Below are 72,089 nucleotides of genomic sequence, written 5' to 3' on the forward strand. Positions count from 1 at the left end.
CACGTCTGACCAGCGATGGACACTTGTTACCAGGTCCCCGGGCGCGTCAACGAATGCTGCCCACTGCTCCTGGCTGCCCCCCTGGAGGAAGGACAAGCCAGGATGGGTCTAATGCAGAGGCCTCATTTCACCAGCCACCATCCAAAGCATGTGCATGTGTGTGTGTGTGTGTATGCATGTGTTGTAGTGTGGTGTGTTGCGTGACAATTAAAGATTCTTCTTCTTCTTAAGAAGGGTCAGAGCAGATCTGCTTAGAAGACTTAGGTCCCTTGGAGTGCCGGGGGCTCTCCTGAGGACCTTTTTCAACACCGTGGTGGCATCAGCCATCTTTTATGGAGTGGTCTGCTGGGGCAACAGCCTCACCACAGCTGACAGGCTGTGAGACTTGATAAACTGATCAAGAAGGCCAGCTCTGTCCTGGGGGGCCCCCTGGACCCAGTGCAGATGGTGGGAGAAAGGAGGATGATGGCTAAGCTGTCATCCATGATGGAGAAGGAATCCCACCCCATACATGTGTTAGGAGGTGTGCTGAGTGAACCCAGGTGCAGAGAACAAGGCAGAGGCGAGGTGGCAAAAATAGAGGTTTACTCAAAACAAGTACAAAAACTGGGCAAAAACAAATAAGAAGTCTCGGGAGCTTGGGACAAGAGCGTTGTCATGAGGTTAGACAAACTCAAGACTGAGCGGCCGAGGACACAAACGACAGGGTCTAAATAGGGACGACCAAACGAGACACAGGTGAAACATATAATCTAATGAGGCAGGGTAATCAGGAACAGAAATAGGTGAAGCAGAGCCGTTCCTCCAGGGAGTGTCGGGTGGCGACGGCGGAAATCCTGGATCAGAGAGGGGTCCAGGATATCCCGGGCCGGAACCCAGGAGCGCTCCTCCGGCCCGTAACCCTCCCAGTCCACCAGGTATTGCAGGGCCCCGCGGACCCGGCGGGAGTCCAGGAGCCGGCGGACCGTGTAGGCGGGCTGACCGTCGATGATGCGAGGCGCCGGAGGAGGCCTCGTGGTGGGCGCCAAGGTGCTGGTGACCACCGGTCGGAGCCGCGACACGTGGAAGGTGGGGTTTATCCTCATGGACCTGGGGAGCAGAAGACGGTATGCGGCAGGATTGACCCGCCGCACGATCTTGAAGGGCCCAACATACCGTGGCGCGAGCTTGCGTGATTCCACCCGTAATGGAAGGTCCCTGGTGGACAGCCAGACCCTCTGGCCCGGACGGAGCATAGGCGCTGGTCTGCGCCGTCGGTTGGCCTGGATCTGCTGCTGCCGGGATGTCCTCAGCAGGGCCTGACGAGCCCTCTGCCAGGTCCGTCGGCACCGTTGGACGAACCGCTGGGCTGACGGCACTCCCACCTCCGCCTCCTGCTCCTGAAACAGAGGAGGTACGTACCCGAACTGGCACTCAAACGGGGACATGCCAGTGGAAGAGCGATGTGGAAGAGTGTTGTGAGCGTATTCCGCCCACACTAGATGGTCGCTCCAGGAGGCAGGGTTGGAGGACACGAGGCACCTCAGTGTTGTCTCCAGGTCCTGGTTGACCCGCTCCGTCTGGCCATTGGATTGCGGGTGGAAACCGGAGGACAGGCTGACGGAGGCGCCGAGGAGCTGGTGGAATGCTTTCCAGAACCGGGATGCAAACTGCGGACCGCGGTCTGACACCACGTCCAGGGGCAGGCCGAACACCCTGAAAACGTGCTGCACCATGAGCTCAGCAGTCTCCAGAGCTGAGGGGAGCTTGGGCAGAGGAATAAAGCGGCAAGCCTTGGAGAACCGGTCTACAACGACAAAGATGACAGTGTGGCCCCGAGACGGTGGAAGGCCGGTGATGAAGTCCACTGAGAGGTGTGACCAGGGCCGACTGGGGATGGGAAGAGGATGCAGCAGCCCCATGGGACGTGACCGGCGGTTCTTGTTCTGGGTGCAGATGGTGCAGGCAGCGACGAAGGACCGGACGTCCTGCTCCATGGTAGGCCACCAGAAACGCCTGCGGAGGAACTCGAGGGTCCTGGAGATCCCCGGGTGGCCAGTGAGGCGGGATGAATGCCCCCATTGCAGGACTTGTGATCGGACAGCCTTCGGGACAAACAGGTGACCCGGGGGCCCGTTGCCGGGATCCGCCTCCCTCCTTTGGGCCTGCCGGACCTGCGTCTCGATTCCCCAGCGGACCGGAGCCAAGATGCAGGAGCTCTAGAGAATGGGCTCGGGGAGTTCAACCAGCTCAGGAGAGTCAAACTGTCTGGAGAGAGCGTCGGGCTTGAGGTTCTTGGACCCGGGACGATACGAAGGCCCATCGGGCTTGACGGGAGTTGAGGCGTTTGGCCTCCTGAATGTATGTCAGGTTCTTGTGGTCGGTCCAGACGACAAATGGGTGTTGGGCCCCCTCCAGCCAGTGCCGCCACTCCTCCAACGCCAGTTTGACTGCCAGTAGCTCCCGGTTCCCTATGTCATAGTTCCGTTCCGCTGGGGTGAGGCGACGGGAGAAGAAAGCACATGGATGGAGCTTCCTGTCGTGAGTCCTTTGGGACAAAACGGCCCCCACTCCCACATCGGAAGCATCCACCTCCACCACGAAGGGTAGGGTAGGCTCTGGTGTGGCCAGGACAGGGGCAGCGGTGAACCGCATCTTGAGAGCCCTGAACGCCCCCTCAGCCTCCGCAGTCCAGGCAAAGCGGGCTGTGGATGTCCTAGTGAGGGCGGTGAGGGGAGCTGCCACCGTGCTAAAACCCCGAATGAATCACCTGTAAAAATTGGCAAACGGAAGGAAGCGCTGCACCTGTTTGACCGAGGTGGGTGGTGGCCAGTCCCGGACGGCCTCGGTCTTGGCAGGATCCATCTGGACGTGACCCTTGGTGATGACGAACCCCAGGAACTGAACGGTGGTGGCGTGGAACTCACTCTTCTCCAGCTTCACATAGAGGCCATTGGGAGCAGGCGGTGAAGGACCTGTCTCACATGCTGTATGTGTTCAGGGAGGGTCCTGGAGAAGATGAGGATGTCATCGATGTAGACGAACACGGAGCGGTTGAGAAACTCACGGAGGACGTCGTTTACAAAGGCCTGGAAGACAGCGGGAGCATTGGCCAATCCAAAAGGCATGACCAGGTATTCATAATGGCCGGTAGGTGTGTTGAAGGCGGTTCTTCCACTCATCCCCCTCGCGGACGCGGACGAGATTGTATGCGTTTCGAAGATCGAGTTTGGTGAAGATGGTGGCGCCTTGCAGTTGCTCGAAAGATGTGGACATGAGAGGAAGGGGGTAGCGATTCTTGACCGTGATCTTGTTCAGACAACGGTAATCAATGCAGGGACGCAGGCCGCCATCCTTCTTACCTACGAAGAAAAACCCTGCGCCCGCCGGGGAGGTAGAAGAGCGGATGAAACCTGAGGTGAGCGCCCCCCGGATGTACTCCTCCATGGCTGTAGTCTCAGGGGCAGAGAGAGAAGAGACGTCCTCGAGGAGGGCAGGTGCCAGGCAGAAGGTCGATGGCGCAGTCATAGGACCGATGGGGAGCTTGAGGGCTTTTGCTAGCCCTACATCCAGGAAGCTTCCTGCAGCGGCGGAATCCACCATAGCTTGGAGGGAGTGATGTTGATCTCCCCAGGCGAGGGAGGCAGCCAGCAGGACCCTGGTCGCCTCGAGCTCGGGAGAGAAGGTTGGCCTCGTCGCAGTTCTCCCTACCCTGGACGAGAGTTGGCTTTTCCCGAGAGCTCAGGGCAGGAAGAACGGAAATGCCCCGGGATCCCACAGTACAAGCAGCAGCGCTCTCTCATCCGCCGGTCCCGTTCGGACCGAGAGAGCCGTGTGCTGCCTACTTGCATCGGCTCCTCCCTTGATGCTGGAGGCGAGCTCGGGATAGCCAGGAGATGCTCGGGAGCCCTCGTCCCCAGAGCCCCTCTGCGCGCTGGTATTGGTGAAGCGGGGAAAACGCGTTCCCCTTGTCTCTCCCGGAGGCGGTTGTCCACCCGAATCGCTGCATCGATGAGCGTGTCCAGGTCCTCCTGCGCCTCCCGGGATGCCAGCTCGTCCTTGACCCCCTCATTGAGGCCCCCCTGGAAGGCAGCGAGTGCCTCGCTGTTCCATCCAGACGCCACGGCGAGGGTGCGGAATGCGATGGCGTAGTCCGCCATGCTCTGTCCCCCCTGGCGGAGCCGGAGTAGCCGTGTCGACGCCTCCCTCCCACTGACTGAGTGGTCGAACACTCGCCGCATCTCCCCGGCAAAAGCCTGGTAGCTGGAGCAGGCCGGGGTTTGCCGATTCCAGATGGCTGTGGCCCAGGAGAGTGCTTTGCCGGTGAGTAGCGTGACCACGTATGCCACCTGTGAGCGCTGGGTGGGGAACTGTGACGGCTGGAGCTCGAAAGCCAGGGAGCATTGTGTCAGAAAGCCACGACAGCCCCCTGGGTTACCGTCGTACCTCTCTGGCGCCGGCAGTCGTGGTTCGCGGTGCTCTGGAGGACGCGGGTCCCTGGGAGGCAGCGCTGGCGTAGGGCCCATAGGTGGAGCCGGTGCCTGGCTCTGCTGGACGGCCTGGGCGAGCGACTGCAGGTTTTCCAGGACCTGTTGGAGAACCCGCTCGTGTCGGCCAATCGCAGCCCCCTGGTGCGTCAAGGCCACCCGCAGGCTTTCCACCTCTGGAGGACGACTCTCTGCTGGGTCCATGTTGTTGGCTCAGTCTTGCCGTTAGGAGGTGTGCTGAGTGAACCCAGGTGCAGAGAACAAGGCAGAGGCGAGGTGGCAATAATAGAGGTTTACTCAAAACAAGTACAAAAACTGGGCAAAAACAAATAAGAAGTCTCGGGAGCTTGGGACAAGAGCGTTGTCATGAGGTTAGACAAACTCAAGACTGAGCGCCCAAGGACACAAACGACAGGGTCTAAATAGGGACGACCAAGGGAGACACAGGTGAAACATATAATCTAATGAGGCAGGGTAATCAGGAACAGAAATAGGTGAAGCAGAGCAACCTTGAAAAGGCAGTACTGGCGGCATCTAGTGGCTGATGCTGGTAGGACCCGGGCGAACCCTGACAACATGAGACTCTGATGGTACTGGAGAGCTCCTTCAGCGGTAGGCTGCTTCACCCAAAGTGTGGGAAGGAGCGCTATCGTAGGTCCTTCCTTCCTGCGGCTGTCAGACTCTATAACCAACAGCGGAGCCAGTAGAACACACACACACACACACAAACAAACTGTAAAAAAATCCAAGGACAATTTTTTTAATATTAAAATTTTAAAATGGTTCCTATTCATGGTGATTTTTTATCTTTTGTTTTCTATATACTTTATATTGTTTAAAGTGTGTGCCTTGATATGCTCTCTATTTTCTGCTGTCCCCTTTTTGCTGCTGGAACGATGTAAATTTCCCTGTTGTGGGACTAATAAAGGTTTATCTTATCTTACCTTACCTCCTCGGACTGTGAAACCTGTTTGGGCCTGGTCGACAGACTCGGCGCTCTAGAGAAGTCTGTCTTCAAAGACATCGACAGGCTGCATGGATGAAAAAGGATGAACTGCTTGTGCGTCCGACCTCCATCACTCACGCTCAGGCTAAGAACATCTCATGTTCCATGTCCTCCACTGTGATCGGACCGATCTTAGACTCCACTCTCCCATGGCCCTGATCCATTCTCACTGTGGGTGAGCCGGGTCCATCTGACCCCTTGCCAGCTGTGATAGAGGAGCCATGGCCCAAGTCCCGGTCCTGCTCTACCCCAAAGCCTTGGACGGCATTGTGTGGGCTCCTTGTGCTGCTCTATGTTGGAGACTCTGGCTAGGGAACAGATTTCAAGCCCTGGAGCCCACAGTTGATGTCAGGGATATGCGAGAATTCACCCCTCTGGGTGGGGGTCACAGTCCACCGTGGCATTGGGGACACCAAGACGCTCTCTACCACCGCCAGCCTCGTCTACACTGCCGCAAGACTATCCATCATCTGCCCTGGCTGTCTGCCCGGAGCCAGTTGGTGGCTCCTCCACCGCTGCGGACCTCGTGTTTCCAACCCCGTGGAGCGCCACCTCGGCTTCCACAGCGAAATCTCTGCCTGTGGGGGCCGCCCTGGAGGCATTGATTTGGACTGCCACCAACTCTGCCCTCAAGTTTGAAGGCCGAGCCTCCTAGGTTCACACCTTGCACTGTAAAAAGAGTTCCCAATCCCCTCTAGGTTCTTGCTGAGGAGACAATGTGAGTGTACGCCGAATGCTGGTCACCATGCAACTGCGATGGAAACACGTCAACCACACCTGAGGCCATGGCAACACTGTTTGTTTCCTACTCACCATTTTTGTATTTGTTGTTGTCCCCATATACATTGTCCATGATCATACTTTACTTCACATAATTTACAATCCTGAGAACATAACTACCCCAACCACAGTTAATAAAATATGTTCCAGGCACTACAACACATAGCACTGACTCCCAGTCGGCTGAAATTGGTTTGGTTGGCCAATCACACCTTATCGTCTCCGTTTTCAACAACACTGCTGACGTCCACGACACTTGCACTAAACGCGCGCTTCCCACCTTCAGCCCCCACGACTCTGTTTCGGGTTCCCACTTCCAATATGATCACAAATTAAAGACCTCGGACCAAAAGGTCATACTCCCGCTCTTCCCTTCGATTGGGGTTTAAACAACTATGCTCCGCATTGAAACTTTATATTATCAATCTTACCGCCTTTATGAAAAAATCTCTCCTCATAACCAACGCCACGACAAAGAACTTCACACGCTCCGCCTATTGTCCCTACAAAACCAAGTGGTGCTGGACCAGCCTACAGCAGCACAAGGTGGGGTCTGCGTCCTCGTTGGAACCGCTTGTTGTGCTTTCATCCCCAACGACGCAGACGGTCATGTCATAAGACACAGCTTTACATACGCTTATCCAATTTCGCGGCGTCACTCTTAAGGAGGAGGTCAACGACACTCAGTGGGTTCTAGTGGTTTCTTATGAATTGGCGCCACTGACTCACTCTTGGTGCCGTCGCTTTAGTCGCCGTCCTCACTTTATTATGCACTTACCAATTCCATTACTATGCCATGACCATCCAAATCGTGAAGAACTTTGTTGCCATCCCTTCTGATGACCCTATATATTTGGTTTGGACACCTCTAATGAAGACTCCTGCATGTAATTGACTATTTTTTACTTTGCCTGATTTTGTATCCCACACAGGTTGTGACATGGTGTTTTGAATCTTCGTGAAATTAGCACCACTGATGTTTTTCAAAGTGTTTTACTCTATTGTGATTCCCGGTCAAAGTGCGACGGTGGGGGTATGTGTTGGACCAAGGGGGCGTGGTCAAGCCGCTGCTGCAGACAGGCGGTGCATGCTCCCACCCCGTGGCTGCTGTGGATCGGGCGAATAAACTGAGGGACTCCGCTTATTTGTCCAATCCCAAAACAGGAAGGAATAAATATTTGGTTGTACCCGCAGTGAGGATCGGCGTGCCTGCGAGTCAGATGGCACTGGGCGAGTTCAACCCGACAGGCAAGCTGCCAGACACAGACAGCGGGAGATCACGGAAGTGGTGATCTGCATGGACTATTTGTATATTGGCAGGCGAGCCTCTGAGTTTTCCTTTTTGGCCCACGAGCCACCGTTTGATTGAAAAAGACTGAGCAATAAACACGGCAACCGCCGCTGTTTGGCCTCCGCCTGCCTCCTCTTCCTCATTGCCTTGCCCTGTGCCAGTACGAACCCCTACACTCTGGTTGGCAGTATTATAGCTTTTCCTGGGAAACTTCATGTCCTCCTATCGCTAGCTTCTGCAGTACTACCATAGAGTCGCTGTGGCACTGTTCCAGTGTTGCGGAACACCCAAGCAGATCGTCTACTGTATGTATTGTATTGGTGTACCTTCTAATGTCAGTTTCCCTCAGTCTTCTCTCAGAAAACATGCTTGGTTGAGACCATGCTGTGAATGCTTGAAACCTTGAGGCATGCGCAATACGTATATTGTTTCCCCTGTAGGAAAATGCAAATAAATGTTGGTTCTCCTGTGCCAGTGATACGCTAAAGAATGCTCCACATATATCTATAACTGTGAAATACTTCGCGTCTGGAGGAATGTTTGTCAACAACGTGTGGGGATTTGGAATCACGGCTTGCTGAACCTCCACCACTTCATTCACTGCCGTAAGTCATGCACCAGCCGCCATTTTTGTTTATCCGCCTTCAAAACAGGTAGCAAAGGGGTGTTAAAACAGCTCTGAGTTTCTATCAATACCCCTGCTTTTCTCAAACCTTCTATTGAGGCTTCTATTCCTGATTCTGCTTCCAGTTTCATATGGTCTTGTGGTTTCCAGGGTGGTTTAGTGTTTGGTCTTGCCTATATCTGAACCAGGCTAGCTGATTTCACCAATCCTACATCAGTGTCATGTTTGGACCATATCTGTTCTGGGATTACCTGTTCCATTTCCACTTCCTGTCTGCTTCTTTATCCCATCTCCTGCATCTGCTGTTTTTCTGCTATCTCAACTTCTAGTAGTTCCCCTGCCATTTCTGTGAAACAAAGTATTTGAATGAGACTGTTGCATTTTGATCTCAGTATTAGAGGATTATCTGTTTCTTTAAATTCTTTCTACTTTTCCTGTTTCATCATATAGCCTAAGTCTTTGGCTCCGTACCCCTTGTTTATCAGTAGGGGGATATGAGGTGCCATCATTAGGCATGTGGTACCATTTCTGTATTGTGTCTGCATGTGGTTGATCCTGAACCTCTATTATTGCCCCTTGTGGGCCGATTATCACATATGTGACCCACCGCAGACTTTAGGTACATTTGGTGGCTTTTGAATTTTCTTTTGCAAAACTTGGAAGTGAAGAATCAGAGCTTCAAAACAAGTTGTCACTTGTGCAAATCAAGCAAATATTTTGAAAAAGCTATGACTTGTTAATGACAAGGGTGTTGGAAACTGTGATTCTAAGATAATCACCTGCAAAGTTTTCCCCACACTTGGCTTCATTCAGCCAGCTCCCAGAATTCAAATGGTTGGACCAACACAGCCTCATGGCCAATTGACATCCTGCTGAATGGAGACTTGACACCCTGCTGAATGGGGCAATATCTGCATTGTTCTTGTGTTTTGAGGGAATGTTTAACAGCGTCTTTGTCATCACAACATCTTTTGTGTTTAAAAAGGCTTTTATTTAACAGGAAGAATTTACATGTTTTATAAAAGTTGCATTATTCAGGAGTTTTAAAGTGTTGATAACACAACAAAATGTAGAGTCTATCAATAACATGAGTCTATATATCAGCCTTGGTGTGTCATTTTATATATTAATGTGCATATGCCAAATATCTTCAAAGTTGTTGGAGTTATTTTGTGGGCTAACTGCAACCCTACCCCAGCTACACTCTGAGAGCATGTTTGGGGCCTCTTTTCATTTTCTTTTCGCCCCTGGCTGCATTTGCAGGTAAACGTCAGAATCTTGTGGATTACAACTTGTTCATAATCTGCGTCACCAACCTCAACTGACTTCATCATGTCATCAGCTTCTTCGGTTGTAACGATGGGCGTGTTGTCGGTCTCCTCCGGTGGTTCTTGAAAATATTCCGTTTCATCATCACATTCAGGTTGAAATCCGCTGTTCTCCAAGTTTGGGATAACGGCAATATCAGATTCAGCATCGCTGTCGTTTTCAGCGTCACTGTCGGAGAACTGACTATCATCGCGGAAAATGAAGTCCAGTATGTGCTGCTTACTATCTATCACACTGGTGAGATTAAGGTCCATGATATGATTTAGATCTTCCGCCACCCACTTCTCATTGTCCATAACAACACCGAGACTAAAGTTTTCACAGACAAGGCTTGTTTATGGAAGTGACGTCAGCATGACTTCTTCGATAGTAGACGTGTGAAAGAAATTCTTACGCAAAGATCAGTGAGATTAATCTGCCCGCTACAAGAAAACAGCAACTGAGAATATTCAAGATATTTATACGCAGAATATAGAGAAAAATTCAGGACTGCTCCAAAGCGGCGCTCTGATCAATCTGGTATAATTTCTGAAGACAGCAGGCTTTATACAAAAAAAAAGGGTGTGGCTTTGGTCAGAAGTCCCTTACAAGTCTGTGCCCCCCACCTGTTTCCTTGGGTGCCACCCTCAGACAGTGAAATTCACAGGTACTTGCAAACTTGACCTGGCAGACGCGGATTACAGCCCCTTACAATGCACCTCTAGGCTCCCCTGTTGAGTTTCTTCATCTCCATAGAAGGTAAACAGAGCCAAATGTGATCTGATTCTTTCATCTTAGAATTGACATTGTAGGAAGCAAAAAACATTTCTCTTTACATAAACTCTGGGGGGTTTCTGGGGTAACAGAGACAAATGTTTCAAAACCCACCTCTGGAGGTAGAGTCCTTTGTCCTCATTCAAAATTGTTGATCGTATGCATTTTTCTCTTTTTCTCTTTTTCTCTCTTTCCTTTTGCTCCGACTGGAACAACACCATAAGGAAAAATGCTATAATGCTAAAAATTCCATATAATGTAAATTGGATACAATACAATTATACTTCAGAGATAGCGTTCAATTCTATCTTATTGGAATCTACTGGGGGAAAAAACAAATCTGCATCTAATACTAAATTTAACTATATAAACTCATAGACAAATTCCAGATATAATTCAAGGATATCTCCACCTCAAATTGGCCAAACCTCTCTTCTCACATTTGGCTGGAGAAAAGTAAAAGACCAGTAAGGGTTATCTACTATATTATGACAACACACACAGGACAACAAAACCCTGGTCATACAGAGGGAAAAATCCTGTGTGGCCATCTTACAATTGTAACTAGAAAACACAACATCAACAAAAAAATAATCATGAATCACATAATGAAATAAAACAAAATAAACGTAGAGATTTCACTAATACATAATGCTATGCAGATTAATCAATGATTATCATTAATTATCATAACAGAAAAATTAATTGTGCATGTAATGACTAATACATCCTATAAGTAGGGATAACCATAATCTCCATATTTCAGCATCTCAGCATCTCAACCTGTTCTTTATTAAAAGGTGGGTTCCACTCATCTACTGGTATGGAGACAAACTGTCCCGTCACCATATTAGTAATCATTTGTGAAGGATAGGTACTATACACGCTAGACAGCAACATAGCATTGAACACATTACCACTACAGGTATCAATATCTATCATCACGTAACTCTTTCATAGCTTATATGGCAAATTTCCTGATTCTACATCATTGGCAGGAATGTATGTACAACATGACTCACCTATCATAGCACATACACCGCACGGTGGCGCAGTGCATTGCACTTCTGCCTCACAGCAAGAATGTCCTGGGTTGCCACTGTGCTCTGGGCAGATTATCTCCCAAATAGGAAACTTTCTGTGTGGAGTTTGCATGTTCTCCCCGTGCTCACATGGGGTTTCCTCCACCTAACGTCAGTAAGGACCCCCACCAAAAACATGCACACATCATCGTCTGACCAGCGATGGACATTCGTCACCAGGTCCCCGAGCACGTCCACGAATGCTGCCCACTGCTCCTGGCTGCGCCCCCGGAGGAAGAACAAGCCAAGGATGGGTTAAATGCAGAGGCCTCATTTCACCGGCCACCATCCAAAGCATGTGCATGTGTGTGTGTGTGCGTGCTCGTGTGGTGTGCTGTGTGACAATTAAAGATTCTTCTTCTATTACCATACGATTCTGGAGAACCATCAAACGGATCGAAGTTAATTCTTGTTTAACAGCTTCTTCTGCTAGGATAGTTGTATTAATGAACAGTAACAACCTATAATGTACGATATTTAGCCTACGGGCGCTAATATAGACGTAAAAAAAATTCTGCTCCACCTACAATCCTATACTCAGCTGGAACCAATGTCATGGACATACATGTTCCTTATCGTCTTACACGCACATCTTGATGGGTCTTGGTCAGATAAAACATGTAAATTGGCATATCTAACATAATTGGTGTGCGAATGCCAGCCCAGTTTCGGGGCAGACTTGCATACGCCATGTGTCCGCATAACCAAGAGATATCAGGAATTGTTACGTTTCCCATTGTATAAATTACCTGAGTTTGGTTACATGCTGTGGTTTTCCCCACTGGAATTCTAGGGTAACAGTTATTTCTTCGATCAGAACAGATTGAAAACACAAGGGGTGAATAACTCCAGCATGTGGATGGACTATAATTGAGGAGGCTAGAGCAACAGTTAGAGTAGTAACCAATGTTCTGCATACATTAGTGCAATTCAATTGTCCCACAGAAAGATTATAGTGAAATGCCTTTATCAGTTTTGCTTCATCTCAACAGAATGTGTCATACCTCTATCAATATGATAATATATTAGGTCAGTCAAATTAATATAAGTTGGAAAATGTGTAGCCCTTGCTAAACATCTAGATTCTTCCCCTGATGTTGATATAGGTGAGAGGAGTAATGGTGCTTGCACTGAGTGAGGCATTTTACTACATACATAACAGGAATGATCCGCACCATACTCTTCTTTAACTAAATGATTCAAAAATCTTCACCACATATTTTGTTAAAATGAATGTCCAGTGGAGTCAACTTTTAACCATGAGTGGACTGTGTTAGTGACAGAACATTCATCTCTCACTTGGGGCTCTTCCTCTGGATCTGATGTGAGTGAGAGTGGGGCGGGGGAGCGGCTATTATTTAAGTCTCGCTGCGGAACTGCGTTCCAGGGTTGGATGATTAACAGGACGATGGCAATCATCATGAGAAAGATGATCACACAGACGTGACCAACATTTTCGGATTGATGGGGCGTCATTCTTTTCAAGTAGAAATACTGTAGTGGCATATCCTCTTTGCGGGACCTAGATTACCAGCACATATCCCACAAGGATTGTGATCTCAGTTCACGTCCGATGATTGGATCGATCCGTTGTTGTCGTTTATCTGGTCCTCTGGAAGGTTGTTGACTTTCTTGCAATGGGATGCGTGTACCCACTTTGGTCGTTCCGCCACCTTAACTGCTGCTGCAGTGTTAGGAGGATTTGGAACGGTCCCAGGAATCTGGCGGAGTTCCAGCCTTTCCTTTGGAAGTCGCGGATCAACACCGAGTCACCTGGTTGGAGGTCGTGTAGTGGTCCTTCGAGTGGGACGGGTAGAGCTTCAACATTTGGGTGAGAGACATACAATATGACAACATTACTTGATGAACGTGATGTAATTCATTCGTGGCTTTAACGGAGGGAGACAAACCTAATCGCATTTGCCTCCCGGTCCGCACTTCATGCGGGGACAGTCCTAATCAAGTCTGGTTTCAGCGATAGTTTTCGTCAGTTTATTTTTAATCATTCCATTTGCTCTTTTCACCGCACCACCGCTTTGTGGATGGTAAGAGCAATGAAACTTTATCTAGATCCCCAGATAAGCGGAGAGTTCCTTCAACACCTGGTTTGCAAAGTGACTACCATTGGAACTACCCGTGGAATGATTTCGGTCAGTAGTCCTTTTGCCACGGCACGGGCGTCATTGGTCTTACATGGGAACACTTCGATCCATTTAGAGAACATGTCAATTATTACCAAACAACATTTCTTACCACGACAGGGAGTCAGCTCAATAAAGGCCATCATGAGGTGCTCGAAGGGAGCATTTGGAGTAGGGTGGGAAGAGCTGGTGGTGGAAACACCTCTCCCTGCGTTGTTCTGTGCACAAATAACACATTTTCTACAAAAAATGTGGTCTTTACCATGTGCCGATGCGGCTGCATCGGCACGAGTGTTACCTTTAGATATGGGGTCAAATGCATTAGTATGAGCAGCATACTAATTGCAACTTGAGCTGGGATATTTTTCCCTTTGGCAAGAATGCATGCATGGGTTAGTGCAAACAATTCTGCAGCATGAGCTGAAAATGCCCAGGGAGCCTAGCAGATGCCAGGGTCTCAAATTGAGATACAACTGAATATGCCACAAGCGGGTCACCAGCCGGTGACCTCTGTGCAGATCCGTCCACAAAAAGTTCCATATCATAATTTACAAAAGCTTCAGCAGCAAGATCTGGGCGGGGCAAAACCACAATGGCTATCGCTGCCAAACAATCATGTGGATCCCCATCGTCAGCAGTAGGGAGAAGAGTGGCTGGATTAAGAACATTACATCGGTTCAAGGTGACATGATGAAGCGAGAGCAGCACATGTTGATGATGGAGAGCTGTTGCTGGAGAGAAATTAGCCATTTTGCTTTGTAGCAAGATAGAAGCTACAGCATGTGGTACCAAAACAGTAAGTGGACGGTAGGCCACAAGAGAGGCAGCTGCAGCCACTGCCATAGATGCAGCCCTTACCGCACGTATACAAACAGGTATCCCGCTTGCGCGGCACCAAGTTTCTGAGAATAATATGCAACAGGACGTAATTTATCTCCATGGGATTGCAACAATACGGCAGACATAAAACCATCCTTCTCATCCACTGTCAGAGTGAAAGGGCGTGTCATATCTGGTAAGCCCAAACATGGGGCAGATGTAAGAGCTTGTTTAAGAGCAACAAAGCTTTCCTCCGCCTCAGGGCTCCAATCAACCTGATCCGACAATGACAACCCCTTCCTATGAGCCATTGTTAACAATGGTTGGGCGAGTATTGCATAATCCACAATCCAAGAGGGACAATAACCACAGCAACCTAAAAAGGACATCACCTGCCTTTTAGTCTTTGGTTTGGGTATTTTCAAAATGGCGGCAACTCTCGAGTTTCCTAGGGTGCGACCCTGCGATGAAATGTCATGACCAAGATAATGAACGTTCTCTTGTGCCAGTTGTAGTTTTATTTTAGAAACCTTGTGACCATTTTCGGCCAAATAGTTTAGGAGGGCCAGCATATCTGCGATACATGATTCTTCATCCGACGAGCAGATCAGTAAATCATCTACATATTGGATCGATGTGCTGCCATTCGGAAATTCAAAACCAGCTAAATTCTCACGTAATGCAGCGGAGAACACTGCTGGGGACGTTTTCCTTGAAAAGTGAAGGCGAACCAAAATTGTGAGTTGTCGTCTACTGGGATGCTAAAGAAAGCATTTGCAATGTCAATAACAGTGAAAAATTTTGATGTACCCGGGACTTGAGACAAAATCATAGTGGGATTAGGAACAACAGCTGCGCTGTGGTGAACAGCATCATTTACAACACGCAAATCCTGAACAAAACGCCACGAGACTTCATCTGCCTTCTTAACAGGAAGTATCGGCGTGTTGCATGGAAATGAGGGACATGGTACAACAATGCCTGCTTCTAAGACTGATTCAAACACTGGCGTTATACCTAACACGGCATCTGGTCGCAACGGATATTGTGGTTTATGCCGTCGATAGGAGGATTTTGGTGTGACTACGAGGGGAGTTACCCTTTTCATTAGTCCGACATCATATTTGGTTTTGGCCCAGATTATCTCTGGCACCCCCTCTAATGCAGGCTGTTTCTCAGCATTAAAGTTAGCAAAAAATCCCTGTTGTGGTTGCTTTTGTCGTAAGAACAGGGATGAGTTGGATTGATCGTACACCTGTAAAGGTGGATTGATAAGGAAACCACCAAACATCAATTTTTGGGCTATATTGACTCCCGTCAGGATGCACCTGCCAATCTGTTATGCTAGCACATTTTGGGCCAATAGATTGCCAAGATAAATTTGATAATTTTGCCAACGACACATGCGGGAGGGAACCATAAACATCATAGCAAGATTCCTGTGTAGGGGTCAATTGGACCGTTAAGGCACAATATTGTGGTGAGCAGAGAATTCCTTTTCCTGTTAACAATTGACATGCATGACTTTCCCTAAACCATAGCTTTTCAAATTCATTATCTTTCCCTACACTGTTAATCCTGACAGTACAATGCAGTTCTGAGGGATCCATAGAATCACCGTTGTGTTTCCACAATTCCTGAGCTTTCCTTATTAATTCACCATTAACAGAACGTGGACCGTCTTGCTGTAAATCCCTCGCATAAGCATAAGCTGGAATGTTCTATGGTCCTGTTGGACCATAGAACATTCTGCATCCTTTCTAACACGCAAGATTTTAAGCCCAGTTTCTGTACACTCTCTATTCACTGACGAAATAGTATTGTGATAAATCTTAATATATCTGGTGAATTGCTGGAAAATTTCCCCCTATTTATGGATAACTAGGCGAGACAAAATCTGTATGTGTAATAGTAACCTTTCTATTTTTCTCTTTCTTCTTTTTCTCTCTATCTTACCGGATCATTTTGCACGCTGATATAGGAGCATTCTGGGCGAAAACCTCTCCGAGAAGGGAACTGATTGGTCCGGCGAAATGTATGGTCGACAAACATGGGAGTGACACGGTACAACAATTACAAGTATGAGAAAAAATTGGTTTTCCAAATAACGGCAGTTTTAGTTTAAATCAACTCCTACGATTGAAGGAGAAACTGGAATGTTATGAAAAGGGAAAGAGTAAAAAAAGGTAGATTGGAAGGCATATGATGCATGGGTTGGAGAAGCACAAAATAGAGAGACAAAACACAAACAAGGTGATACCACTCATCAGATGGTAAATGTTCCGGGGCTACACAGAATTGATCGGACAGAGTTAGTCTGCAAGTGGAGTTCAAGTTCTCAACCTGCAATGCAACTCTTTATTAATTCTTAAATCATCAAGAACTGCTGCAATAGCTCTGTCCGGTGGATGCCCTATCGAATGACAAGAGCACAGTTTTGGTTATAGAGAGCCACCACCAACCCCCTCTTTGGAGAACTATTTATCATGTTTGGGTCTATAAACAACTGATCACTACTCCGAGAGGGGGAGAATCACCACGGTGAGACAAATAAACATAGAATCATTTACACAAAAACATGAACATTGGACGACAACATGTATTGAAAAACTGAATAAGGTCCAGGAAAACTGGAACTACAACTGGTCACGTGGCCTCTTCCTGGCATAGTTATGGCTATAACTGAGAGACGAAAGGAGAGGAATACAACCAGGAGGTTGCTGGGGTGCACCCCAAGCAGGTGTGCGTGCGTTTGGCGTGTGTGCGTGTGTGTGTCAGATGTCCACCAGTGAGTGTACATTACTCATCCCCATTGTACTGGTGTAGAAGGTTGGTATTATGTCGCGGCACCTCCAAGCAGCGCAAGGGGCCCCGGCTGCAGGAGATCCCCGGGTACCCTTCCCTGCGGCCACGGAAGACCCCTGGGCCCCCAGAGAAGCCAGAGTGCCGTGGAGCAACTCCCACGCCCAGCCCGAGGAGCATGACCAAGTCCCAGGGAGCACGAGGAGACCCCGCACCCCAGGGGCGCACACATACAACCAACCCCCGGGCGCAGGCACAAGACGCAGCCGCCGGCACAGATCCCGGGCCATGGGCGCAAGGCACGGACTGCAGGCCCGGATAACGGCCCCACGGTGAAAGACTGACACCCCGCCCCAGCCACCCGCCCCATGGACAGGCTGGCAGACACCCACGCCCCGCACAAGGGGGGAGGCCCACCCCACCGCAGCCGACCAGACGCCCCGCCCGCCGTGAGTGCCAAGCGCCCACACACGCAGCAGCGAGTGCCCAGTGCGGGGCACCCCGATGCCACACGCCCCCCCCGGCGACGCCGCCAGCCACACAGGCCCTCCGCTACTCCCAGCACCCGGGGCGCCTGCCGCAGAGAAGCCGCGCGCAGAAGCAAAAGGCCAACACCCGCGCCCCACACCCTAACCCACATCCACAATGACAAGCAGTACCCCCAGGGGCCCCAGAAGGCACCCGGCGGCACTCTCAACAGCCCCGCCAGGCCGCAGCACATCCCAAGCCACCAGGCGCAAGCCACCAGGACCCCAGCCAGCCACCCTCTGGCCAACCACACCCCAACACCGACCCACCAGCGACCAGCCCCCCCGGGAAAAAAACCCAATGAATTATAGTTTTTTGTATATAATGCTTAGAAACTTGGTGCAGATTGTTGGAGAAATCTCATTGCATGGTCAGTGAGGTTAATCGGCCTGCAACAGGAAAACAAACAGTATTAATGATATTCTGCAGAATAAAGAGAAAGATACAGTCATGCTTCAAAGCAGTGATCTGCTCTTGCTTCTGACGAAGAGGGCTTTATCACGATAAGAGGTTGTGTACCATTGGTCAGCTTGTCATTTACAAGATTATGGACCCTCAATCATAGCCCCGGGTGTTCATACAGTGATATAACAGTCAAACTCCGGGCAAAGATACAATGTTATTGTGCCGTAAAACAAACCACAATGCTCTGAAAAGCCCCCCGGGGGTTATCCTTATCTCCTACCAGGTTGAGTGAAGATGGAATGTGATCTGGTCTTTAGAAAGAACAGTCTCTCCATATAAACTCTGCGAGACTCATTTAAACCACAAGGCGATGTGTTTTAAATGCTACCTAACATACAAAAAAGGCTATTGTCCTATATAAAACATGTAAAGCATCATTCAAGGAATTTATCATCTGCATTTTTCTCTCTGGCAAGAGGATTGATTATATGCTGTAGCCTTTATCTTGCTATGGAAAAAATCAGCTCATTTCTCTCCAGCAACAGCTCTCCATCATCAACATGTGAAACTTTCACTTCATTCATGTCACTTTGAGGTAATGCACTGCTGCTACTCAAGCTACTCTTCTTCCCTTCATGACCGAGATTGACATGACTTCTTGGCAGTGATAACCGTTGTGGCTTCGCCCAATCCAAATCTTGCTACTAAAATTCTTAAGTTCAACTACGATGATTTCAACTCATGAGTACAACTATTAGGTTTTTTTTTTGTTTTGTCTGTGTGTCATCTGTTTTGTTTAAAACAGTGTTTGTCTATTCTGTACAATCGGTTGTTTTTGTGTCTCAATCTGTTGTAAACTGTCTTTTGTTTTTCAGCCGGCGGAGCCAGGCGACGCTCATTTGACGAACGTGGGAGCATTCCCAACAATCACTCTGTATGCAAGCATCAGAGACTTGAACTTGATGTGAGCGGCTACAGGTAACCAGTGGAGCTCAATAAGCAGCGGAGTAACGTGTGCCCTCTTTGGCTGGTTGAGCACCAGTCGCACCGCCGCATTCTGTATCATCTGCAGTGGCTTCACTGCACAAGCTGGCAAGCCTGTTAAGAGAGCGCTGCAGTGGTCGAGGCTGGAAATCACCAAGGTTTGTACCAGCAGTTGAGTGGCATATTGGGTCAGGTACGGCCCGACTTTTCGGATGTTGAATAGTGCGAAGCGGCATGACCGGGAGACGGCGGCAACATGGTCAGTTGGTCATCGATAATGACACCTAGATTCCTTGCAGCCTTGGTAGGAGCAAGAGATAAAGAGTCAATTTTGATATCAATGTTGTGATAAATACCTTGTTTGGCCGGGAAGACCAACAGTTCCGTTTTTGCCAGGTTTAGTCGAAGATGGTAATCCTTCATCCACGTGGATATGTCAGCGAGGTAATCCAAGATCCGCGTCGAGACAGTGGGGTCATCAGGCAGGAAGGACAGATAGAGTTGAGTATCATCTGCATAGCAGTGATATGAAAAACCATGCGAGCGGATGATCGGGCCCAGTGAGATGGTGTATATGGCAAAGAGGAGAGGTCAGAGCACAGAGCCTTGGGGCACCCCTGTGGTGAGGTGGTGAGGCACGGACAACTGGCCTTGCCATGTCACACTGAACGAACGCTTACATTCATGTAATTGACTCCATCTCTATCGGAAATGTTGGAGCCAACGTAGCCAACAAAGCCGCCGTACCTGATATTGCTCTTGTCTATTAATGGTTGTCTCCTCCACAAATGAGGACACAGAATTCCTCACTAACCTTGCTTTTCCTCAACACACAGGCATCCCGCACTGAGCTGTTGTTGTGGTACACCACAGTTTGTAGTGACAAAGCCATTACTGTACTGTTTGATTCACAGGGGTAGCTGTATTTCGACTAGTCTTTCATTGCTCTGCTTGTTTAACATATGGTAAGTACCATATGTATGAAAGCAGGGATAGTCAGAGAATTAAGTAAACATTACGACTGCACTCAGAAAAATGCAGATGATGGACTTATCAAGCTGACACCTTGTCGTGGTAAAAAATATTGATTAGTGATAATTGACATGTTTTCTTAATGAAATCCTAAGGAACGTACGCTCGATTGAGTTTCATGCCTGTGACAATTAATGATGGAAATGCAAGGACGATCACATGGTATGACCGGACCGTCCCCGCATGAAGCGCTGACCTGAAGACCAATGCGATTTCATCTGTCTGCTCCCGACAAAAGCCACACATGAATCAAATCCGGTAAACCGGTGGTGATCAGATTGTCCAGTTAATATTTATCACTTTAAAATTTTACATATTTTTAACTTAATCCATGGATTCTATAGACATTATGTTCAGGCAACATTCGAGAAATGCGTTCTCGGAACATTTTAAAACCCTGAATGATTTACACACTGTTGGTTATTTTGTAACCTAATCAATTTTCTATGAACATTATCCCCTACATATTAGACATTGTGATAATATTATTCTGTAGTTACACTTGGGTGCATGTATTTATTTTGGTACTGAGACTGTAGTCCTCTATTCCTCATAACTGTTTGGGAATCATAGAATTATTCCACGTACCCACATTTTATAATCGTGGACCCTGACCAAATAATGTTGTCATAATGTGTCTCTCTCACCAAGTGTTGTGTAAGTCTATGTGCCCAGGTCAAAGCAACCCTATCCGCTCCACTCAAAGGACTACTGCACGACCCCCAACCAGATAACTTGGTGATTGTGGTGTGGGGATGGTGTGGTTTTGGCAGCACACCTGTCCTGGGTCTAGGTACAGTAATTGGGGCCCAGGAGCAGATGGACATGTGTCATGGCAAGGGCTCCTCTCCACAGTGTGTGTGGGGATGTGGGTTTTACCTGTTGCTCTTTAGACCAACCAACGAGCAAAAGGTCTGCAGCCACTCTGATCCTGGGCCCAATTACCTAGACCCAGGACAAGTGTGGCTGCCCAAACCACACCATCCCTACACTGCAGTGATGATCCATGATTCCCGGAGAAAAATAAAACATAAAAAAGCTGGAACTCTGCCAAATTCCTGGGACCATTCCAGGTCCTCCTCACCACCGCAGCAGCAAGAAATTCTTCACCTTCCAGAAGAGTAGACAATGATGGCAGAGAATCACCAGTCCAAAGAATAACCCCCTGAGTTCAGTCAGGGAATTGAGGTAGTATACTCTCTTTTCCCGATAACCACTACTCGGGACATCAGTGGACAACAGACGGTGTGTCAATAAAGCCCAGAATTATCAAAGATTCCAGCCACCCACTAACCTCTGAGACAAAGATTCAGAACAGTTTAACAGTTTAGGACCCCAGGCTCCCCTTATGATGATGACATTCAGACGATGTTTGTCTAATTATGTTTATCCTTACTTATAAGATGTGTTAGTAATTATATTCACACAATTAATTTTTGTTGTTGTCCTTATTAAGTGATAACCATTGCTTAGTCTGCATAGCATTATATATTCATGGAATCTCTTCATGTTCGTTCATTTCGGATTCATGATGATTTTTTTTTTTCTAGTTAGAGTTGTAGAATGGCTTCACACAGGATTTTATTTTTTCTCCTCAATGCAACTTGGTTTTTCCGTAGTGTATCATAGTATAGTGTGTATAAACCCTTATTGGTCTTTTACTCTTCTCTCGTTAAATGTGGGAAGAGAGGTGGAGATGTCCTGCGACTTCTGTCTGGATTGTTGTTGGGTTTTTTTTTTTGATTATGTTTTTAATTAGATGTGTGTTGCCCAGTTGATTTCAACGAGAGAATTCTTAGGACATGTCTGCAGGTATAGTTGTATTGTATTTCTCAATTTCTCAATTATATGAAAATCTTTTTTGCATTTTCCTTGTGGTATTGTTTCATTAGGAAGATGATGTGAGAGAAAATGTAGATGATAAATGCTTTGAATGAGGTTCCATTTGTTATTTAAGACAATAGTCTTTTTTGTACCTTACATAGCTTTTAAAACACATTGTCTTGGTTTTTAGCGACTCACTCAGGGCCCAAAGAGACACTGTGCTTTCAGATGATTATTTCGTTGTTTGCATACTGATCACATTATCATCTGATCAAATACCAGAACACATACATTCTCTACTCAACCTGGTGTAGAGATAAGGACCCCAGCTGGAGGCTGACCAGTATTGTAGTTTTTTCATAGCACAGTAAGATTGTAACTGTGGAACCTGTGTTTGACTGTTAAATGATTGTATGAGGGAAACACCAGGTGATTGTGATTGGGGGACATTGGGTCTTGTGAATGACAGCTAACCAATGACACACAACCTCTCATGGTATAAAGCCCTCTTCGGCATAAGCAAGGGCAGAATAAACTATGTTCATATACTCTCAGTTTGTTTCCTGTAGCGACACAGGTTTTGCCTCACCGACCACGCAGTGAGAATTCTCCAACACATCCTTCTTTTGATCAGGATGGCAGAGCCCAGGGGCTGTTGGATGGCTCTATCAGCCCTGCCGCAGCAATCTTCAGTATTATCCGCGCTGCAGCTTCACATTTGGCACACTAGGGTCGCAGTCTAATGGGCGGAGCTGTGCCCATTGTGTGCTGCACCAGGTTGGTCTCAATGGACTCCTTATCGCGTGCAGTGAAAATATCTGTGAATTTCAGTCCAGCCCTTCACTGCTCAGCTGATACAGATCCTAGTTAGCGATGACATCATGTGTCATCTGAGATGTGGTAGCCTCGGCATAGGTCACCGTTGTTGTTGATGACCAAGACAGTGTCGTTGTCACCTTGGGTAGTGGTGGAGACAGTGGCGGTGGAGACAGCCTGACATGGGTAGGTCCCACCTTCCTCCTTTGACGGCCCTGGAGGGCCAGGGTCTCCGTTCCGAGGTGGATGGCATTCCTCGATCGATCACTCACCTCTGAGATTTTGTTAACTCAGCAAGAGGAGTGTTCCCTCCAAATCCATTGGAAGCGACAGGAAATTTGCTGAGCGCGGCGCTTCCGCTTCAAATCCCACAATGTTCCCGGAGAAGGGGTTTTAGGATGACACCGGGGCATGGGGACGCCCAGGACCCCTGGTAATAGCAGTCGAGGGAGGGCAAAAGCAGGAACCGTCGGTTCCCCCGTCTGCTCCTGAAGCACGTATGCCATGGGCATGGGAGATTCTTATTTCATAGAGATTCCCATGTCTTCCGGCCGAAGAAATACGCCCGGAGGGACTGGATCGGTATTACCCCGCTGATGGAGCATGCTGGTTCGACAGAGTCCTCGTCTATGTCGAGGCTGGGAAAAGATATCCGGCCCGTCTATGAGGGGTTCGTCGTACAGTAGTTCCGGTACGCTGGGTTGGATGTATACCAATGGGAGCGTAGCCTCTAATGGGTGAAGCCTCCTGACAGGAAAGCACAATGCTTACTGTTTAGCCCTGTCGCTACAATATAATATATTGTAGCATACATTGTAGCAAACATTATTTCAAATATTATTTGAAATAATGTTTTGACAGTGTGAGGGAAAAATTCAGTGGTGTCACATGTTTTGCGACTTATGCGTAATGCGATGATATTAACATGGGCTATTAAAATCTTTGCATTTTATTTAAAAAATTGACAACATACTGTATATGACAGGGGACAATACGCATGTACATGTCCATGTCCATGTACATGTCCATGTTACTCAATGACACAATACAGGGAATACAGCTTTAGTCGAAGACCAAGGAAAACTGGCATTTCTTCATCCAATTGACTACTCTGAGCAGTGTTGCCAGATGCTGAAAACCGGATCATATATGGCAGATCCAGGGTCAGTTCTCCTTAAAACATGATTGACATAGTAAATATAATATGAATAACCTGCCGCTGTAGCATTTCAATATTATGAAGAAATAAATGTAAATAAATAAATGTAATGCCTCAATTATTGTACATTATGAGGTTTTTTTTTTAAATTATTGATCATACATCATATAAAGGGCTAAATTATCGTACAAATACGATAATTACATCTGGCTCCTCTGAGTTCACCCCCTTTTCCGGTCAGACAGGAACGCCCCCTGAACGGATGCGTCACACTCATAGCGGAAACAGAAACTAGTACTTTGAAAGGAACATGCAGGAAAGAGGTTTCCCGGGGTGCAGAACTGGTGCGGACCAGGGAAATCTAACTGTTTAAATAAAACAGCATCGCGAAGGTCCGAGAGGGTGTTGACGCAATGTGATTTGTGCCCAGTACTCAGAATGTCAAAGTAAGGACATTCTACGAAGCGCGGGTAAACGGCATCTTGGAGACGTTTGGAGCGTCGATCTCCGCATAGTATTTCGCTTTTGGTTTTTGTCAGTGTCATCAGTTCATCACTCGAATCTTCACAATAACAGCGCAAAACAACGAGGATGTAATGCTTGCGAGGGCAGAGGTTAGCCACGCATTATTTGGATTTCATGATGATGAAAAAGAAGAAATTTAAGTTCAAAGTAGATTTCGATCTTGACGAGCTCTCGTCAATCCCCTTCGTCAACGGTGTACTCTTCTGTAAAGTCCGACTCCTAAATGGAGGGTTCTCCGAGGAGTCCTCCCGGTGAGTATGCTTGTCTTAGAAATAAAATAATCATCTAACGTTAGTTAAAAAGTAATCATTTTAAAAATGCGTAATAAGCATCCTTCTGCGATTCATCTAGCTTAGCTAGCGTTACCTTTTGTTTGGCTTTACGGCGGAATTGTGTTGCCTCATCTTTTGTAATTTGCAACCAACTAAGCAATTTAATTGTAAAGTGTCAAATCATTTATAACGGATAACGTTATTATTTCGCTTTTAAGCCGCGCCGGGATGATATGAATTAAATACTAATTATTTATCTTTGATCTTAACGTAATTAGCATTGCGTCTTGGAGATTAACATGAGGAGGTCCTCCGTGGGACATGTTTTGTATGGTACTGCAGTTATTATGATTATTATGATTAGGTTACCATGACAACTTTTACTTTCCTCCTAGCCTTTTCGGGAGCAGGCTAGCGGGGCCAATCATGTATTTATTGATTTGTTAATTTCATATTCTATTAAAAATCCAAAAAAACAATATTTTACTTAAATTCTATATTGTTTTGTATTTCAGATGTTATGCTCAAGTAAGTTCAAAACAGGAAATGGGTCAGACTAAAAAATCACTCTAAATCTCTTATTTTGACACACTTCCATATTCAAACTCAAGTAAGAGACATTTTGACTTTTTGTATTTTTTGACAAAGCTAGATTTTTCCACTTTCCAATTTGTAAATCCCGTGGACAGGGAATTACGGACTATCCTTAATTTTAAGGGCTTTAATTTTGAAATTCCGCATCAGAATATTATGAAGCTGTATGGATGGTGTCCTTTCATGGTATAGCATCATTATAAGCATATAATAAAAATAAAAACGTACCTATTACCGTTCACTTTTTGCGCTGTGCTAGTGCTAAAAACATACGCACATGTAATGTGAATAAGGAGGTTTAAACTGACCAGCAGTGGATGAACCACATTATTTACTAGCTTGTGGATCAGCACTTAAGATTAAGCAGCTTTTAGGAGATGGGGAGGGGGTTGTAAATCCAATTGCTTATCATTTTAAAACTATGAAAGAGATAAAGGCAGAATGGTGACATCTGTTTTGAGTTGAGTGGTTCTTGTACTATGGACTTGTTAGAGTACATTAAACCCCCAATTCTAGAGCTAGTTAGTTCAGGTTATTTGATGCAACAGCAGGCATTCCATGTGAGGCAGGCATTCTGTGCGTGCGTGTGTGTGCGTGCCCGCGCGTGTGCGCGCGTGTGTGTGTGTGTGCGTGTGTGTGCGGGCGTGTGTGTGTGCGCGCGCGTGTGTGTGTGATAACTGGAATGTTTTACTTTATATATTTCATGAAGCTTACATAGCTAGCTAGCTTGCAGTCGGGTAACTGTCTATGGCGCGGAGCTGAATGAACGACTAAATATGATGATGTAGTAAATACTTGTAGATAACCGTGTTAAATATCAGATTAAAGAGTGAAACTTTTCCCCTCCACAAAATACGCTGTAGGGTTTGCTACACGGGGGGGCATTGCGTTTTTCTGTTTCAGCAAAGAAACCACAGCAGGCCAGATGCAAATTCAGTCACTTTGCAAAAATCTAAAACCCCATTTTTGCTTTGTCACTGTTGGGTATTCTGTGTAGATGATAAAGGAAAAAATTATTTTAATCATAATAATAATAATCTAAAAAGAGGCTTCCTCTTCATACAACTTTGGTGAATGTAGCCTTGGACAGGAGGAGATTATATCGTTAGACGTTGTCCAACGTTCATTGGATGTTTCGACCCAGAAGCGTAGCACCCTCCTGTTGGCGGGTCAGCAGTGGTGGCCAAATCACTGCTTGTGTCATCCTCGTGGCTTCTAGCTTGCCTTGTCTCCCCTCTTCCATAACCAGCAAGAGGCTCTTTCTGCTGCCTCCCACATCTTCAGAGTTAGTCTTCCTCTCCTTTCCATGTCATTCCAATGGCTGCAAGCATTCTCCATACTGGTTGAACAGGGAATCCTCTACAGCCAACCTCGACTGGGCATAGCCATGCCTGCCATCCTTTCCCTCTTCAGTCATGCAAAAGGTCCTGCAGTCATGCAAAAGGTCCTGACATTCTTCCTTTCAAAGGCTTGGTCGTACCCTTCTTCCCACGGGACTGTAAGTTAGATCAGGATAATCTTCTACACCTCTTCAGACCACAGAACCACATCCAGCCTCAGGGTTGTTTGGACGACCTGGGGGAACTGCAGCCTTCCTCCCAGGTCTACCTTCCGATCCCATGATTGGCCTTCTGTCGTAGGTTGTTTCTTGTTGCTCTTGGTGTGGTTGATGGCTTTCTCCCTCCCTCACAAACTTGATTGATGGTGTTGGTTTCCCAGGTGTTTGGCAATTCTTGCATCTCTCCTGCTCCAGGGTGTTGGCAAGTGTCATAATCCATTTTAGAATTAGGCTGTAACATAACAAGGTAGAAAAGAACAAGTCTGACAATTTTCTTTTTATATTTTATTTTTTACACACACACACACACACACACACACACACACACACACACACACACACACACATATACACATATATATATATATATATATATATATATATATATATATATGTCGGCGCTGAAGGAGAATTTCGCTGAAGACACTGTTGTCTGACTAGTAGGATGTGTAGGGTGTGTGCAGTGTTGTCCATTATGCTGAGCAGCTTATGCAACATCCTTCTCTCCACAACCAGCTCTAGGGGCTCCAGAGCAGCCCCCAGCACACTTCTTTATCAGTTTGTTCAGTTTCTTGAAGATGCTGGCTCTAATGCTGCTGCCCCAACAGATGACTGCAAAGAAAATTGCACTAGCCAGACAGAAGAAGAATCTTTAATCGTTACATGACACACCGCACTACAACACATGCATATATATATACATGCACACAAACACGCACATGCTTTTTGGGTGGTGGCCAGTGAAATGTGGCCTCTGCATTTCTCCCATCCTGGCTTGTCCTTCCTCCGGCGGGGCAGCCAGGAGCAGTGGGCAGCATTCGTCGATGCGCCCTGATGTTAGATGGAGGAAACCCTATGTGAGCACGGGGCGAACGTGCAAACTCCACACAGAAAGGCTCCTATTTGGGAGATAACCCGCCGGAGCATGGTGCCAACAGCGCCCCAGGCGGGAATCGAACCCAGGACCTTCTTGCTGTGAGGCAGCAGTGCAATGCACACATTGAAGGACCAGAGCTTCCTCAAGAAGTAGTCTGCTCTGTCCCTTCCTGTAGACAGCCTCAGTGTTGCATTTCCTGCCCAGTGTGTTGTCCTGCCAGGTACCTGTAACCCTCCACTACATCCACCTCTTCTCCCAGGATGGAAATAGTGTTTGGCTTAATCCTGGTCCTCCTGAAATCCACAACCATCTCCTTTGTCTTGGTCACATTCATGAGGAAGTGGTTGTTTTCACACCATGCCACAAAGTGGTCCACCAGTTCCCTGTACTCAGTCTCCTGTCCACCAGTGATACACCCTACAACTGCAGAGTCATCCGAACATTTCTGCAGATGACAGAACTCCAAGTTGTATTGGAAGTGTTGTATTTATTCATAAATAATGTTTATTTATATGTAATTTTTTTTTTCCTTGTTAAAGGGGTAGTTTGGAGTTTTTAAAGTTTATCCCTGTTTTATACTCGGCATTCATTTAGTTAATAGGGAGGTTTCATTCTCACAGCCTTCCAGCCTGTTCTCGATACTGGACTGCTCCATCTCCAACCCCCCACCCTACCCCCACCCCCATCAGGAGTTCAATGCAAGTAATGGGGAACAAATCCACAATCTGCATTTAGTGCAAAAATGCAGTAGGGCCTTGTTGGATTGCTGCAAGAGTGAAGCCGACATACAAAATGGAAACAAATTCAAACCCAGCAGGAATGGATCCCCCTCATCTCTAAAAATGGTTGCTTCTTGCCCTGCTGATGTGATTTAAAGGAAATTACCCCCCCCCCCCCCCATTCACACACACCTCTGGCTGCATTGTTTCTATCAAAATAATGAAATGGCAAATCGGATCCACTGGATAATGGCAGTGTTTTGACTTATTGCTAATAAATGGCAAGTTTGTGGCATGTTTGCCATTCATTTTTGTTACATCATTTCGAACAATTTACTTACATGGATACATTTTCCAGATGGCCCTTTTAACCCATTGGCCTATTCACAGGCAAATTTGGTTTTTCTCAGAGTCCTCATCTAATGAACCTCAGTGATTCAAATAAGTCTGTTTCATTCCCTCATGCAGGGAACCGGTACATGCCAACTGTGTTCACTGGAGGAAGAGATTCTCCTTCCCCTGTAAGATGAGTGCAAGTGCAGGGACTGGTGTACTGGACCCCTGCGTGTGTCGAGTGTCTGTCAGAAAGGTACAGTATCGGTGTGTGTGAAGCTGACTGGCAAATGACTGTACAGGAACCCTCACCCCGTGAAGTAGTAGTAGTAGTAGTAGTCAGCTTTCTGTAGTCCAAAGAACTTCTAAGACCGAATATCAAACCATGGATATGGTAGTATCTGAGATGGTACCAGTTTTACATTAGGATAACCTGCAATACTTAAAGGTTATGTTCGATATTTTTCAACCCAGGCCTTAATAAAGTACCGATCTTTTCTGTTCCAATTGTAATGGTGAGGTACTGCTGTGATCAATTCTAAATGATGGAAACCTGCATTTTATATGCCTGGGTAGTAAAATTGCAAAGCTATCCTTTGAAATGGTGGCACCAATAGTGTAATACATGGCCTCAGTAAAACTGGCCTGTCGTCACGCACCTTTATATAGAAAATCCACCATTCGTGCTTTCAGGACTTTGAACATCCTGACGTTACTGGGTTGTTCACGCTACACTATCCTTTTTTTTTTTTTTTTTTTTTTTTTTTTTTTTTTTGCGGAAGTAGTGGCATTCAAACTACACGTTGCGTCCCAGATGGGGGTGTTCAAACTACATGAGAGCCGCAAGGTTTTCTGGCATGCTTGAAAACCATAGGACATCGTGGACAGCTCAAAAAGCTGTCTGTGACGCATGTCGTTGGGACGTACCCGTCCAAACTATACAAACAATACTTAAGGGATAGCGCTGCGAGAGGCACTGATGCGGAGCATTTTGTCCCCGGTCTGAGACAGCAATTTGTCTGAGACAGCAAGATCTGTGCAATTATTGTGTAGTGTAAATGTCGTAAATCTCTTGTGGAGGTCTGGGTGTTGCATACGTGTACTGTATGTGCATTGTTTTTATTGTTGGAAAAAACAATGTTATTCTGAACCAACATCGGAATTGTCGAAAACATTTAACATGCTCTGTGATTTAGAATTTTTTGAATTCATTAATCCATCTAACTGTGGAATGTTAATGGTGACATGTAGGACAGAACTTTAGATATATTGGACTCTTCCAGTAAGTAGGGATTACTGTATAGAGGAATATCTGCAGTCCTAGTAAGGATATGTCAGTCTGGTATCTACAAACGCAAATTAATGTGCTATTCAAATACACAGCTTTTAAAAAATCTTTATAACTCCATTTCAAGCACTGACATGAATGCTGACGCTGATTCTTATGCCATAATTGCAAATATGGATCTATTTATATTTGACAACCTTTTTATTATGAAGGTTGTAATGATATTTGAAATCAGTGATATTTGATTATTTGATAAATAATGTCCTCTTTCTAGGAGCTGAAGGGTGGAAAAGCATATGCAAAGGTACTAGTTGAAATGTATCTTATTCCGTGTGTGTGTGTGTGTGTGTGTGTGTGTGTGTGTGTGTGTGTGTGTGTGTGTGTGTGTGTGTGTGTGTGCATATATATATTTTTTCTCAAGATTCATGAGGTGATTTGTCAGATACATATACATACGGTCATACATATATATGCAGTGAAATGTCATGAAGCCCAGTGATTATGCACGATATGCTCTAAAAATACTAAAATGTGCGTAATCAACACGAGACGCTGTGTGTGTGTGTGTGTGTGTGTGTGTGTGTGTGTGTGTGTGTGTGTGTGTGTGTGTGTGTGTGTGTGTGTGTGTGTGTGTGTGTGTGTGTGTGTGTGTGTGTGTGTGTGTGTGTGTGTGTGTGAATTATTTATATATATATATATATATATATATATATATACACCGCGTTCCAAATTATTATGCAAATTGGATTTAGTTGTTTTTTATATATATATATATACACACACACACACACACACACACACACACACACACACACTCTAGTATGGGTAAAATGCAGTGGGAAAATAGCCATTGCAGTTAGCCATTGACTGCAAAATAAGAAAACAGTTGGTTGAGTAGTTTGGGGACATAATTTTACACAAACCTTAAGGTTTAACCTCTTACACAAAACCTAAAAAGTCAGTTGAGTGAGTTGTCAAGTAGAGTTGTAGAACCACCAACATGCTCAATTAAATGTATTTCTAAAAGCTATGTATGAAGCATTTGTCAGTACAGAGAAGATATAATGACTTCAGTGTAGTGTTTTCAGTGTACACATTGCTGAAATTTTTCAGCAAATGTGTACTTTTGCTGCAAGCTAAAGCTTATTGATGATCTCGAAGAAGGTGTTAACCCAGTGCATCATTCTCTTACCCCCCCACTCCGCAGCTGGGTTTCGCAGACCTGAATTTGGCAGAGTTTGCCGGCTCGGGGAGCACAACCCGCAGATGTCTGCTGGAAGGCTATGATACTAAAAACACTCGTCAGGACAACTCCATTCTCAAGGTACCAGAGAGGGAATTAAATTCTGCGGATTGTTTTATTTTTGAGAGCTGCACACGCAGACGTTGAGTAAATGTAAAATATTCATAAAAATACACCAAAACAAATTAACATATGTTTTATGTTAAGAACTTAACATAACTTGACAGTTGGGGCCAAACCTTTTACCTCCTACTTCCTCCTCACTTCCTACCTCTACATAATCTAACTTGGTGTACAGCAAGCAAATGACAAATGCCTTCCATACATTTGCTCTCTTCAATATTAGATGTTTAGTTAGTACTGTGATATATTTATAACCGACACAAACATCATTAAATAGTAATAATAGTAATAATAAAGAAAAATGTGTGTCTTTGCCACAAAAAGGTTGTAGGACTTAGATGGTAGACTATAAAGTCTACTATAAAGTCTAAAGGTAGACTATAAAGTCTACCTTTTCTTTTCAAGGTCATGAGACATTGCAGACAGGTTTTTATGTTTTGGGTGGGTTATGACAGGAACCCTTGATAGGAATCAAAGTTTTGTGCATGATAATGTATCTAATCAGTTTTCCTGAAAGGCTGGTTAAGGACTAATGAACAAGTCCTCTTTCATTTACCACAGGTTATCATCAGTACGCAGCTCATGTCAGGAGACCCCTGTTTTAAAACGTAAGTAAAGTACAGCAGTAGATGCCTTTAAAATTAGTAAGTATACTATAATAAGTGACTTTATATTACAACATGTTCAAATCAATTTAATTATTTGTCTATTTTTATGCCGTTTTATTTTAGCATGTGCTTGTAAGCTTTAGTTGTGCATTTAACAGGGAGGCACAGATGCAGGCATTGGGTGTGATACGTTACACATGTACAGGTCCTCACCATTTTTAGGATAACCTCACCACGACTCCCAGAACATCAACCAATTTCGGATCATCTCCTTGCTCAGCGTGGAGAGCAAAATCTTCTTCAGCGTGGTGGCCAAGAGACTCTCCACCTTCTTGTTGTGCAACAACTACATCGACATGTCGGTACAGAAGGCAGGCATACCGAGAGTCCCTGGCTGCCTCGAACACACAGACATGGTGACCCAGCTCATCAGGGAGGCAAGAGAGTGCAGAGGAGGCCTGGCTGTGCTGTGGCTGGACCTAACCAACGCCTACGGTTCAATACCCCACAGACTGGTCGAAGTGGATCTGGAGAGACATCACATACCCCAGAGGGTGAAAGAACTCATCTTGGACTATTACAGCAAGTTCAGCCTGAGGGTCTCTTCTGGCCAGGTGACATCTGACTGGCACCAGCTGCAAGTGGGAATATTTACTGGGTGCACCATCTCAGTGACGCTGTTTGCACTGGCAATGAACATGCTGGTTAAGGCAGCTGAACCAGAATGCCGCGGCCCCCTCAACAAGTCTGGAGTAAGGCAACCTCCCATAAGAGCCTTCATGGATGACCTCACAGTGACAACTACAACTGTCCCAGGAGCCAGGTGGATTCTTAGGGGTTTGGAGAACATCATGTCATGGGCACGCATGAGTCTTAAACCATCAAAGTCGAGGTCATGCTTCTAATGAAAGGGAAGATCAAAGACATGTTCTGCTTCAGGGTGGGAGCAGACCAGATCCCCACAATCACAGAGCAACCGGTGAAGAGCCTTGGGAAGGTCTTCAACAGTAGCCTGAAGGACAATGCCTCTATCAAGGCTACCAGCACTGAACTGGAGGGCTGGTTAAGGGCAGTGGATAAGTCTGGGCTCCCTGGAAGATTCAAGGCCTGGGTCTACCAACATGGAATTCTTCCAAGAATCCTCTGGCTTCTGTTGATATGTGGTTCCCATGACCATCGTAGAAGGCCTTGAACACAAGGTGCGCAGGTGGCTGGGCCTGCCACGCAGCCAGAGTAGCATCGCGCTGTATGGAAACGACAACAAGCTCAAGCTGCCTTTCAGCTCGATCAGGGAGGAATTCATTGTCGAACGGGCACGAGAACACCTACAGTACTCAGTCCAGGGATGCTAAAGTGTCTTGGGCAAGGATCGCTGTAAGGACGGGGAGGAAGTGGAGGGCAGCCGATGCAGTCCAGCAGGCAGAGACCCGCCTGAGGCACAACACCATCCTTGGGAGCGTGGCAGAAGGCAGAGCCGGCCTCGGGAGCATGAGAAAAACCCGATATGACTCTGCCCACTGGAAGGACAGGAGGAAGCGAAGCGATCCAGCAGGGCATGGCCATGAAGCAGTAGGGGGCCTGGATGAAATGGGAACAGGCAACGGAGCGGACCGTCACCTTAAAGGACATCTGGAACTGGGACCCCCAGAGGATCAAGTTTTTAATACAAGGGGTCTATGATGTTCTTCCAAGCCCATCTAACCTGTTCACATGGGGAATAGTGGAAACACCAGCATGCCCCCTGTGTTCTAAAGCAGGGACACTGGAACACATCCTAAGCAGCTGCTCTCAGGCACTGGCCGTTATCGCTGGAGGCACGACCAGGTCCTCAAGTCCATTGCTGAGGCAATTAGTAAGGGGATTAAGGATAGCCGACACCTCCGTGCTACAGCAAAGACCATCTGCTTTGTCAAGGAGGGGCAGACGCCAACTAAAACATCAAAGGACTGCACTGCCGGTTTGCTCTCCACGGCCCAAGACTGGGTGATAGCCGTTGATTTGGAGAAACACTTAAAGATACCACCAAACATCATCCAGACCACACTGAGACCTGACATCATCCTAGTCTCAGAGGCTACGAGGCAGTTGATCCTGCTTGAGCTAACTGTGCCCTGGGAGGAGAGAATGGAGGAGGCTCACGAAAGGAAGAGAGAGAAATACCAACAGCTGGTGGAGGACTGTCGGAGGAATGGATGGAAGACTAGGTGTATGCCGGTGGAGGTGGGCAGTCCGGGATTTGCTGGCCATTCCCTGAACAAGGCCTAAGGAACCCTAGGCATAACTGGCTTCAGCAGAAGAAGAGACATCAGCAACAACATGGAGGCAGCAGAGAAAGCTTCCGGATGGTTCTGGCTGAAAACGGGGGAACAGTGGGGTTAGTAGTCGCCACTTGGACACAGGCCGAGGTCTGTTGAGCCTGGGTCGGGTCGCCTGGACAAGGGTGTCTGTTGTGATACCCGAAACACCCAATGACTCCAGGAAACAACACTGATGTGTCCAAGTGAGTGCATCATAAGGTGCTTTGATAGACTTGTCTGCGATTCCCACCCCTGTGTGTTACTTTTGGCATTCAGCTAAGTCACATATTCTGACCCCGGAGACAGTTTTGTAGGAGTAGCAACATGACAGCAATTTATTACAAATAAGATAATGGCTTGCTTCTTTTTGCCACAGTACAGGAGATGATCGGTATGGCTGATAGGGTTTGTAGGGATGTAATAAAAGAAAAGTAAAGGTTTAACATACAGTGTGTATATATATTTTTTCATATTTATATTAAAGACTCATTACAACCGACATGTGATGAGGAAGGGCTTGCCAAGCAAGCTAAACTACATTCAAAAAATAGATGTAGGTTAGAAATGTGCTTTTTTGAGCAGAAATATGTCACAAAAGGAGAAGTGCAGAAGTCTGCATTATGTCTCGGCCATATTTTCACATACTCTGCTTTGCGATACCGTTTCCCTTTTTGGGACACAAATTGAGATGCTATCTGTAAGACGGTACAGAAACGTCTGTATTTCCTCTGTAATACTCACGTCTCAGCTACAATGGTGACAATGTTTTATAGAAGTTTAAATAGAAACCATTTTGATCTTCTGCGTGGTTGCCTGGCTCAATAACTTGAGTTATCTAGCCAGGGCAACAGAAACATGCTGCGGAACTTGGTGAAGAGTGCGAGTAAGGTTACTGGTTTGAGCCAGGCACAATTCAAGGACTTTTTTGAAAGACGAAAAGATGGGAAGATTTAATGCTGTTCTTAACTGTCCTGGACAGTCCCATAGTGGAAACGTTAAACTGTAGGATCCTATCCAGACCACAAACTTCCATGTTGTGGTCTTATTTATCATGTTTGATCGTTGTTCATGTGTGGTGAAAGTTGTGTGGTTCAATGATGTTCTTTACCATGATGGTTTTTAAACTTTGATTGCAAATTTCCTTTTTGGTAGGGTAATGACTTGCTAGCTATGATCCTAGCGTTGGTGAGAATGTGTTTATTTTATCACTGTTTGCCATGGTGTTGCTTATACGTGAAATTCCAGGGGGTGGTGGCCTTTAATACCATTGGCTAGAGCCAATATCTAAGCTTGGCTATTTAAGTCCAACCTGATTAATAGGTGAGACTCATTTTCAGAGGTTCATCGTTAAGCATAAACATCCTTATTCCCCTGTTTTTTTTATTATTTCGTCAGCCTGTCTAGAACTAATGACATAACTATCTTCAAACAAAGTCTGCTTCCTGTCGTAGGCCTCCTTCCACAGCCACTGTGATCGGCATCCAGGGGGACGCTCAGAGCCTTCTGGAGGAAAGAAGAGGAGGGGACACGCAGAAAGCCTGCCCTGGTGAGACTGAGTTGCCCCCTCCCGGCGCTGCTGTGGGAGCAGATGTATGGATATATGTTTCACATTGTTTGGGTCAGTTTTTGCTGGCATTACTGAAAGATTACCAACTATGAACATCACCATTTACTCATGCGCATGCATGTAAATAGGGTTTAGGGACTCTTCTCTTATCAAGAGTAGCTGTGCTTACCTTCTTCAGTACCCAGGTACTTTTCCTTAGGTCCCTGACCTGTATGAGCAGACAGTTTACTTTGTCAGTACAACAGCCTAGTTAACTATTTCAATTAATTGTTTCATATCGAGAATTATTTTAGATGAGACCTTACCTTTTCCTCTGGGTTGGTTCGCGCCAACCAGGTGACTCTGTCACCTGGTTCTCCTCCAGTAAGAGTTTGCCTCCCTATTTCCAAATCCCTTTTATTGATAAAAAAGAGGTTGGGTTTTTTTTCCACTTTTTGGTCTTCCTGGAAGAAAATCAAGAAATTTGGAGCCTCACGTTGGGCGCCAAGTTCGTTAGAAAAATTATTTTGCAGAATGCCCTGTTTTGTAATGAACATTGAAGAGGAAAAGGTTTTTGGTCTCAAAGTGAATTTATTACCTTGTACAAGAGCCGGTTGTACAAGGGTTGTACCAGAGGTGTGCTTAAGAGCAGCTCTCTGGGATCAACAGTTTATTTTGGGGAGTCAGAGAATATATTGTCAGTTTGGCGTCACAGATTCGTATGTGTTCAAGATAAGGAAAACCCTGTGATGGTCGAAGGAATGAATGAACAGTTTCACAGTGCATACTGTCTGTGGGAATTAAAACTGTGTGCTGATATGTGATTACAAAGATTTAGATATATTGTTACACACACAACTTTATATGGTCATGGTTACATAACATAGAAAGTTATTAATAAAATTCCCATCATCAGAGATCACAATAGGGTTTATTTTAGCATTAGTGATTTTGGACATACTGAACTACTTGTCAAATAAAAGTCAATTCTAGAGAAGCTTTTGTGGGGTGGTGAGTAATATGTGTATGTCTATTATGTGGATTATTTGATTGCAAACAATCGCCAATTGCAAAATCACGCATATATTGTTTCATAATGTCAGACGAATGCTAGGACTTGTAATTGTCTCTGGTTTGTGACCGGTCTTAACTTGGATCAAGTACTGTGTTCAAGTCACCTCCCAGTATCATAATTGAGTCAGAGAATTCTAAGAGTTTTTAAAATGTATTGTGAAAGAAATTTGGGTCGTCCTCATTTGGGCCATAAATATTTGCTATGGTTAATTTGATGTTTCCTAAAGTTCCGTTAATTATGTATTGCCCTTCTGTGACTGATATTGTGGTTTTATTCTGATATGGGATACTTTTATTGATCAATATAGAAACACCTATTTTTTTTTGTTATATGATGCAGAAAACATCTGATTAACCCATTTAGCTTTGTGTTTGAGGTGCTCGGATGCAGAGAGGTGAGTTTCTTGCAGTAGACAGAAGCTCATCCTGGTGAGGTCACTTAGGATTTTGCTAGGTTTAGCTGGTGAGCCCAAGCCTCTCACATTCCAACTAACAAACTTAATGGTGTCATTGAGGTTAGTTAGGGCGGGATGGATGTGGATTTGTAGTTTTCCCACGCAGCACAGTGCATCCAAGGCCATAGCTACACTACCACTACACTGCGGTACTACTCTACACTGCCCATGTTTTCCCATAGATAGTTCAGAGTTTTTCTCCCTTGCATTCCTTTTTACTGTCCTAGTATTGCAGGAAGTTTGTAGGGATACATATCTACACAAACAAATGACAAATAGACAAAGATAAACAAAGAACATTGCAGAGTCAGACATACATATAGTGAGAGAATGGATAGAGTGAGAGTGATGAGAGAAGTAGGGAGGGAGGGATTAGGAAGTGGAGATGAGTGAGGAATATTTACAATCCTGATCTAGATAGGATGCAAATTTCTACATTTCGCATATCAGAATTATCAGAATAACCAGGGTGTGGTGGGGGAATTTCGGAATTACAGTCTATATATAGTTTATCAACAACCAGTGATATTCTTTTACCCTTCCGCCGGTTCTCCTTCAGGATGGGGTCGGTCGTTGATCTCCCGGGGGAATTGGTCATTCATACCCAGCATGGTTTCTTTCAGTTCCCGTCCTTTGCTTTTAACCAGCTCCTTCTGCTTGAATTGTTCAAACTTAGCAATGATGGAGCAGGGATGTTTCCCCACGCGGTATCCAAGTGGAAAGTGATCTGCTTTACGGTGTCCGCGGGGAGTTTCAGGGCGGTGTGGAGGAAGTCTTTCACCATATTTTCTGGGTTCTCGGTGTTCATATGATCATTGATCATATGTATCGATAGCTGAGTCTATCTAGCAGATTGCCTGTGTTTTAGTTCATGCAACTTGGCGCGGCCATGTTGAATCTGTACTTCTGTCTTCTCGCGAGATCACAGCATGCTCCGCCTCTCATCTCAGTTCTGAGACAGTAGAGCACTTGACAATAAAATGCCGGCCACATTATTTGCTACGGGACTGGACAGCGGTGTTCATTGTGGCTGTTTACATGCCCCCAGAGCTAATGCTAAAGACCTGCCCAGGAAGCTTCATGATAACATATGCTCACTTCAAAACAAGCACCCGGAGGCTCCCCTAGCTACCTATGCTCTTAAAGTCCAGGGTCACTTCTCCACCAACGACCCTCGGAGCATGTGGAGGGGTATCAAGAGCATCACAGACTACACCAGAAGAGACGTAAAATACCCCAGGGACCCATCTCTTCCTCATGCTCTTAACACCTTTAATGCTCGTTTTGAGGATTCCAACATCTCCCCTGGCTTCAGGCTCACCACCCCCGACAGACAAACTCTCACTACTTGGACTGAGCTCATCTTTGTGCATACCCTGGGCAGAATTATGATGAAATCGTCCATCGGCGATCGACTCCATCGATCGCGATTGATATTGATGATGGACGATTTTTAAAAAACCTTTATCCCCCAGGAAAAATTGAACACATTACTGTGTTCTGAAACTGGAGCAGAGAGGGAGGGAGGGAAGGGGCAGAGGCAGAGGCTCTCCCCCTCTCTGCTCAGAGCTGTCGAGTAACCACAACCGGCTCCCATGCCTGTTTTTATTTTCGATGCACTGACAGTGGACGTCTTCCCGTTTTTTTCGGTTGCTTTGGGTCTTTATTTAGTAACAACTGGATGTTTTTGTGTAAATACTTTACTTGTAAATAATAAATCCCAAACTTCTGTAATAGGGAGACAACATGATTTTTTTGATGTGTGAGATGTCAATAAAATCGTCCCCCAGTATGTAATACATACCTAACATGACTCATTTGGAACCCTTGTATTGCTGCCTACAGTTATATTTATTATTATAATGATTAATATCAGGGCATTGCCGGACTTGGCCCCACTTGGATACCTTGTTTATCTTTTAGACCCCACATTCTTATTCTTGTCCTAGTCTTATCATATTCATATATTTATTTACTAACATTATTTTTACATTTTATTGGGTGTTTTTTATTGTGTGCTTCTTTTCTTGGTTTTATTATTGGTATTACCTGCACTGGGACCTGAGTACTTTATTTCGCTCCCATTTATGTGTAACATGTTCTGTAATGACAATAAAAATGTCCTTATCCTTCATTTAATCAATCAGTATGAAAAAGGTGATGTGCGGAAAATTCTTGGCTGAGGCTAAAGCCTCTTTTTTCATCTATTTATATACTCATTCATTTTGCATCAGTTTCCATTTAGCAGTACAACTCCATATATTCTGCTCCGCTCATAACCTCTATTAGCATGTTGATAACACTTGTAAAAAATTATAAAAAAGGTACATTTATTTATTGATTTAATTAATTAACAGTGTGATCTATATTTTTTTTGTAATTTGGTCCTCCATGAGGGAAAACGTTGGAATTTTGTTTTTACTCTAACAAAATGGATATGTTTTAGTCCGGTCAATACATGCCTATTGTCATCTCTGTAAAGTTGATCTCTGAATATTGATCTTTTATATTACAAGGTACAGAAGGTGAAGAATCTCTCCCTTCTTTAGTGGGCTTGTTGTTCTCCCCTTCCTCCTAGAGGTTTCCAATGGTGGTACTGTTCTTTCATGTATAATTTAAGGTAGCTCTCTTCATAGCTTCCCTGCAATCTGTTCGGACCATGAGGGGTTAGATCGCACATGTCTAAAATCAGATCTGTGTGTGCGTGTGCGTGTGTGCGTGCGCGCGCAGTCATGTGATGATGATGTACAGCTTCAGCCTACAGTGGTCCGCAAAGAGGAGGGATGACTTACTTCTCAGAGTACACATTTGTGAGACCTTTGTTTTTGTACTAGAGCATCTGTGTCGGGAAATGGACTAAAATAAGATGAGAACACATACTTGGATGTACTTTATGTTGATTAAGCATTAATAATCAACTAAGATGTGTTACTTTATACAGTATTTTCTTTCAACATCTCACAAGATCCCTTCGTTGCCTTAGTGATTTCACTTTGGGTGCGTTTGGAACCCATTGGTTCCGATTAACATGAACTACCTTTGTGAATAATTCACCGCAAATGCATTTTTGCATTGTTCAAGGACGGTGAAGTTTGTTTGGCGTGGAGCAGGGCTTTCAAGCACTTGAGGGCACCGTGGCTGCTCACCCCTCTCTGTTCTTGTTTTCAAACCTGGCAGAGAGCCGAGAGGGGAAGTGCACCTCGTTTCCAGATGAGCCGGTGGGCTGCGGCCACTCTCGAACCTCCAGCTATGCCAGCCAGCAGTCCAAATTATCAGGTAAGCTGCAGCATCTGAATTATGATGCTGCACTACTCTTTATTCTAAAAACACTCATATTTTTTTCGCTCATGGCACAACTCGACCATCATATCAGCAGGTGTTGCAAAATGTTGTTGATCAATGTAAGTCCACAGCTACCTCAACGGCTGCTGAGATTTCATCCTAAACGCTCAGCAACCTATGTAACAAATAATTGCATTAATAACAGGGCTCTTACCAGGTCCTTGGGGTGCTAGAAGTGCTTTTTGTCCTCAGAAATGTAAGTACTGGAATACCTTGAAAATAGCCCTCTTTTGTGCTGAAGTGCTTGAAAAGTCCTTGAACAGAATGCGATCATTGAAAACCTGTGATATTCCGCTTGGTTTTGTTATTCAGATCCTAATGTAATAAAAAAATACTCCAGAATTGCTTTCACAACATCAATAATGCAGAGGAAATTTAAATTGAATCCAGCTGGTTGGAAATAGAGACTTATTATAGTAGATGGCAATGAGATTAAGAATATACATATATATTATGGATGCAACAGTACTGGGCTCACAGTGCAGTATCTATCACAGTTTTGGGGCCACGGTGACAGTACAGTTCTGATTCATATATATATATATATATATATATATATATATATATATATATATATATATATATATATATATATATATATATATATATATATTTTTTTTTTTTTTTTTCTTTCAAATTTTTTTTCTTTTCAAGTTAAAAGGTGTAAAAAGTGTTTTTATAATAGTCTGCCACAAATAACTAGTGTAGCGCTCTGTGTGAAGGACTGTGGGGGGAGGGGGGACACAGGGGTTCAAGTTCATTAGTGGGTTGTTATAATTTGCATAAGTTCAGCTGATTGAAAGGGAGGTGTCCGGGATAGTGGATAATTCAAATATTAATTTCCGTTAATTATATACAGTATATAAAACTTTTCACAAATCAAAAAATGAATAAAACCAATACTATATTTAGTTATTTTTGTGTAGAACAGGTATAAACAGTATTTTTCACACATAAATAAGAATAGCAAAATCATTTGAGTGAGTAAGGAGCATTGACTATCTCTTCGGAGGAACAGGTTGTGTACCAACCCGGTATTAAATGGGCCCCGGGGTTAAATTATTAAAGACCGTAGTATCAATAAGCTCCAATCTTACCGGTACTGTTAACAGTATTGGATACATTTGGAAAATTGATTGTCTAGTTATTAAGATGATATAACTAGTTTCTAGCTTTCAAGATAAAGATAATCGTCTAAAAAAACATTTTCGCTAATGTCAGAAGAGACATCTTCATGTGTAGTACTCAGAAAATAAAGTGTTAATTCTGCTCTTAATTTTCTCTGCTCTTAAACTGTTAAGAGTACAAAAGCATCGGATCGATGAGCAGTATCTGTAGTAGTACTGAGTAGTAGTACTGTTAAAACCGTAACGATACCCATCCCTACACGTGTCCTGTTCCTCGGTGCCCTGTCCCCACCCTGTTTTTAGTTGTTTTATTTTGAGGAACGAGGCACGGCAATCCGTGTTGCTCTCCGCCATCGGAGGGCGGCACAGAGAGCCTGTTTCCGAACGCGGACGTTTCACACATAAAGAAATTATAATTCCCTTATTTACAATTTCTCATTGAAATGTTATCCCTGTGCGTTTTGTACGCTTCTATTTGTTTTATCCTGTTATTGTAATGCACACTGACTATAAATAAAACAAAACGACTGCTCGACTTGGAGAATCTCAGTGCATCGACTTTCAGGGGGCTATATATACACACGTACATCTCATAAAATTTGAATATCATGAAAAAGTTCAATATTTTTTGTCACTCATTTCAGAAAGTGAAACCCATATTAAATAGATTCATTACACATAGAGTGAAGTATTTCAAGAAAAAATTCAGTGTCTCAGAAAATTAGAATATTACATAAGATCAATAAAAAAAGGATATTTTAAACAGAAATGTATGTTCATTTCTATGCACTCAATACTTGGTTGGGCCTCCTTTTGCATGAATTACTGCATCAATGCGACGTGGCATGGAGGCGATCAGCCTGTGGCCCTGCTCAGGTGTAATGGAAGCCCAGGTTGCTTTGATAGCAGCCTTCAGGTCATCTGCATTGTTGGGTCTGGTGTCTCTCATCTTCCTCTTGACAATACCCCGTTCAGATCAGGTGAGTTTGCTGGCCAATCAAGCACAGTAACAACATGGTCATTGAACCAGCTTTTGGTACCTTTGGCAGTGTGGGCAGGTGCCAAGTCCTGCTGGAAAATGAAATCAGCATCTCCATAAAGCTTGTCAGCAGAAGGAAGCATGAAGTGCTCAAAAATCTCCTGGTAGATGGCTGTGTTCACTGTGGACCTCAGAAAACACAGTAGACCAACACTAGCAAATGGCAGCCCAAATCATCACTGACTGTGGAAAGTTCACACTGGACTTCAAGCAATGTGGATTCTGTGCCTCTCCACTTTTCCTCCAGACTCTGGGACCTTGATTTCCAAATGACATGCAAAATTACTTTCATCTGAAAAGAGGACTTTGGACCACTGAGCAACAGTCCAGTAATTTTTCTCCACAGCCCAGGTAAGATGCTTCTGACGTTGTCTCTGGTTCAGTAGTGGCTTGACATGAGGAATGTGACATTTGTAGCCCATGCCTAGGATTCGTCCGTGCGTAGTGGCTCTTTATGCGCTGATTCCAGCCTCAGTCCACTCCTTGTGAAGCTCCCCCAAATTCTTGAATGGATTTTGCTTGACAATCCTCTCAAGGCTGCGGTTATCCCTTTTGCTGGTGAACCTTTTCCTACCACAATTTTTCCTTCCACTCAACTTTCTATGAATATGCTTGGATACAGCACTCTGTGAACAACCAGCATCTTTAGCAATGACCTTTTGTGGCTTACCCTCCTTGTGGAGAGCGTCAATGACTGTCTTCTGGACATCTGTCAAGTCAGCAGTCTTCCCCTTGATTGTGTAGCCTACTGACCCAGACTGAGAGACCATTTAATGGCTCAGGAAACCTTTGCAGGTGTTTGGAGTTCATTAGCTGATTAGGGTGTGACACCATGACTTTCCAAAATTTTATTTTTTCACAATATCCTAATTTTCTGAGACAATGAATTTTGGGTTTTCATTATCTATAGCCACAATCATCAAAATTTCAAGAAATAAAGGCTTTTTAACTCTTTTAACACGAATTTTTAACTACGTGTATTGAATCTATATAATATATGGGTTTCACTTTATGAAATGAGTGACAAAAAATATTGAACTTTTTCCTGATATTCTAATTTTAGTGTGTGTGTGTGTGTGTGTGTGTGTTGTGTGTGTGTGTGTGTGTGTGTGTGTGTGTGTGTGTGTGTGTGTGTGTGTGTGTGTGTGTGTGTGTGTGTGTGTGTGTGTGTGTGTGTGTGTGTGTGTGTGTGTGTGTGTGTGAGAACACACATAAATGAATAATGACAATGACACTAAGGTTCTATTTGAATTTAAAAAGAGCAAATTGAAAATTGATTATTGTTTGTCTAGTGTGTTTTAGGCCTGATGCGTAGAAAAACCCCACAAAAACACACACTTCTAAATTTGAGAACAATATAGATCGTGTTCTTCACCAAATCATGAGCTTTTTTCTGTCTTCTCATTTTTGTTGGTATTAGAAGGCCTTAATAATACTACCCTGAAAGGTCCTATTCCGGTTAGTTTTACATTATTATTATTATTATTATTATTATTATTATTAGGGGTCCAGCCCGGAGGCTGACACATGTTGTCATTGATGGGATTTTTAGGGGTGCGGGCTGGATCCCCTATTGAAATTGTTTGAGAAATTTTCTCAGAATTTTTTCGGGCTAAAACTATCTGAAACAGTACGACAGCAGAAGTTTTCAACGCGGTTGACAACTCGTTAACTGGAAAGTCACAAACATCTCGTGGTTCAACTTTCATCCAAATTAATCAACATACAGAGCAGAAATTAGGGAAAAACAAATCTAACCCATAGTAGCAAGACGGTGCGTCACCGACAAGCTTTCAAACTTTCAAAAACTATCTAACTAATTAATTTTGATGAAAATGTAAAACAAATATGGCAAATACGGCAAGGTCTAAAAGATTGTGGTGTCGTCAGTCTTGGTTGGGACGTCTTTTCAACATATTTTACAACACAATGGACCATCTGCTTACCATCCGCTTTGGGTCGGAACTTAAATATAAAAATAAAAAACTATGGATGTATGTGTTTCTGTTGTCAACAATACATCATCTTTCTGCTTATCCTCCAGGTTTTTGACACTGTGGCTGTCTCCGCTCCGTGTGTACTGTGTTTACAAGCGCAACCTGTCCACGAGGGGCTGGGCTTGTTTCTATATCAACAAATGTGACTGGTTAGAGGTGAAAGGTCAGCTTTAGATCGTCCAAACTGATTGGATTACTGTTGCAACTCACCTAACACGGAAATTTACAGATCTGCAGAATATTATTTAGTGAAATGATCGAGTCTATTTTTATTTAGACATCAAGGAAAACAATATGCCGATAATTATCATTATTGTTTTATCGCCCAGTACTAATTCAAATTGTGCGTAGAGGTAATTATTTTTACTGGACATTATGGCCGGAGAGATTTAAATATGTCGGACTTCAACAGATTTTCCTTGTCAAAAACTGGCAAATAACGGAAACTCTTTTACATTGGCACTGTGTCCAGTGTGGGGTGTAGACTCCGTCACTCTGTAGTGGTTAGAGATTATGAACGAGGTGTGTGTGTGTGTGTGTGTGTGTGTGTGTGTGTGTGTGTGTGTGTGTGTGTGTGTGTGCGTGTGCGTGCGTGCGCGTGCGTTTATGTACCTTTTTACCTCTTAGATGTCTGTGGATCTGTTTGATTGATATTTTCTCTTTAAGGAAGGCGTCGGAAAAATAGAAGCTGTGATGTGATAATTACTCACAGAAATACCACAACATTTTTCCTATTTCATGGAAGCATAATTCATTGAAAATTTTATCCATGCGCTCATCTCCAGCCGTGTAACTCCAATTGGCCGGCGAGCTAACAGTGTTGTTGCCAGACGCAAACCGTGCATAAAAGGAGTTCAGTTCGTTTGGCGTCCAGACTCGTGGCTGGGGAGGGGCTGCTCTTATGGTTCGTAATAGTCCGTAGCTCCTGCCACAAGCGTCCGGTGTCCTGTTGCTCCATCTGTAGCTCCACAGTCTCTCTGTACGTCCTTCTTCACCGCCCTCCGCAGATTGTACGACGCCGCTTTGTAATTGTCTATATCTCCAGATGCAAGACCGTTGTTGTATGTGGCTGTGCGAGCATTCAAAGTGCAGCGGATGGATTTTTTCGACCCATGGTTTCTGATTTGGAAATATCTGCACTTTCACCGCTAATGTGGCTACGAAGCTCACAGCTGCTTCCGTAAACTCGCTGACGTCACTGGAACTTGATTGAAACATGTCCCAGTCTACGTCAGTCAGAGCGTCCTGAAGCGCAGCCTCTGCTTTGTCCTTCCACCGCTTCACTTCTCTCATCACCACCAATTATTGCGCGATCAGAGGCTTGTAAATGGGAACCAGCAAAATCGTGGTGTGATCAGATTTCCCGAAAGCAGGGAGCGAGACGGTCTTGTAAGGTGTGTAACAATCCAAAGTTCTTTCTCCCCTGGTAGCACACGTGATGTGTTGGTAGAAATCAAGCAGAACTTTTTTAAGGTTCGCCCTGTTAAAGTCCCCGGTCACCACCACAGCCGTGTCGGGATGTGCATCCTGAAGTCCGCACTACACATCAAATAGGTCTGACAGAGCTGTGTATTGCTGCTTGCAGCTGTATTTATTATTATTCTCCTTGGCATCTTTTGGGCTAAAAGTGTCTGGAACACGACATTTGGAGCAGGAATTAGAGAAAAACTGATTACATTTTACCGGAAGTAGCAGAACGTTCGCGCATCGCCGATACCCCATGGTATTACACCTTCCAGTTGGGTAGTGGAGAAAAATAAGTTTGTGGAGCGGGGGTAGCTTTGTGACATCATCATCCAATTTGTTATATATGTGCAGGTTGTTGCTCTGGTGGGCCGGGGGCATTGTGCAGGTGCGTGGTGTAGACTTCATCAGTCTGTAATGGTTGCTTTGGGCAGTATCAGCGCTGGGTCAAGACGACACCCAACTTTTTGTTTGATATTTTATCTCTTGGCCTTTTTGTAAATAAACGCATTCAGTTTGCATCTGCCGTACCGTGTGCCTCCTTATTTTGTGAAATTCGAGCCAGTAGTAACTAGGGATGGGCACCGAAACAAGGTGCCATTTGGCACCGGTTCCTATAAGATACTAATCGCAGATTTTGGTGCCATTTAAATGCCTGAGCTGTAGATTTAAATATTCCCCTCTGGAGCACCAGAAATCGTATTTTCATTGTCATCACGAACATGTGCGATAAACACATGGTGAAAGACTGAAACGCAGTGAATGTCATTTTGTCATTTTATATACACACGCAATGCATAGTAAGCTGGCTGAATTTAAAATGTGGACATTCCTTACTCACCCCCAAGTCAGTCAAAAACATATTCTGTGTTTATGTCCTCACACATGGCGTTTGCTTGCAGTTCCAGAGCAACGACTCTGCTGCCTCCAGCTATTTATTATTATTATGCTTCATATTCGGGCATTGCTGGACTTGGGTCTACTTGGCCCCCTTGTTTATCTTATACATATGTTATACAATATACATATAGCAGCTGCCTGCAGCTATATTTATTATTTTATTTATTATTACTTTTCTTCTAATATCTTGCCAAGTTGCTATTCACCGTAGTACTAGCTCTGTCCCGTCTCCCTCCTGTTACATCATGTTCAAGTTCATGGACAAGGGATTTTTAGGTGGGTGTGGCTAATTGCATTACAAAAATAAGTCCAAAGGTAATTCTCAGTAACAATAAATAAATTCTTAATTGAATTTCCACATAATACCCCCACACATTAATTGACTGGGTATGACAACCTGCAAGTTGCCCTTTTGAAAAAATGGTAACGCTGACTGGAGCAGCAGTAGCAAAGGAGGAGGTTTTACTATAAATAAATTTTAGTTTCACCCTGCCCATTCAGGCTACAGCACTGGTCACTCACGCTCCTCCAGCCTGTCAGAATTCAGCCACCGCAGGAACCACTCTGTGGGCAGTGCCTCCACCGGCATAGGCAGCATTCCAGAACCGCTTGAGGAGAGGGAGAGGGAGGGCAGGGCCTGTCCGGTGTTGCCCGAACACCCGCTCCTACCCACAACCACTGGCAGCACAGGGGGCACGCCGGTTCACAATGCCTCATCCTGTGAGCGACTCAACAGGTGAGCAATCAGTTTAACTGCCAGCAACGTGAAACTACAAACAATGTCCGACTGGACTCCCACTCCACTCTGGAGCCCAAAGTTTTGCTTCATACCGGAACAGAGATCAGCAAACTCTCCCCCCACAAGTAACCACTGGAAAGTTGCAGAGTTTCATCATCTGTAATTGATGTTGCTGGAAATGCATGTCGCAAATTTGGTCCAACTTATATTATATATATATTGGAGTTTAACCATTTTTTCAATTAAGAAACCAGTACTATTTCCCCAGGATTTAACCGTTAAGAATTTCCAGCAGATGGCATTCAGGCAGCTTTATTATTATTATTATTATTATTATTATTATTATTATGTAAAATTGTATTTATTAATAGTAATAATAACAAAACATATAACCGTAATGATTGCTGCATTCATGTAAAATTTCTCCTCCCTCACCATGTTCTATTCTTTTAGAATTACTTTATTCTTTGGCTCCATTGTACTTTTTTTATGAATATAAACCACTTCAACACATAATAAAAAAATTAAAGATGTCCAAAATACATTTTTTTAAATGGCTATTCTCATATGGTGTTAAAGACAGATCAAAATGATGAGGGCAATTCAAAAAAAATCTGACATTTTAATTGTACATGGAATGTATATTTGTAAATATTTTATTTTCTATAGTATTTGTAATCCCAATTGTTCTATGCAGATATTCGTTCACTTTACTCGCAAACTGAAGTACACTAAAGAGAGGTCAGCTCGAATGTGATTATTTGATCTGATTGGCTGCATGTAAATCAGTGTACCTGATGGTGTTATTATCAGGAAAAAGAGATCCTCTGAGAGAAAATGAACTGGGAAGAAGCTCTTTAAAAACAAAAATAGAAATGCCAATTCCTACCTTTTTAAACATAAGCTCACGTGCATGATGAGTAAAGATGAACTTTCAAAGCACAGCTTACATTCAAGGCCAAATGACTGATCCCCGGTGGTTTGTGCAGACACCCGGTGAAGCAGGACTCCATGGAGTCTCAGCTGAAGAGAATGGATGATACCCGGGTGGATGCTGACGACGTGGTGGAAAAGATTCTCCAGAGTCAAGACTTCACACCCAGCCTGCTGGACTCCAGTGCCGAAGGTTAGACTTGCATATATAGGACGCGCCAACAATGCGCACACATGCGCATTGTTGGAGAAGCAGTGGACGTCTTACACACACACAAACACATACAGGCGGTCTCATCACACACGCACACACCACCACACCTGCTTCGAGTGCACCCCAGCACCCTCCTGGTTGCATTCCTCTCCTTTCCTCCCTCATTTACTGCCATAACTATGACAGGAAGAGGCCACGTGACCAGTTGTAGTTCCAGTTTTCCTGGACCTAATTAACTGTTTTTGAATACATGTTGTTGTCCAATGTTTGTGTTTTTGTGTAAATGTTATTTGTTTCTATATTTATTTGTCTCACCCGTGGTGATTCTCCCCCTCTTGGAGTAGTGATAAGTTGTTTATAGACCCAAACGTGATAAATAGTTCTCCAAAGAGGGGGGTTGGTGGTGGTTCTCTATAACCAAAAACTGTGCTTGTCATTCTACAGGTCATCCACGGGACAGAGTTATTGCAGCAGTTCTTGATGATTTAAGAATTAATAAAGAGTTGCAATGCAGGTTGAGAACTTGAACTCCACTTGCAGACTAACTCTGTCCTAGATGCAATGGCATACAAATACTCTGTGTTGTATGCCCAGCATACTGACAGCACAGGTTAAAAAAATAAATACAATTAAATAAAAAAAATAAATTGAATCTCTTTTTCCAGATGGCTATGGTCAAGAAACAAAACATTCAACACATTTACATTAAAACATCGCAATATAAAATCCAGTCCATTACATGTAATAAATCATTAAGAACAAGCTGTCATAAATGTTGGCTACAAATTTTTTAAAGTCGGATTTTGATAGATATCGCATTTTCTGCTAATTTGGAGTATTTTCTGCAGACGTCGCACCGATGTGCGCCGGTATGAATTGGCCAGGGTTGTGTGTGTGTGTGTGTGTGTGTGTGTGTGTGTGTGTGTGTGTGTGTGTGTGTGTGTGTGTGTGTGTGTGTGTGTGTGTGTGTGTGTGTGTGTGTGTGTGTGTGTGTGTGTGTGTGTGTGTGTGTGTGTGTGTGAGAAAGACAGAGAGAAAGTATATTGTATCGTCATGGATATATCAGTAAGACATGTGTGTGCCGATGCACTATGCAAACCAAACAATACAACCAATCATCAGTAGTATTTTGAGCCGATCCCCCACACCCCTCATATGTCACTTATGCTGCGGCAATTCCAATTTGACGTGACGGTAAAGAACACACACCCCCACAAAACAGACCAGACAGTGAATAGTTCGTGCTAAGGAAACCCCCTTAAAATAAATCCTGGCATCACCACTGGCTATCGCAATTCGACTTAACGTTAATGCTAGCTGATTCCCAAATTACGGGTTGGCCAAGCGGTCTTCATTACAGAACTTGCGTTAATGCGTCAAAAAAAGTGGCGTTAAAACAAATTTGCGTTATTGCATTAACTTTGACGGCCCTAATTTTTAATAAACGTTCTTGTCTCGCTTACAACTGAGAAAAGAAGGCCTCTGCAGAATTTGTTTTTAGATTGCCTTGCAATGAGCGCTACTCCTGACTGCAAGAATTCATCCAGAGTTAGTTGGGGGTTGTCTGTCTAACATATTAATTCTGCTCAATCTATGCCCATGTATCATTTTCAGAGGAAGGCCTGCGTCTATTTGTGGGCCCCGGGGGCAGCACGGCCCTTGGAAGCCATCATCTCCCCACCCGGTGAGTACAGCAAAGCTCTTGCATTGACAGGGTATGCCGCCATTTACAGTTTCACTATTAAAAATTATAATGAACTTTATAGAGCGCTTTTCAAAACCAAGTTATTTGCTTAAAGTTAAGTGCTCCATGGAGATAATCAAATAAAAGCAAACCTAATAATAAAGAGTAGAAGTACAAGGAGTTTAAGATGATGGTAAATCATGAAAAAATGCGAAATATAAAAACATTGACAAAATAAGAGATAAAGACAAATAACATTAAGATATGCTTTCCGGTAAACTTGTGTTTTGAAAAGAGATATAAAGCACAAATTTCCTCAGAAAGGTCATTCAAGACGTAGAAGGATATGGAAAACAATTTGCCTAAATGCTCTAAGCCAGAAACACAATTGCCCCCACCATCTCACCACACCATAGGTAGTGCACTTAAAGCATCAATTTAATTTTTATTTGTACACTTTATCTTTAAGTTTCATAAGTTATCTGATAAAAGGCTTAGTCATCATCAAGATGTTGCACAACTTGTGGAAAAATCCAACTTCTGTGACTAAATCGTCTGCCAACTTGACACCGTGTCAGATACAACTACAAATAGCAGTAACAAGTTACCAAGTGATGTTGAACTACTCCGTTCCGGTCTACTGGCTGAAAAACATTCCACCTGGTGACTCCATATTTTTACTGGGAGACTTCAATACCCATGTGGGCAATGATGGAGAAACCTTAAGGGCCGTGATTAGGAGACATGGCCTGCCTGATCTGAACTCGAGCAGTGGTTTGTTATTGGACTTCTGTGCTATACATGGACTGCCCCTAACAAACACCATGTTCGGACACAGTGGAGCTCACAAGTACCATCAGAAATTCTACTTTTAAGTCGTATCATCGGACCTGAGTCTGTATGTTCTGGACACCCTAATGAAGAGAGAAGCAGGGTTGTTTACCGATTACCGCCTGGTGGTGAGTTGGATCACATGACGGTGAAGACTACCTGACAAACCTGGGAAGCCTGAATGCCTTGTAGAGGACTCTGTCCAGAATGATTTAAACTCCCACCTCCGGAGGAGCTTCCACCACTTCTCAAAGGAGGATGAGGACATGGAGTCCAATTGAACCCTCTTCACGTGGAAGGAGCTGTGTCCAGAAGGTGGTCGTGTCTGTTATGGCAGTGGACACCAGTGGTGAGGGAGGATCTCAAGCTATAAAAGGACTCCTTCCGGTCTTGGTTAACAAGGGGGACTCTCAAATTGGCAGACAGGCACCGGCAGCCCAGAAGGACTGCAGCTGCAGTGGTTGTGAAAGCGAAAGCTCGGGTGTGGGAGGAGTTTAGCGAGACCATGAGAAGGACTTTTGACTGGCCTTAAAGAGGTTCTTACAAAAGCTCCAACTGTTCAGGAGGGAAAAGCAGGACACCACCCAAGCTGTTATCAGCAAGGGTGGGGAAGTGCTGACCTCAGCTGAGGATATCGTCGAGAGTTGAAGGAACACTTTGAGGAACTCCTAAATCCGACTGATACACCCTCTGTTACCCACAAATTGTGGCTAGTAACTGAAATCTGCTATGATTTGGCTGTGTCAATGTAAAATTGGACAAGTCTGAAGGGGATTCACGTTTTTATTGAGGCCTTCAGAGTCAGACACATTGCAAGATGGTGCCGCTATTGATGGTGGTTTCAGAGGTGAATGAGGCATCTAGGTTTCTTTATCTATGGCTCCAGAGCCTTGGGGTCCTGATAGCAAAAGCTGTGTCGCCCTTAGTTTTTTTTAACCTTGCTTAAAAATATAAAGAAATCTCTTATTCCCTATGTCTAATAAGGAATAAGTCACAGCTGTAATAAAATTACAGCTGGACTAATTTTTGTTTCTTACTTGAAAGAAACAAAAACTGCATTCTGTGCCGTGTTAACTTTATTGCGGTCTCCGTTGGTAAAATTAATACTTCTAAATACTTTTTACTTCTAAATAATAAATCCTGCACGTCTGTAACAGGGAGATTTGCCACTCCGCAGACCCATCCATACCTGCTCTCCCACTCTGCTTCTCAGGTTTTTGTGCAGGCACTGCTAGCCCATGGCCTTGGCTGTTATTTATTGTGTTTTTATTTCATATTTTATATTGTTGAAGCTAGAGTTTGTTCAACCTGCACAAACACCGTACTTCACCATCCTAAAGAACTGTCAAACTGACTGACCTGCCGACCAACTACTACCCTGCTACTGCGCTGTAGCAGTTAGTTAGACCATGTTTACTTCTCGTTGCATCACCGGTCGCAAACTTAAAACCTACATTTTCGTTGTATTTTGAGCTTGCTGCCTGTAAAAAAATGTGAAAAATAAGCCCAAGATAATAAATTCATTAAAATATTACACTGCAACTTGCTCTTTTAAGAGTTTAATCTTTCAATTTTCTAATTGTATGGGTTAGACTCCATAGGCCTCTCTCACAACATTACACTGCTGCCTCTCAGCAAGAAGGTCCAGGGTTTGATTCCCACCTGAGCACGGTGCCAACAGCACCATGCTCAGGTGGGAAGGGGCCTTTCTGTGTGGAGTCTGCATGTTCTCCCCGTGCTGACATGGGTTTCCTCCAATATAAAAAAATTACCCCAATTTAAAACATGCAGACCACTTCCTGTCCTGTCCTCCTGGCTTTCCCTGAAGGATGGATGGCTGGGTTGGTATAAACACAGAGGCTGAATGTTCCCAGCCACCTCTCACTGCATGCATGTATGTGTGCTAAGTGCATTCGCACCTGATACGAGTACAATTCTTCTTCTACTTCTTCTTACCTTAATAACCTTGAACCTACAGTAACTTACGCAAGTTCAAGGTTATTAAGCTAAGTGGATTTGCTGTCTCCAGATGAGGGATTGCGTCTTACCGCATTACATTACCTTAATAGATTATGCCTGCATGCCCAACACTCAATTTGTGATTAAGAATCTGAAACCGATTTTTGAACCAATCAATTGTTTAGAAAAGTGTCATGTCGACTGTAAATTTGCTTCCTCCTAATGTCAACAGAAATAAACAGTATGGTCCAATGGGTCCATGTATGTAGATCTATTAAGACAGTTTTTCTAGTATTATTGTTTGGTTTTTATCATTATTTGTGTCATTTAATAATATTTTCAGCATATATATAATTACATTTAACCCTGTTATGGACATAAATCAGGCATGTGTGAAATCATAATCATCTTAATATGCATTGGAAAAATGTTTATCAAATGGTATAATTGCTATTGTGGTATATATCTAACAATAATATTCTTTCAATATGTTGGTGAATATATTGGTCATTGAATATAAGAGATATTGTGAAAACCGTATAATTTTCCCCAAATATCAAATATATATTATTTTCATCATACGTTGAAAATACACTACATCTGAATAATATCTGTTACAGGTACACATTCAGGACCTTGTTCTCCTTTTTAATCTTTTTTTTTTCTCCTCTCCTTGTGCTATTGTAACTGCAGGGTCGGCGCTGGAGCCTACGAGCAGGTTGTTATAAAACGTTAGTGCCATGGTGCCGGATGTCCAAAACTCTGTATGTATGTATGTATACAGTGTATGTTTTTAATCCTTTCTCCTATCACACATGCACAAAACAAGCATCCGAAAGTACACCTGCCGCACAAAAGATGAAGGTGGTACTATAGAAGCCCCCCTGTGTTCTGTATACTGTAGCTTCCATGTTTATACGAGAAAGGCTTGAACAGGTGATTGCGGGTTTTCATTTGTCTTGGTCTGAGACCGAGCATCAATCAATCCTTCAGTCTGTTAGTATTTGACCCTTTCTGCATCATTAATGGACATGTTCCTTAAGTGTCATAATTTTAACAATATTATTGACAATACATTCCTTAAAGTCAATGTGTTTTATTTTTCCAGTGATGATATCTCTTGCTCACTTTCTTGCTACAGTACATTTTCTTCCACCTCTTTAATAAAGACATGGACTTGGTGTAAACTAAATAGTTTTGTCAGCTGTCATTGAACAAAGCCATGAATGATTTAAACTTTGTCACTGTCAAGAATCAGAATATCTGACACCACTAACTCATACTATATATACATCAAAACTGTTACAAAAAAGTTAGAAAATCTGTATCTTTAATTTAACCTGTGTGCTTAAGAGTCCTTTCTGGTGTTAGGGTTAGGGGAGTTACGTTTCTGAACCGCATTTAACAAAGAGACTTCTTCTGGAGCCAAATTGCCTAGCAACCTACAGTGAACCTAGTGTTGTGGAAGCAGGGCTAGCCCGTGCTTTTATGTGGCCCTAAGCAGCTGGGGCGGGTGTGGGCATAAGCTGCAGCGCGTGATGCAGCACTGAGCGTTTTTTGTTCCTTTCAATTAAACAGAGGAAGATAAATACATGATCTAAAATAAAACCTTTTTTGTTTGGAGAAACGGGGGGGAAATTTGGAGAAGCACCGTGCAGAGAGGTGAGTCACACTCATCGTGGGCCCCTACACTGATCATGTGGGCCGAGGTTGTGGCCCTAAAAATGGCCTGCATGGAAGGGTAAAAAATAATAAAAATAATAAAAGGTGTATTTGTATGCATTATAAATATACATGTGTCTATATGCACGTTGTATATGCCATCTGTCTTTTCAATAAAAAATATTTTGCCGTGTGTGTGACTGTATGCAAGTCAGTCGTCTTCCTGCCTGAGAGAACTGTTCCCTGTAATTATGCATTTACTTGTGATTATTGACGACAGTCACACCACCATCGTTAGGGTTAAACACAGGTTTGACATAGCCATCAGATTTCGCTTTCTACAAATGTTAACGGAATTAAAGTTCCTTGTTATTATAGAAACAACCGATGCTCCAACCCCAGCAAATTGTGTGCAAATAAGGGTTCTTTACTACCACTGTAAGTCTGTGCTTTATTTTCTTTTCTTTTATAAGTAATAAGTACATGTGTGCCTAAAACTGGTGCAAAGTAACTCAACTTATCCACGCGTCTCCTTTTTGAAACTGGCCAGTGTCCTCTCATGGTTTAGTTTTTGGTAGCTTTCATTGTGGTTTTTGGGGAAGAAAAAAACCTGTGTAATTAATTGACATACATTGATCCATCGTTCCATATTATAGTGCAAAATAAATTAACTTCCTGAAAGGAACAAATGTGTTTTACCTGTTTGGCATTTTTAGATATTTTTCAGGCTAGTTTTGATTTTCTGTTTCTGTTTTATCTGTTTCTGCCAAATATCTCAAAACCATTAAACTGTTAAGATCCTTTTTGTTTTGTATAAAACAAATCGTTTTCTTTGTTTTTTTTTACCTGTGAAACTGATAGGTTAATGTTTGTATCATGTTGTTACAAACATGGTTGCTTTCTTCTCTTCTGTGAAGCTGTGCTTATACAGAACTGTAAAAATCTATTCTGCAGTGAAGTGGCGTTCATCACTGTCTCCTGCTGTTTTGAGCCGTTACTCTTAACGTGTACTGTGTGCTCCGAACATGTACTTTGCACTGTCAAATAATAAAATATATATGATAAAGGTAAAGTGTCTTGTGTGTGTGTGTGTGTGTCTTGCATTGTCGTGTCTGTCCGGCATCCCGAGTAGAGAAGTGACAATAAGGTGGGTGTTTTTATTTCATTTTATTGTGTGTTGAGGTGCAGCATTCAAATGACAAGCATACCATTTTTAGTGCACACTCACTTTCTATCACAGTCAGTATGATGTATTTAAGATGCTTGAGTTGACTTGAGGTCTTTAGGTCTTAGTTTGTACTATACTATATCGAAAAATGTCAAAATATACAACGCCAAATATGTCCCAAAAAGCTCAAAATATACAACCCAGATAAATATCCCAAAAAAGGACATAATATACTATGTCGAAAAAAGGCAAAATATACAACGCCAAAATATATCCCAAAAATGACATACTATACTATGTCGAAAAAAGTCAAAATATACCACATCGAAAAATATCTCAAACTTAACTTCTTCTCCGGGTCGTAAGGCCATGTCGAAAAAAGTCAAAATGTACAACGCAAAAAAATATCCCAAAAACGACATAATACTAGGTCGAAAAACGTGAAATGATAAAACGCCGAAAAAATTCCCCAAAACGTCAAAATATACAATCCAGATAAATATCCCAAAAACGACCTAATACTATGTCGAAAAACGTCAAAATATACAACGCCGAAAAATATCCCAAAAACTACATATTATACTATGTCGAAAAAAGTCAAAATATACAACACCACAAAATATCCCCAAAACTACATAATACTATGTCGAAAAAAGTAAAAATATACAACATCGAAAAATATCACAAAAATGTCAAAATATACAACCCAGATAAATATTCCAAAAACGATATACTTGTTATGTCGAAAAAAGTCAAAACATACAACGCCAAAATATGTCCAAAACGTCAAAATATACAACCCAGATAAATATCCCAAAAACTATATCATACTATGTCGAAAAACGTCAAAATATACAATGCCGAAAAATATCCCAAAAACTACATACTATACTATGTCGAAAAAAGTCAAAATATACAACACCAAAAAATATCACAAAAACTACATAATACTATGTCGAAAAACGTCAAAATATACAATGCCAAAAAATATCACAAATACTTCAAAATATACAACCCAGATAAATATCCCAAAAATGACATACGAAAAAAGCCGAAAAAAGTCAAAATATACACCGCCAAAAAATATCCCAAAAACGACATAATACTACGTCGAAAAACGTGAAAAGATACAACGCCGAAAAAATTCCCAAAAACGTCAAAATATACAACCCAGATAAATATCCCAAAAACTACATAATACTATGTCAAAAAACGTCAAAATATACAACGCCGAAAAATATCCCAAAAACTACATATTATACTAGGTCGAAAAAAGTAAAAATATACAACACCACAAAATATCCCAAAAACTACATAATACTATGTCGAAAAAAGTAAAAATATACAATGCCGAAAAATATCACAAATACTTCAAAATTTACAACCCAGATAAATATCCCAAAAACGACATACGGAAAAAGTCGAAAACAGTCAAAATATACAACGCCAAAATATGTCCAAAAACGTCAAAATATACAACCCAGATAAATATCCCAAAAAAGGACATAATATACTATGTCGAAAAAAGTCAAAATATACAACGCCAAAAAATATCCCAAAAACGACATAATACTATGTTGAAAAACGTCAAAATATACAACGCCGAAAAATATCACAAATACTTCAAAATATACAACCCAGATAAATATCCCCGTAACGACATACGAAAAAAGTCGACAAAAGTCAAAATATACCACATCGAAAAATATCTCAAACTTAACATCTTCTTCGGGTCGTAAGGCTATGTCGAAAAAAGTCAAAATGTACAACACCAAAAAATATCACAAAAACTACATAATACTATGTCGAAAAACGTCAAAATATACAACGCCGAAAAATATCACAAATACTTCAAAATATACAACCCAGATAAATATCCCAAAAACGACATACGAAAAAAGTCGAAAAATGTCAAAATATACAACGCCAAAAAATATCCAAAAACGACATACTGTACTATGTCGAAAAACGTAAAAATATACAACGCCGAAAAATATCCCAAAAACGACATATTATACCATGTCGAAAACCGAAAAATATCACAAATACTTCAAAATATACAACCCAGATAAATATCCAAAAAACACATACTATACTATGTCGAAAAACGTCAAAATATACTACGTCGAAAAATATCAAAAAAACGTCAAAATATACAACCCAGATAAATATCCCAAAAATGACAAACTATACTATGTTGAAAAACCTCAAAATATACAACCCAGATCAATATTCCAAAAACGACATACTTTACTATGTCGAAAAAAGTCAAAATATACATCGCCAAATATGTCCCAAAAACGTCAAAATATGCAACCCAGATAAAAATCCCAAAAACGACATAATACTATGTCGAAAAACTTCAAAATATACAACGCCGAAAAATATCACAAATACTTCAAAATATACAACCCAGATAAATATCCCAAAAACGACTTACGAAAAAAGTCGATAAAAGTGAAAATATACAACGCCAAAAAATATCCCAAAAACGACATAATATACTATGTCAAAAAACATCAAAATATACAACGCCGAAAAAAATCCCAAAAACGACATAATATACTATGTCGAAAAAGTCAAAATACACAACACCAAAAAATATCCCAAAAACGCATCGAAAAATATCTCAATAACGTCAAAATATGCAACCCAGAAAAATATCAAAAAAACGTCAAAATATACAACCCAGATAAATATCCCAAAAATGACAGACTAAACTATGTTGAAAAACCTAAAAATATACAACCCAGATAAATATTCCAAAAACGACATACTATACTTTGTCTAAAAAAGTCAAAATATACAACGCCAAATATGTCCCAAAAACGTCAAAATATACAATCCCAGATAAATTTCCCATAAACTACATAATACTATGTCAAAAAACGTAAAAATATACAACGCCGAAAAATATCACAAATACTTCACAATTTACAACCCAGATAAATATCCCAAAAACGACATACGGAAAAAGTCGAAAAAGGTCAAAATATACAACGCCAAAAAATATCCCAAAAACGACATAATACTATATCGAAAAACGTCAAAATATACAACCCAGATAAATATCCCAAAAACTACATAATGCTATGTCGAAAAACCTCAAAATATACCACATCAAAAAATATCTCAAAAACTTCAAAATATACATCCCAGAAAATTTCCCAAAAATGACATACTATACTATGTTGAAAAACCTCAAAATATACAACCCAGATAAATATTCCAAAAACGACATACTATACTATGTCGAAAAAAGTCCAAAAATACAACGCCAAATATCTCCCAAAAACATCAAAATATACAACCCAGATAAATATCCCAAAAACGACATAATACTATGTCGAAAAACATCACAATATACAACATAAAAAATATCCCAAAAACTACATAATAAAAAAAGTCGAAAAACGTTAAAATATACAACGCCGAAAAATATCCTCGAAACAACATACTGACTGATCTGACTATTTCGAAAAAAGTCAGAAAATACAACGCCAAAAAATATCCCAAAAACGACATAATACAAAATGGAAAAACGTCAAATTATACAACCCAGATAAATATCCCAAAAACTACATAATACTATGTCAAAAAACGTAAAAATATACAACGCCGAAAAATATCACAAATACTTCAAAATATACAACCCAGATAAATATCCCAATAACGAAATACGAAAAAGTAAAAAAAAGTCAAAATATACAACCAAAAAAATATAAATATAAAAAAATATCCCAAAAGAGACACACTATATACTATGTCCAAAAACCTCAAAATATACCACATCGAAAAATATCTCAATAACGTCAAAATATGCAACCCAGAAAAATTTCCCAAAAACGACATAATACTATGTCGAAAAGCGTAAAAATGTACCCCGTCGAAAAATATCACAAAAATGTCAAAATATACAAGCCAGATAAATATTTCAAAAACGACATATTTGTTATGTCGAAAAAAGTCAAAATATACAACAACAAAAAATATCCCAAAAACAACACAATACTATGTCGAAAAACGTCAAAATATACAACGCCAAAAAATATCCCAAAAATGACATAATACTATTTCGAAAAACGTCAAAATATACCACATCGAAAAATATCTCAAACTTCACTTCTTCTCCGGGACGTAAGGCTATGTCGAAAAAAGTCAAAATGTACAACGCCAAAAAATATCCCAAAAACGACATAATACTATGTCGAAAAACGTCCAAAGATACAACGCCGAAAAAATTCCCAAAAACGTCAAAATATACAACCCAGATTTTAGTTTAAACGTCGAAAAGGCGGATTGGTTAAAAGCTTCAGTCATTACTCTGTGTGACAGTGTCAGACAGTTTTAAATACAATGATGAACTAGTATGTGCTGCTGAAGTGTTGTTTGTCAAACAATTTTAGTCCCATACAACATGTATTTGTCGAGTTATGATTATTTTCAGAACATTGGACGGTTTGCTGTCTAGCTGAATTAGAGAGACACCGAACCATTGTCTCTTCATAGGTGAATTGTTCAGAATGCTGCAGTACAGCATAGAAATTTAATTAATATGATGAACTATTATGTGCTTCCTAAGTGTTTCTCACAGAGTTCTATGCCCATCTAACATGTATTTGTGGAGTTATGATCTTTTTTAGAACTTTTGACGGTTTGTTGTCTAGCTGAATTAGAGAAACACCGAACCATTGTCTCTTCATAATATTTTTCAGAATGCTGCAGTACACCATAGAAATTTAATTAATATGATGAACTATTATGTGCTTCTTAAGTGTTTCTCACAGATTTCTAGGCCCATCCAGCATGTATTCGTGGAGTTAGGATCATTTTCATCATTGTGTGCACATGTGGGAAAAAACACATTTTCAGCCGATTTAAACGTCGAAAAGGGGAATTGGTTAAACGCTTCAGTCATTACTCTGTGTGACAGTGTCAGACAGTTTAAATACAATGATGAACTAGTATGTGCTGCTAAAGCGTTGTTTGTCAAACAGTTTTATTCCCATTGAACATGTATTTGTCGAGTTATGATCATTTTCAGAACATTGGACGGTTTGCTGTCTAGCTGAATTAGAGAAACACCGAACCATTGTCTCTTCAAAGGTGAATGATTTAGAATGCTGCAGTACAGCATATAACTTTAATGAATATGATGAACAATTATGTGCTTCTTAAGTTTTTCTCACAGAGTTCTAGAGCCATCTAACATGTATTTGTGGAGTTATGAGCATTTTCAGAATTTTGCACGGTTTGCTGTCTAGCTGAATTAGAGAAACACCGAACAATTGTTTCTTCAGAGGTGAATGATTCAGAATGCTGCAGTACACCATAGAATTTTTATTAATATGATGAACTATTATGTGCTTCTTAAGTGTTTCTCACAGATTTCTAGGCCCATCTAACATGTATTTGTGGAGTTATGATCATTTTCATCATTGTGTGCACATGGGGGAAAAAATGCATTTTCAGCCGATTTAAACGTCGAAAAGGCGAATTGGTTAAAACTTCAGTCATTACTCTGTGTGACAGTGTCAGACAGTTTAAATACTATGATGAACTAGTATATACTGCTAAAGTGTTGTTTGTCAAACAGTTTTAGGCCCATATAAAATGTATTTGTCGAGGTATAAGCATTTTCAGAACATTGGAAAGTTTGCTGTCTAGCTGAATTAGAGAAACACCGAACCATTGTCTCATCATTGTTGAATAATTCAGAATGCTGCCGTACACCATTGAAATCTAATATGAGGATCTATTATGTGCTTCTTAAGTATTATGTCGTTTTTGGGATATTTATCTGGGTTGTATATTTTGACGTTTTTGGGACATATTTGGCGTTGTATATTTTGACTTTTTTCGACATAGTATTTTACCAATTTTGGGATATTTTTTGGCGTTGTATATTTTGACGTTTTTCGACATAGTTTATTGTGTCATTTTTGGGATATTCTTTGGCGTTGTATATTTAGAAGATTTTCGACATAGTATAGTATGTCGTTTTTGGGATTTTTTTTGCGTTGTATATTTTGACTTTTTTCGACTTTTTTTGTATGTCGTTTTTGGGATATTTTTCTGGGTTGTATATTTTGAAGTATTTGTAATATATTTCGGCGTTGTATATTTCGACGTTTTTCGACATAGTATCAGTAGTTTTTGGGATATTTTATGGTGTTGTATATTTTGACGTTTTTCGACATAGTATTATGTCGTTTTTGGGATATTTATCTTGGTTGTATATTTTGACGTTTTTGGGACATATTTGGCGTTGTATATTTTGACTTTTTTCGAGTTTTTTTGTATGTCGTTTTTGGGATATTTATCTGGGTTGTATATTTTGACTTTTTTCGAGTTTTTTTGTATGTCGTTTTTGGGATATTTATCTGGGTTGTATATTTTGACGTTATTGTGATATTTTTCGACGTGGTATATTTTGACGTTTTTCGACATAGTATTATGTCGTTTTTGGGATTTTTTTTGGCGTTGTACATTTTGATTTTTTTCGACATAGCCTTACAACCCGGAGAAGAAGTGGGTTAATTACACGATCCAGTGAAGCGGCGGTGTTCTCCTGCACCCGCAGTTGTGGAATGCGGAAGTTTCTTTTATTTTGTATTTTGTCATTTTGGGACATTTATCTGGGTTCTATATTTTGACTTTTTCTGGACATATTTCGCGTTGTATATTTTGACTTTTTTCGAAATAGTATGTCCAAAAACGACATAGTATGTCGTTTTTGGGATATTTTTTGGCGTTGTATATTTTGACTTTTTTCGACTTTTCCAGTATGTCGTTTATGGAATTTATCTGGGTTGTATATTTTGAAGTATTTGTGACATTTTTCGCCTTAGTATATTTTTTAGTTTTTCGACATAGTATTATGTAGTTTTTGGGATATTTTTTGGTGTTGTATATTTTGACTTTTTTCGACATAGTATTATGTCGTTTTTGGGATATTTATTTGGGTTGTATATTTTGACGTGTTTTGGACATATTTTGGCGTTGTATATTTTGATGTTTTTCGATATAGTATTATGTCATTTTTGGGATATTTTTTGGCGTTGTACATTTTGACTTTTTTCGACATAGTATATTATGTCATTTTTGGGATATTTTTTGGCGTTGTATATTAAGACTTTTTTCAACATATTATGTAATTTTTGGGATATTTACTGGGTTGTATATTTTGACGTTTTTGGGAGATATTTGGTGTTGTATATTTTGACTTTTTTGACACATTTTTCGATGTTTTTCGAATTGTATGTCATTTTTGGGAAATTTATCTGGGTTGTATATTTTGATGTTTTTGAGATATATTTCGATGTGGTATATTTTGACGTTTTTTGACACAGTATCGTATGTCATTTTTGGGATATTTTTTGGCGTTGTATATTTTGACTTTTTTCGACTTTTTCCGTATGTCGTTTTTGGGATATTTATCTGGGTTGTATATTTTGAAGTATTTGTGATAATTTTCGGCGTTGTATATTTTAACGTTTCTCGACATAGTATTATGTAGTTTTTGGGATATTTATCTGGGTTGTATATTTTGAGGTTTTTGGGTCATATTTGGCGTTGTATATTTAGACTTTTTTCGACATAGTTTTATGTCGTTTTTGGGATATTTTTAGGCGTTGTATATTTTGACTTTTTTCGACTTTTTTTGTAAGTCGTTTTTGGGATATTTATCGGGGTTGTATATTTTGAAGTATTATTGGTATTTTTCAGCGTTTTATATTTTGACGTTTTTCAACAAAGTATTATGTAGTTTTTGGGATATTTTTCGGCGTATATTTCGACGCTTTTCGACATAGTATTATATCGTTTTTGGGATATTTATCTGGGTTTTATATTTTGACGCTTTTAGGACATTTTTTGGCGTTGTATATTTTGACTTTTTTCGACATAGTATATTATGTGGTTTTTTGGGATATTTATCTGGGTTGTATATTTTGACTTTATTCGACAAAACAAGTATGTCGTTTTTGTAATATTTATCTAGGTTGTATATTTTGACGGTTTTGTGATATTTTTCGACGTGGTATATTTTGATGTTTTTCGACATAGTAATATGTAGTTTTTGGGATATTTTTTGGTGTTGTATATTTTGACATTTTTTGACATAGTATTATGTCATTTTTGGGATATTTATCTGGGTTGTATAGTTTGACTTTTTTGGGACATATTTTGGCGTTGTATATTTTGACGTTTTTCGACATATTATTATCTAGTTTTGGGGATATTTTTTGGTGTTGTATATTTTGACTATTTTCGACACAGTAATATGTAGTTTTTGGGATATTTTTTGGCGTTGTATATTTTGAGGTTTTCGACATAGTATTATGTCAAATTTGGGATATTTATCTGGGTTTTGGACATATTTTGGCAAGTATATTTTGACTTTTTTCGACATAACAAGTATGTCGTTTTTGGAATATTTATCTGGGTTGTATATTTTGACGTTATTGTGATATTTATTGACGTGGTATATTTTGAAATTTCTCGACGTAGTATTTTGTAGTTTTTGGGATATTTATGGTGTTGTATATTTTGACTTTTTTCGACATAGTTTTAGATCGTTTTTGGGATATTTATCTGTGTTGTATATTTGACGTTTTTGGTACATTTTTTGGTGTTGTATATTTAGACTTTTTTCGACAAAGTATATTATGTCGTTTTTTCGGATATTTATCTGGGTTGTGTATTTTGATGTTTTTGGACATATTTTGGCATGTATATTTTGACTTTTTTCGACATAACAAGTATGTCGTTTTTGGAATATATATCTGGTTTGTATATTTTGACGTTATTGTGATATTTTTTGACGTGGTATATTTTGAAGTTTTTCGACATAGTATTATGTAGTTTTTGGGATATTTTTCGGCGTCGTATATTTTGACGTTTTTCGACATAGTATTATGTCATTTTTGGGATATTTATCTGGGTTGTAAAGTTTGACGTTTTTGGGACATATTTTGGCGTTGTATATTTTGACGTTTTTCGACATAGTATTATGGAGATTTTAGGATATTTTTTGGTGTTGTATATTTTGACGTTTTTCGACATACTATTATATCGTTTTTGGGATATTTTTTGTTGTTGTATAATTTGACGTTGTTGGGACATTTTTTGGTGTTGTATATTTTGACTTTTTTCGACATAGTTATGTCGTTTTTTGGGATATTTATCTGGGTTGGATATTTTGAAATTTTGGACATATTTTGGCGTTGTATATTTTGACTTTTTTCGACTTTTTTCGTATGTTGTTTTTGGGATATTTATCTGGGTTGTATATTTTGAAGTATTTGTGATATTTTTCGGCGTTGTATATTTTTACGTTTTTCGACATAAAATTAAGTAGTTTTTGGGATATTTTGTGGTGTTGTATATTTTGACTTTTTTCGACATAGTATAATATGTCCGTTTTGTGATATTTTTCGGCGTTGTATATTTTGACGTTATTCGACATAGTATTATGTCGTTTTTGGGATATTTATCGGGGTTCTTTCTTTAAATTTTTCTTTAAATCTTTCTTTCAATCGTTCTTACTTTCAATCTCTCTTTCTTTCAATAGTTCTTTCAATCTTTCAATCTTTCTTTCATTCTTTCATTCTTTCTTTCAATCGTTCTTTCAATCTTTCTTTCAATCTTTCAATCTTTCTTTCATACTTTCATTCTTTCTTTCAATCTTTCATACTTTCTTTCAATCTTTCAATCTTTCTTTCATTCTTTCTTTCATTCTTTCTTTCAGTCTTTCAACCTTTCTTAAAATCTTTCTTTCAATCTTTCTTTCAAGCTTTCAATCTTTCTTTCAATCTTTCTTTAAATCTCTCTTTCAATCGTTCTTACTTTCAATCTCTCTTTCTTTCGATATTTCTTTCAATCTTTCAATCCTTCTTTCATTCTTTCATTCTTTCTTACAATCTTTCTTTCATTCTTTCTTTCAATCTTTCTTTCTTTTAATCTTTCAATCTTTCTTTCAATATTTCTTTCAATCTTTCTTTAAGTTTTTCATTTTTTCTTTGAATCTTTCAATCTTTCTTTCATTCATTCTTTCAGTCTTTCAATCTTTCTTTCATTCATTCCTGAAAGAATGAAAGAAAGAAAGATCTTTCAATCTTTCAATTTTTCCTTCATTCTTTCTTTCAATCTTTATAACTTTCAATCTTTCATTCAATCTTTTAATCTTTCAATCTCTCTTTCTTTCAAAATTTCTTTCAATCTTTCAATTTTTCATTCATTCTTCCATTCTTTCTTTCAATCGTTCTTTCATTCTTTCTTTCAATCTTTCAATCTTTCTTTAAATATTTCTTTCGATCTTTAATAATTTCAATCTTTCTTTCAAACATTCAATCTTTCTTTCAATCTTTCTTTCAATCTTTCAATCTTTCTTTCAATCGTTCTTTCAATCATTCTTTCAATCTTTCAATCTTTCTTTCAATCTTTCTTTAAATCTTTCTTTCAATCGTTATTACTTGCAATCTTTCTTTCTTTCAATATTTCTTTCAATCTTTCAATCTTTCTTTCATTCTTTCATTCTTTCTTACAATCTTTCTTTCAATCTTTCTTTCTTTCAATCTTTCTTTCAATATTTCTTCCAATCTTTCCTTAAGTTTTTCATTTTTTCTATCAATCTTTCAATTTTTCCTTCATTCTTTCTTTCAATCTTTATAACTTTCAATCTTTCTTTCAATCTTTTAATCTTTCAATCTTTCTTTCTTACAATCTGTCTTTCATTATTTCTTTCAATCTTTCTTTTGTTATTTCTTTCAATCTTTCTTTCCATCTTTCTTTCAATCTTTCTTTCATTCTTTCTTTCAATCTTTCAATTTTTCAATCTTTCTTTAATTCTTTCTTTTAATCTTTCAATCTTTCTTTCATTGTGTCTTTCAATCTTTCTGTCTTTCAATCTTTCATTCATTCTTTATTTCATTCCGTCTTTCAATCTTTATTTCAATTTTTCTTTCAATCTTTCTTTTTTCAATCTTTCGTTCAATCTTTCTTTCATTCTTTTTTTCAATCTTTCTTTCTTTCAATCTTTCTTCCTTTCAATATTTCTTTCAATCTTTCAATCTTTCTTTCTTTTTTCAATCTTTCTTTCAATCTTTCTTTTATTCTATCTTTAAATCTTTCTTTTTTTTCAATCTTTCTTGCAATCTTTCTTTCAATCATTTAATCTTTCAATCTTTCTTTCATTCTTTCTTTCAGTCTTTCAATCTTTCTTTCAATCTTTCTTTCATTCTTTCAATCTTTCAATCTTTCTTTCAATCTTTCTTTCAATCTTTCAGTCTTTCTTTCATTCTCTCTTTCAATCTTTCAATCTTTCAATCTTTCAATCTTTCTTTCATTCTTTCTTTCAATCTTTCATTCTTTCTTTCAATCTTTCAATCTTTCTTTCATTCTTTCTTTCATTCTTTCTTTCAGTCTTTCAACCTTTCTTAAAATCTTTCTTTCAATCTTTCTTTCAATCTTTCATTCTTTCTTTCAATCTTTCAATCTTTCTTTCATTCTTTCTTTCATTCTTTCTTTCAGTCTTTCAACCTTTCTTAAAATCTTTCTTTCAATCTTTCTTTCAAGCTTTCAATCTTTCTTTCAATCTTTCTTTAAATCTCTCTTTCGATCGTTCTTACTTTCAATCTTTCTTTCTTTCAATATTTCTTTCAATCTTTCTTTCATTCTTTCATCCTTTCTTACAATCTTTCTTTCATTCTTTCTTTCAGTCTTTCAACCTTTCTTAAAATCTTTCTTTCAATCTTTCATTCAAGCTTTCAATCTTTCTTTCAATCTTTCTTTAAATCTCTCTTTCAATCGTTCTTACTTTCAATCTTTCTTTCTTTCAATATTTCTTTCAATCTTTCTTTCATTCTTTCATTCTTTCTTACAATCATTCTTTCATTCTTTCTTTCAATCTTTCAATCTTTCAATCTTTCTTTCATTCTTTCTTTCAATCTTTCAATCTTTCTTTCAATATTTCTTTCAATCTTTCAATCTTTCAATCTTTCTTTCTTTCAATCTTTCTTTCCATCTTTCTTTCATTCTTTCCTTCAGTCTTTCTATCTTTCTTTCAATCTTTGTTTTTTTCAATATTTCTTTCAATCTTTCATTCATTCTTTCTTTCAATCTTTCAATCTTTCTTTCAATATTTCTTTCAATAATTTCTTTCTTTCAATCTTTCTTTCAATCTTTCTTTCTCTTTTCAATCTTTCTTTCAATCTTTCTATAAATCTTTCTTTCTTTCAATCTTTGTTTTTTTCAATCTTTCTTTCATTCTTTTTTTTCATTCTTACTTTTAGTCTTTCAATCTTTCTTTAAATCTTTCATTCTTTAAATCTTTCAATCTTTCAATCTTTCTTTAATTATTTTATTCATTCTTTCTTTCAGTCTTTCAATCTTTCTTTAAATCTTTCTTTCAATCTTTCTTTCAATCTTTCTTTCTTTCAATTTTTCTTTCATTCTTTCTTTCAATCTTTATTACTTTCAAACTTTCTTTCAATCCTTCTTTCTTTCATGCTCTCTTTCTTTCAATATTTCTTTCAATCTTTCAGTCTTTCTTTCATTCTTTCATTCTTTCTTTCAATCGTTCTTTCATTCTTTCTTTCAATCTTTCATTCTTTCTTTCAATCTTTCAATCTTTCAATCTTTCTTTCATTTTTTCTTTCATTCTTTCTTTCAGGCTTTCAACCTTTCTTAAAATCTTTCTTTCAATCTTTCTCTCAAGCTTTCAATCTTTCTTTCAATCTTTCTTTCAATCATTCATACTTTCAATCTTTCTTTCTTTCAATATTTCTTTCAATCTTTCAATCTTTCTTTCATTCTTTCATTCTTTCTGACAATCTTTCTTTCAATCTTCCTTTCAATCTTTCTTTCTTTCAATCTTTCAATTTTTCTATCAATATTTCTTTCAATCTTTCTTTAATTCTTTCATTTTTTCTTTCAATCTTTCAATCTTTCTTTCATTCATTCTTTCAGTCTATCAATCTTTCAATTTTTCCTTCATTCTTTCTTTCAATCTTTATTACTTTCAATCTTTCTTTCAATCTTTTAATCTTTCAATCTCTCTTTCTTTCAATATTTCTTTCAATCTTTCTTTTTTCAATCTTTCGTTCAATCTTTCTTTCATTCTTTTTTTCAATCGTTCTTTCTTTCAATCTTTCTTCCTTTCAATATTTCTTTCAATCTTTCAATCTTTCTTTCTTTTTTCAATCTTTCTTTCAATCTTTCTTTTATTCTATCTTTAAATCTTTCATTTTTTTCAATCTTTCTTGCAATCTTTCTTTCAATCATTTAATCTTTCAATCTTTCTTTCATTCTTTCTTTCAGTCTTTCAATCTTTCTTTCAATCTTTCTTTCATTCTTTCAATCTTTCAATCTTTCTTTCAATCTTTCAGTCTTTCTTTCATTCTCTCTTTCAATCTTTCAATCTTTCAATCTTTCTTTCATTCTTTCTTTCAGTCTTTCAACCTTTCTTAAAATCTTTCTTTCAATCTTTCTTTCAATCTTTCATTCTTTCTTTCAATCTTTCAATCTTTCTTTCATTCTTTCTTTCATTCTTTCTTTCAGTCTTTCAACCTTTCTTAAAATCTTTCTTTCAATCTTTCTTTCAAGCTTTCAATCTTTCTTTCAATCTTTCTTTAAATCTCTCTTTCGATCGTTCTTACTTTCAATCTTTCTTTCTTTCAATATTTCTTTCAATCTTTCTTTCATTCTTTCTTTCAGTCTTTCAACCTTTCTTAAAATCTTTCTTTCAATCTTTCATTCAAGCTTTCAATCTTTCTTTCAATCTTTCTTTAAATCTCTCTTTCAATCGTTCTTACTTTCAATCTTTCTTTCTTTCAATATTTCTTTCAATCTTTCTTTCATTCTTTCATTCTTTCTTACAATCATTCTTTCATTCTTTCTTTCAATCTTTCAATCTTTCAATCTTTCAATCTTTCTTTCATTCTTTCTTTCAATCTTTCAATCTTTCTTTCAATATTTCTTTCAATCTTTCAATCTTTCAATCTTTCTTTCTTTCAATCTTTCTTTCCATCTTTCTTTCATTCTTTCCTTCAGTCTTTCTATCTTTCTTTCAATCTTTGTTTTTTTCAATATTTCTTTCAATCTTTCATTCATTCTTTCTTTCAATCTTTCAATCTTTCTTTCAATATTTCTTTCAATAATTTCTTTCTTTCAATCTTTCTTTCAATCTTTCTTTCTCTTTTCAATCTTTCTTTCAATCTTTCTATAAATCTTTCTTTCTTTCAATCTTTGTTTTTTTCAATCTTTCTTTCATTCTTTTTTTTCATTCTTACTTTTAGTCTTTCAATCTTTCTTTAAATCTTTCATTCTTTAAATCTTTCAATCTTTCAATCTTTCTTTAATTATTTTATTCATTCTTTCTTTCAGTCTTTCAATCTTTCTTTAAATCTTTCTTTCAATCTTTCTTTCAATCTTTCTTTCTTTCAATTTTTCTTTCATTCTTTCTTTCAATCTTTATTACTTTCAAACTTTCTTTCAAGCCTTCTTTCTTTCATGCTCTCTTTCTTTCAATATTTCTTTCAATCTTTCAATCTTTCTTTCATTCTTTCATTCTTTCTTTCAATCGTTCTTTCATTCTTTCTTTCAATCTTTCATTCTTTCTTTCAATCTTTCAATCTTTCAATCTTTCTTTCATTTTTTCTTTCATTCTTTCTTTCAGTCTTTCAACCTTTCTTAAAATCTTTCTTTCAATCTTTCTCTCAAGCTTTCAATCTTTCTTTCAATCTTTCTTTCAATCATTCCTACTTTGAATCTTTCTTTCTTTCAATATTTCTTTCAATCTTTCAATCTTTCTTTCATTCTTTCATTCTTTCTGACAATCTTTCTTTCAATCTTCCTTTCAATCTTTCTTTCTTTCAATCTTTCAATTTTTCTATCAATATTTCTTTCAATCTTTCTTTAATTCTTTCATTTTTTCTTTCAATCTTTCAATCTTTCTTTCATTCATTCTTTCAGTCTTTCAATCTTTCAATTTTTCCTTCATTCTTTCTTTCAATCTTAATTACTTTCAATCTTTCTTTCAATCTTTTAATCTTTCAATCTCTCTTTCTTTCAATATTTCTTTCAATCTTTCAATCTTTCAATCTTTCTTTCATTCTTTCATTCTTTCTTTCAATCGTTCTTTCAATCTTGCTTTCAATCTTTCAATCTTTCTTTCATACTTTCATTCTTTCTTTCAATCTTTCATTCTTTCTTTCAATCTTTCAATCTTTCTTTCATTCTTTCTTCTATTCTTTCTTTCAGTCTTTCAACCTTTCTTAAAATCTTTCTTTCAATCTTTCTTTCAAGCTTTCAATCTTTCTTTCAATCTTTCTTTCAATCTTTCTTTCAATCGTTCTTACTTTCAATCTTTCTTTCTTTCGATATTTCTTTCAATCTTTCAAGCCTTCTGTCATTCTTTCATTCTTTCATTCTTTCTTACAATCTTTCTTTCCTTCTTTCTTTCAATCTTTCTTTCTTTTAATCTTTCAATCTTTCTTTCAATCTTTCTTTCAATCTTTCAATCTATCTTTCAATCTTTCTTTCTTTCAATCTTTCTTTCTTTCAATATTTCATTCAATCTTTCATTCTTTCTTGCAATCTTTCTTTTAATCATTTAATCTTTCAATCTTTCTTTCAATCCGTCAATTTTCCTTTAATTCTTTCATTCTTTCTTTCA

At 40.7% G+C, this 72,089-nt stretch overlaps 1 protein-coding gene across 1 annotated transcript; it reads left to right on the plus strand.

The window, feature by feature from the left end:
- Nucleotides 1-24,202: 24,202 nt before the first annotated feature.
- LOC307242356 (EEIG family member 2-like) lies at nucleotides 24,203-56,281 on the plus strand. Its single transcript, XM_080016793.1, has 11 exons — nucleotides 24,203-24,618; nucleotides 28,856-28,976; nucleotides 30,283-30,312; nucleotides 31,216-31,332; nucleotides 31,936-31,982; nucleotides 35,731-35,825; nucleotides 40,532-40,630; nucleotides 47,725-47,959; nucleotides 48,952-49,088; nucleotides 50,724-50,793; nucleotides 54,277-56,281. The coding sequence occupies exons 1-11, from the start codon at nucleotides 24,482-24,484 to the stop codon at nucleotides 54,317-54,319; spliced, it is 1,131 nt and encodes a 376-aa protein (XP_079872919.1). The 5' UTR covers nucleotides 24,203-24,481; the 3' UTR covers nucleotides 54,320-56,281.
- Nucleotides 56,282-72,089: the final 15,808 nt, after the last annotated feature.

The sequence above is a fragment of the Zeus faber genome (assembly GCF_960531495.2).
Source record: "Zeus faber genome assembly, chromosome: 1".
NCBI lineage: Eukaryota > Metazoa > Chordata > Actinopteri > Zeiformes > Zeidae > Zeus > Zeus faber.

What these genes read in the sequence shown, in the direction of transcription:
- LOC307242356 (XM_080016793.1), top strand. Translation starts at nt 24,482, where the DNA reads ATGATGATGAAAAAGAAGAAATTTAAGTTCAAAGTAGATTTCGATCTT. An exon ending in GTCGAGTGTCTGTCAGAAAG is followed by an intron (nt 28,977 to 30,282) that starts GTACAGTATCGG and finishes TCCTCTTTCTAG; the next exon opens with GAGCTGAAGGGTGGAAAAGC. An exon ending in GTGGAAAAGCATATGCAAAG is followed by an intron (nt 30,313 to 31,215) that starts GTACTAGTTGAA and finishes CCCACTCCGCAG; the next exon opens with CTGGGTTTCGCAGACCTGAA.